This window comes from Lolium perenne, chromosome 5 (assembly GCF_019359855.2).
Source record: "Lolium perenne isolate Kyuss_39 chromosome 5, Kyuss_2.0, whole genome shotgun sequence".
Taxonomy (NCBI): domain Eukaryota; kingdom Viridiplantae; phylum Streptophyta; class Magnoliopsida; order Poales; family Poaceae; genus Lolium; species Lolium perenne.
Window position 1 is genome coordinate 35,393,272 of NC_067248.2, and position 70,664 is coordinate 35,463,935.

General features: G+C 48.4%; 4 protein-coding genes across 17 annotated transcripts; 1 reads left to right on the forward strand and 3 right to left on the reverse strand.

The window, feature by feature from the left end:
* Positions 1–4,904: 4,904 nt before the first annotated feature.
* On the reverse strand, positions 4,905–10,449 carry LOC127298585 (putative disease resistance RPP13-like protein 1). 5 transcript variants are annotated; one of them, XM_051328440.2, is made up of 4 exons: positions 10,174–10,449; positions 6,269–10,044; positions 6,134–6,180; positions 4,905–5,484 (listed from the first exon to the last, which is right to left on the reverse strand). In XM_051328440.2, exons 2-4 carry the CDS (start codon positions 9,342–9,344, stop codon positions 5,479–5,481), a joined length of 3,129 nt encoding a protein of 1,042 aa, XP_051184400.1. In that variant the 5' UTR covers positions 9,345–10,044; positions 10,174–10,449; the 3' UTR covers positions 4,905–5,478. The 5 variants fall into 5 exon arrangements, with proteins under 5 accessions (XP_051184400.1, XP_051184399.1, XP_051184398.1 ...); XM_051328439.2 differs by having other exon boundaries at positions 6,269–10,087; XM_051328438.2 differs by having other exon boundaries at positions 6,269–10,092.
* A 4,245-nt stretch (positions 10,450–14,694) lies between these two features.
* Positions 14,695–21,686, reverse strand: LOC139829956 (disease resistance protein RGA2-like). Of its 3 annotated transcripts, none has more exons than XM_071819805.1 (3): positions 21,580–21,686; positions 15,085–19,311; positions 14,695–14,992 (listed from the first exon to the last, which is right to left on the reverse strand). In XM_071819805.1, exons 2-3 carry the CDS (start codon positions 18,854–18,856, stop codon positions 14,913–14,915), a joined length of 3,852 nt encoding a protein of 1,283 aa, XP_071675906.1. In that variant the 5' UTR covers positions 18,857–19,311; positions 21,580–21,686; the 3' UTR covers positions 14,695–14,912. The 3 variants fall into 3 exon arrangements, with proteins under 3 accessions (XP_071675906.1, XP_071675908.1, XP_071675907.1); XM_071819807.1 differs by lacking the exon at positions 21,580–21,686 and having other exon boundaries at positions 15,085–19,107; positions 19,239–19,408; XM_071819806.1 differs by lacking the exon at positions 21,580–21,686 and having other exon boundaries at positions 15,085–19,408.
* Positions 21,687–32,394: 10,708 nt separating this feature from the next.
* LOC139831458 (wall-associated receptor kinase 2-like) lies at positions 32,395–34,110 on the forward strand. Its single transcript, XM_071820736.1, has 3 exons — positions 32,395–33,310; positions 33,533–33,715; positions 33,791–34,110. Exons 1-3 carry the CDS (start codon positions 32,395–32,397, stop codon positions 34,108–34,110), a joined length of 1,419 nt encoding a protein of 472 aa, XP_071676837.1.
* Positions 32,992–48,742, reverse strand: LOC127298584 (putative disease resistance protein RGA1). 8 transcript variants are annotated; one of them, XM_071819810.1, is made up of 3 exons: positions 44,039–48,447; positions 43,885–43,942; positions 32,992–33,302 (listed from the first exon to the last, which is right to left on the reverse strand). In XM_071819810.1, exons 1-2 carry the CDS (start codon positions 47,676–47,678, stop codon positions 43,905–43,907), a joined length of 3,678 nt encoding a protein of 1,225 aa, XP_071675911.1. In that variant the 5' UTR covers positions 47,679–48,447; the 3' UTR covers positions 32,992–33,302; positions 43,885–43,904. The 8 variants fall into 8 exon arrangements, with proteins under 8 accessions (XP_071675911.1, XP_071675913.1, XP_051184397.1 ...); XM_071819812.1 differs by having other exon boundaries at positions 32,998–33,302; positions 44,043–47,354; XM_051328437.2 differs by lacking the exon at positions 32,992–33,302 and adding an exon at positions 42,505–42,640.
* Between the last annotated feature and the right edge of the window lie 21,922 nt (positions 48,743–70,664).

Consider the following 70,664-nt stretch of genomic DNA (forward strand, 5'->3'; position numbering starts at 1 on the left):
GTCGAGGATGAGGAACGACGAGCCGTTCTCTTCAGAGGAGGAGGAGGAGGAGGAGCAGGAGGAGCAGCAGCAGGAGCAGCCACGACAGCGGACGAAGAGGATGGCCATCCGGAAGCAGCCCGCGAGGACGGCACGTCGAGGACGCTACTAGGATGTGCTACGTGTTGTTCTGAACTTTATCTTCATAAGTATCGATTTGTGAACCCTATGTCATTTCGAACCATGGTCTGTTATGCTACTTGTTGTTTGAATCTACGTGCTACAATGTGATCTATGAAGTGTTATATGTGTACATCATGAAATTGCTACTTGTTGTGTCCAATGTTGTACTCATAAGTGTTATATGTGTAATGCTATTTGTTGGAATTTGGTAGGATTTTTCATGTTTTTAACACAAGTCAATGTGTGGCGCCCTCCACACTGGCGCCACAATGCACTGTGTGGCGCCCGTGGCATCGGCGCCACACATGCCAACTTATATAAACTTCTGGGTCGAAAACATCCAGGGGCTCCGGACGATAAGTCCTTAGCCGTTTTCGTGAGCCTCTATGTGTGGCGCTCGTGACATCGGCGCCACACATTGAGCCTCGCAAAACGTAAGTCCCAGACGAATTGTCTCACAGTATGTTTTGGGCAATTACAAGTGCATGTGTGGCGCCGTTGGGAGGGGCGCCACACATGGTGCCACGTCGGATGGGCGCACCAGCTCAGCGGCGAGGGGGCCACGTCGGCTGGGACAGTGGCGCCGGCAGGAGGGGCGCCACATGGGCATGTGTGGCGCCCGGGGACGCCACACAAAAGGGTTAGATTGGTGAAATAGTTTCGCTGGAGGGTCATTCTGTGCTTTTCTTTCACTTTTGGGTTATTTTTGTGCAAATCGCCCCTCGATCGGCTCCCGCTGCCATGCCGGGCACCGTAGCAGCAGAGGAACCCCGTGATTCTCGCTCGCATCAGCGGCCGGCCAGTACATTGATCTGTACCTGTTTCTACATCCACCAGCTGCGCCGCTCTGCGTGTTTGCTCACATAATTAATTTCATAATTAAGCCACCCACCAAGGTATACGCTGCCTGTTTTACAGCATCTCCTGTAAAAAGAAACAGGAAGGTTTCCGATAAGAAGAAACCTAAAAAACATATATCCGAGTGCACGCCGTCGTTGGACGTCCACCACCGCCGTCGCTTGGCATATCCTGGAATCTGCTTTACGCGTCGGTTTCGGATGAGTTCGAGCTTGTTCAAGCGCATTGCCGTTGCCGATGCTGTTTTTGAAGTGAATTTTTAAAAAACTTACGGTGGAGCCGCTCTTAATCACGAGCTACGCTATGTTATGGTTGCAGCAGCGCATGCAGTGCAGCGCCCATATGGCGATCGATATGATGAGCCGTACCGAAGCTTTGCCCTAGCCGATGTATCCTCCTCATCGATCTGCCTCCTCGCATGGATAAAGAACGCGACTACGTACATGCACGTACGTGATGGATTTGTAGCACCAAGAAGGGAGACACTACTAGTCCGTCGAAACCATAGGCCTGTGATGTCGTCATGTGGTGTGCATTAAGCACGTAGTACGTCGTGCACAGAGAGAGCTTTCACCATGCTGCTGGGAGCTGGGAGGATCGAGGCGCAGAAGCCCCATGCGGTGCAAAAGCCTCTGCCCCTGCACAAGCTAGCTAGTTCCAATAGCCTGTTGAGCACAGCAGCAGTGCCATCTGCAGCTGCAGCTGCGTGCGTCGAAGATCGAGGAAAAAAGCCGGAGAGGAACAGCGCGAGGCTAGAGGGTAGAGGGGGCGCGACAAGGCAAAGTCTGTACGCACGTCCCGCTCCGTGAGCTGCGCGACCTTCCAATCCTGCTCCATCATATTTAATCGGCTCCATACGTACGTCCTTCTCCGTCGCGTCGGCGCCAGAAAGCTGCCCCTGGTCTCTCCCTGCGTTTCTTGGCCATTGATGGTCGAGGCAGGCAGGGGTAGCTGGCTAGCTGCGCGGGCTATGGCGTGTCTCTGTCCGCCATTGGAGGCAGCTACGAGCTAGCCACGGGTGGCCGGTCGTATGTACTGGCCGTGCTCCCGGTATGTTCTTCGCCGTTGTACTCTTGTACTACCTCCGGTCGAAATTAATGGATGCGAAACCATATACCAGCGTGTGCGTCAATTTAATCCGACAGGAGGGAGTAGTCATTTGCGCCTTGTTCGGTTCAGCAAGATAACATGCGATAAACCCAAAGACGGTCAAGGAACTTTGAAAATTTTCTTCACCAATTGCGTCCCGCCTTGTTCTCCCACCGGACCTCCGCGATGACGCGCGTACGCCATCAACTCCCCCAGGTGGGACGACTACCACCGATACGAAAACCGGCAAGAGGGGGATCATGACTATAAGAGCATCTCCATCGGCGTCCCCCATAGTGCCCCTGATAGTGATTTGGGGGCCGGGATCGAAAATAGGCTCACACCGACGCGCTCCAAATAGCGCCGTCGCTTTTCCGAGCCTAATAGAAGCATCGGCAACTCCGTGCCAGCCCCTTGGCCAAGGGCGCAAATCGGACGTGCCGGCGCCTCGCGAGGCGGAAAATTTTGGGCGTGGAAGGCGTATGTCAGCTATACATCCCAAAAGTCGACGCCAGCGCGAAGTGGCGGGGCCGAGACGTTAGCGGCACATTCAATTTTAACCTAACCGTCGCCTACCTCGCGATGGGAGTTATTGGCACGCAGCGGCGGTGCAGTTTCCGCAGACGCGCAACGAACCGTCCTGTCGCGCCTAGCTCTCCGTGCCGGCGTTAATGAGCGCCACCGCTCCCCTGCCCCCCTCCGACCTATAAAAAGGGTGCTCTCGCATCGTCCCTCCCACACAAACGCCTCTTTCCCGAATCCTACCCGCCACCATTTGAAGAGAAGACACCATGTTTGGTCGAGGCCGAGGTCGCGACCGTGGTCGTGGCCGCGGCAGAGCTGCACGCTCGCCATCGCCTGCGACACCGTCGTTTTCATCGTCGGACCTGCAGGAGGTGGAGCGGCATGTGTTGTTCGAGTTCATCGTCGTCCTCAAGGGCGACCCACTCGGCATCGAGAGGCTGCCAGACAAGTTCACCGACTTCGTCGCCAGCAACGAGCCGACCTCTCTGCATCTGCGGGAGGCTACCTGCGGCTACTGCTGGTGGATTGTGGACATGATCCACGACGCGCGCTTCGCGCGCTACCACCACCTCGAAGTCGGCTTCGTGCTCACGTTCTCCTACTTTGGCGAGGGGGATATGAGCGTCAAGGTGTTCGACGAGATGCGTTGTCGCCGGTTCTACCACGGTGACATCGATGAGGAGGACGACTGAGTGTTGTTTCTTCGCAGGGAAAATAGGCACGCATGTTTTTGGATGTTCTTCCTCAAAAGAAGCAACAGGGATATCGTTACCAGCTGGATTTTCTAGTTTGGGTGACTGGAAATGCCTGAGAGTGTTTTTTCTTGGCAGCGAACACACGAAACCTGTGATGCCAACACTAGTTACGTTTCGTTATTTTGTAATGTATTATCTTTGTGTCAACCATGGTTCACTATGTATTAGTTTGTGGAAAACCATGTTCCAAATTATATCTTCGTGTAAACCATGTTCCCAATTATATATTAGTTTGTGGAATGTTTCTTTTCTTTATTCGAATTTTTATGTTTTTATTTGTGATTTTAATTCAAATCATCTATCAGGGTCGCCGGGTTGGGGGCGCCGGTGTGGGAACAACACCACCAAATAGAGGATGTTGTGCCGGTGCGGCCCATACGGCAGTGTCGGCGCCTCTGCCGGCGACCATTTGGGGTGCACCGGTGGAGATGCTCTAACTTCAGCCCGCCTGTACGGCCTTGTCGTCCACTGCCGTGTACGCTGCTAGTCCTCCACATCAGCCGCCTCCCCCGCCCCAGGAAATGTGGGGCGAAGACATCCCAAGCAGGGTGGTGCACGACGACTCGGTTGACTTTATCGCCGGCGTGTTCCACGACATCCAGGTGGCACCGGAGAAGGATAGGGAAATCAAGCTGCCATAAGAACTTATAGAGTAGGAGGCGACGAGGCTAGGCATCCTTATATCAAAGCCGCTGCAGCTGATGCCCCGGTATGCCGTCGACCACATGCAGCTAGGCTTGTCAAAGGAAGACGCCTTCAATCTAGCGTTGCAGCCCTGGATGCCGCCTCCGCCCGCGTACCCATGGGCATCACCGGCATTTGCTCCGCCGCCTCCACCTCCACCACCTACCGCACCAGCATTTGCTCTGTCGGTTCCCGACTGGCCACAGGTGATCCCGGAGCTCGTCAACCTGACCCAGGTGCCTACCAACGACGAGGCGTAGGCTAGAGTTAGGATTTTAGCAGGTCATGGCCATTTTATATTTTCATGTTTTTTACATTATGTAAATTATTTTATCAATGAAAAAAGGAAAAACGAATGTGTTAGGCAACTGGAGGCACCCCGAACACAAACGGCCAACAGGTCCTCAACCTATTTGCGTCCACGGCCCAACGCAAACGGATGAACACGCTCGTTTTTGGTGATCGAATGTGTCGGGCCGCTGGAGTGAGATGCCCTAAAGTGGCAATAACTAACTGTAGTATTTTTTAGAATAATAACTAACCCTAGTGAGTGCTCATGAGTGAAAGACTGGAAAAGGAAGAAAATCCTAGTCGTCTATCGATCGCCCGACCAATTTCTCCCCACTTCTCCATCGTATATATATACAATTTATGGGCCTAAAAAACCAATAACTAAATGTCAAGGGCCCATGCAATCAGAAGGGACACACACAGCTTCTAGGCCCACGCATTGGCTCCATACATGATGTTGACAACGGTTGAGTTTCACAGGCTGTATTTTATGCCCATCACAAAACGATCTCAAACAAACTGCAGACAGAAGTAGATGGATTTACACAAAACAGTATAAATTAGACATCACTTTACATGTGCTCCAAATAAACATCAGCCATGTATAAAGGAATTACACCTCACCAACAGTGTACCGGTCTCAGTTGGCTACTAGTGGATACATCAGCAGCCTCGGTGAGTTTACTGCACCTGATGACATGCCCAGCTAATAAGAGAGTCCAGCACAGACTCTACCGTATCCCTATTACAACCCCAAATCCTAAACTTGTGTCCTAACCGTAACATATATTCGACACAATTATAACAAAGTGGAGACTCTTCAGTCACAGATTGAAATGTAACAAGGCTGCAGTTTGCACAAACTTATAACTGAGCTGAACGTTTAGTTTATTCTTTCCCTCAAATTCTTGAACTCAGCAAGTATCATCTGGCAGAACATGGCATCTTGTCAAGCGGCATAAGGTGAAATATCTGATCAAGAGCTTTTGGATGGTCACTGAAGCTTCTCGTCAGCATTCTCTTGAACAACGGAAGGTTTAGGATAGCAAGCATTCTTGAGACAAAACCGTTTCTTCCACTAGCGCAGCCACCACTTGTAGGCAAGCTGCGGCCACTATGACTGATGACAAAAAAGAAGTTTCAGTCCAAGAACAAAACATATTTCATTGCAGCAAAGGGAAATAATTTTAATCATACCATGCAGTTCGAGTGTTACATGCTAAAAATAAACATGTTCAAACATGGAAATAAGGATGGTTAACACTTCAGCTGCGTCGTTGCGGTTGCAACAGGTCTGCTCAAAGGGCAAGTAAAACAGACGCATATCCTCTAATTCTAGTGAGTTTGTGAACCAGTAAAAATTTCATAACACACACCAGCTTTTGCTATGTGTTGGCCAATGGGTACCTCTGTAAGGTTTATTCTGGATCATATTTTCGTGCAACTGTTTTTAACTTCTTTTTTCCAAAACTGAGAAGGTACCTGAAATCCATTTCTCCTTTTATACTTAGTCTTAAGAAACAACTGGAAAATGGGTTATCACAGTTAAAAAAAAAAGAAACGAAACAATAAAAAGCAGCAGACTTTGATTGGCAGTGCACAATGTTCATGCATTCAACCAAAACAGGACTTTACAGCAGCCTCATATTAATTTAAGGCAAGACATAAAGATCATATCAAGGAGCAAAATTATTCAGAGCAAACAAGAAAAACTATGATGATCGAACTATATCGAATGTTGAAAGCTTCTTCGCTAAATTGGTAATTACCTTAGTTTGTTGGAAGCTTCTCTTCCCATGACAAAATACCAACTGTCCTGTCAATGGTTCACAATCAGATCAGGTATCAGTAGGATCCAACCGTAAATTAAGGAAGTGACGATGAGAGTGGATGGGTGGAGGTACCTATTCGCGCAACAGGGATGTGGGTAATCTTGTTCCATTCAGGGCTTCCATGTTTTCTGATCTTCTTCTCCAGGTCTGGATGGCAGTTTGGAAGAATGAGACTCTTCAAGGAGGGGGGCAGATATGGAAGTGACTGAAGTTGCCCAGAACCAAACAGGTGCAAAAGCACGAGAGAGCACAGGTCTTGCATGCTTGGTGTGAGCGATTTCAAGGAATCTGCTTTAGATATATCCAATTGTTGGAGGGATTGACGGTTCTGTAGCAACCATTTTTCAGGTAAGCTCTCCATCTCTGACCCATTACCAATGACCAAATATTTAGTGTGGCGGAGACTCTTGAGTGGCTCAAGAAACAGCAAGGACGGCAGATCAATGTTAAGACCATGTATCTGAAGTGAGCTGCAGGGCTCCACCAGATGTTCTTCTTCTTCACCAGAACCAGAACCACATGTAACACGAGTTAGCGAGGACTCAGCAGCCTGTGCGAGTTTATTGCACTCGGAGATACTTAACCTGATGTGGGAGGGAAGTGATCCAAGCCCTCCCAAGGACGAGAGATTCTCGCATCCCGTTATGTGCATGTACCGCATCGACCCTAGACTCTTGAACACATCCACAGAGGGAAGAGATACCAGGCTCGAGCAGTTCTGCAGCATCAGCACAGACAAGTTGGTGAGCAGTCGTCGTGGCCCAAGAAGTGGAAGTTCCACATCACCACAGAAGGCAATAGTTAGTTTATTTAGTGACGATGGCACGAGCATATCTTTGGCATCTCTCAGCGTCCTCAACTTTGGACATCCCCTTACTGTGAGCTCTTGAAGTTCTTTCATTTCTTCAAATGGTATGGACATGGACTCCAGATGTATACAATCATCAACAGTTAGGACCTGGACAGTTCCCATGTACAGTTTTTGCTCCAAAAGGCTCCCTTCCAGATAAGTTAAATATCGACATCTGCTGACACTTACGCAAGCCAACTTAGAGGGTTTGGACTCAATGATCTCACCAGATATCTTGCCAATCATAGGAAGTTTCTTCACCCGAACATGATGTATTTTCAATACTACTAGGTCTAAAGGTAGCATAGGTAATTCCGTCAGTTTTCGGCATGCAGTTACTTCCAGAGTATAAAGGCTTTCAGGTAACAACAAACCCATGGAGCTACTACTTGACATATCAGATGATTGACCAATCTGCCGTAGCTTCGGAAGTTTGTCCAACTGTAGAAGCTTTAGCAATACTAACTCACCAAGAGGGGGAAGGTATTCCCAATTTATGCAGCATATTAACTTGAGTGATACCAGGTTTTTGACAGAGCGGTTCTCAATCCAAAATGGAACTTTGGGACCATCATATCCCTGTATTACCAATACCCTAATATTAGCATGTGGCTCAAGGTGGTCAAGAACCAGGCCATCTGTTATGATTTGATCAGGTGCCGACCACTCAAGAAATAACGAACTGAGGTGCTGTTTTTCCTTCAACTTGGCATTCTTAGCTTCTTCATAACTCTCAACATTGTCAAGACCCCTCACAACCAATTCACACAGATCTCTGAAGTTCCCGATTGCACTTATTTCGTTGCATATTCTTCCTCCTACCTGGTAGTCATGTAATTCCTGAAGAGAAGTGAGCCTGCTTATGCCAAAATTACCAAATCCACGAACTCCATAGGATACATACCTCAAACGCTCAAGGTTCCCTAAATATCTCACTTGATATGTTTCTTTCTCCAAACCACCCGAACCACAGTGAAGTACCATCAAATGATAAAGTTTTGCAATCCCACATATCATGTCTGGTGATATCACAAACACATAGATATACCGAAGATGTTTTAAGTTACCAAACTTGTCGGCAAACCGGAATGTGTTTCTCAGTTTTGAATGGACTAGACGCAATGATTTTGAGCTCGTAACAATCATTTCAAGTGCACAAACTATATCATCTTCTACACGCTGGTTATTATAAAAAATAATAGCACGCAGGTTCTTAAAATGGGAGACTTTCTTCACATCGTCAGCAGAGAAACTGTGAATATTGTCAATGCATAGGTATCTAATGGTATCATTCTCATCTTTAAGCTGGACAGGATCATCTATTCTTGCACATTCACCGGTGGACACATTCCTTGCTAATTTATGCATCAAGTCATGCATTACATAACTTTCTTGTTTCGATCCACCAGTTTTTTCATTTAATAAGAATCCACCAGCTTTGGTTTTCAGATCAAAGAATGATTTTCTAGTTAGCTGGGCCAAGAAGTGTTCTGCCGTATCCTCCAAAGTTTGAGTGCTACTTGCAGGCCGTGAGATCAATCCTGAACCAATCCAGAGTTGCACCAGTTCTTTCTTTTCAAATTCATGGTTCTGCGGAAATATGGAACAATATCGAAAGCAAATCTGTAGCTCTATTGGTAGGTGGTAGTAGCTTAACCTGAGAACCGTCACTATATCATCTTCGGTTCCTTCAAAATGTTCCAATCCTTGATCCAAGAATCTTCTCCAGTATTTAAACGTCATATTACCTTGCAAATGCTCACCAACAACCTTGGTTACCAAGGGACATCCTCTCAGCTTCTTTGCAATCTGTCCTCCAATTGACTTTAAATATAGATAATCTCCTGGATTCAACCCAGAAAAGGCATGGTGTATGAAGAGCTCAAGATTTTCATCTTCTTCCAATCCGTGTAATGTCAGGCAATAGTCTCTTTTGACTCCCATCACCCTTACAGCCATGTCTGCTACAGACTGCATTCGGGTTGTCAACAAAATTTTGCTCCCGGTATTCAATTTCCTCAGAGGAGCAAATAACTTTTCCCATTCATCTCTTTTGTTATCTTCCCAAACATCATCTAAAACTAGCAAAACTTTAATAGACATGAGTTTCTCTTTGAGATCTTGCTGTAGTGGTTCCAAATGATCAGCACTTGGTTTTGCACCCATAGCGCATTCCAGTATTTTACTTGTCAATGATGTTGCGTCAAAGCTAGTAGATACAGTAATCCAGATGACCTTAAAATGCTTCAGAACCTCCTCTTGTTCGCATATGCTCTGAGCCAAAGTAGTTTTCCCCATGCCACCATGACCAACAACAACAACAACAACAACAACAACAACAACCAAGCCTTTCAGTCCCAAACAAGTTGGGGTAGGCTAGAGTTGAAACCCATAAGATCTCGAAGCCAAGTCATGGTTCCGGAACGTGGATAGCTAACTTCCACGCACCCCTATCCATGGCTAAATCTTTGTCGATATTCCAAACCTTCAGGTCTCTCTTAACGGACTCCTCCCATGACCACTGAAATAATAGGAATGTTGTTGGTCCTTGTCCCCCCAGTTTCAGCCAATTCAGCTGACGTGTTGGCCAGCCATCCAGCAATCTGTTCTTTCTCCTTTTCTCTTCCAACAAAAATGGTTGCACTTAATGTGGAACCAGTCTGGCGACTAATGTCCACAAGCTTCTGCAATTGCTGCGGACTACTGGCAGAAGAACCTCCACTGAGATGGTCTGTGAGATTGAGGAAACTAACAACACCTTTAGCAGCCTCGTCCAAACTATCCACAGATTTCATCAATCTCTTCAGACTGTCGCGATGAGTAATTTTCTTGAGAGCCTTGTTAAGAACAGGGACACTCTTAACAGACCGGACAAAGTTGCGCTTCATCTTGCATAAAGGAGAACCCCAGTCACTAACCTTCCGGTCTAGTGTGTGAACATGAAGTAAGTAATGGTTGTAGAAGATTACTGTACTGTAATATTCTGGACTGTGAACACCTGTGATTTTGTGAGCCAGTTCAACAGATTTGGATTTAGCAGACTACACTGCAGCAAGCCAGCAATCATGACCAAATGGAAAGTACATAATAAGTGAAATAATAGAAGATGAAGCAACGGAAGTAGTACCATGCGGCGGACCATTTGCCCATTTCCAACAGTCGCCGATCCGATGATGTCGCCGTCGCGGCCAACCGAACGGCTCCGGCAGGCGCGAGTCCTCCGCGATTCCGCCTAATTCCGCGCCGTCGTGGCTTCGTCGCACGGCCACGGTTCGGTCGAAGGAGCCAACGCACGCAGCCACCCGCCGCGTTAAGCCGTTGCCGGTGGTGGCCGGAAGCTCCGCTGCAGGACGGCGACGCCGACCGGAAGCGAGGGGGAACCTGAAAGCGTATTTCGACTTGTCATTACAAGTGCAGGCAGTCGTAGTTTCTAAAGCGTAATCTTGACTTGACGCTTCTTACATGCGATCTGTGTTTTCACCTCCGGTGGTCTTTTAACACTTAGCAAACATTTCGGTTTACACTTTTATTGTGAGAAATTGATGTGATCACGTCTTTTTTAAAAAAATCAAAAATCATATTTTTGAGTTTCAAAAAATATGAAAACAAATCCACACATAGTCAATAATATATCTCACAAACGTGTGAATTATCAATTTTAAATACTTTATATTCTGAGCTACACAAAAATGATAAACGTGTAGATCCAAGTAGTACATTTTCATATCTCCAAAACGTATCAGATTTTATCATTTTTTCTTGCACAAAATAATAAGAATTTTGAGTTGAGATTTTGCATGATTGTGAGATGTATCACTGGAAATCTCCATAAATTATTTTCAGATTTTTTTGAAACTCAAAAACTAAGACCATAATGAAACCTGACAAAAGATGAATCTTGTTTGACCATGTCTTCCATCTGCCCGCATTGCCTCAAAGGTCACACACCAAGCTGAAAGTTGGAACCAGCCTGGTTGTCTACAATGTTTAAGATTTCCAGAGATAAGTGATAATTGCTTATACGCAGCTCCGATTCTCATTTACCGTTTTTTAATTTGGAACCAAGAACAACAAGTGCCACTGTTTTCCAAGGATGCGGATATTCTTGAGCCAGGAGGACGTAGATATTCGTATGAGAGGGGATTTGGTGACTAGGTGTATACGTGAGCACCCTCTAGATGCCACACGATCTGCGTTGAGATCCGGTTCTCGTCAATTGGATCCGTTGCCTTGATGTTGTCTTATCCATCGCTAAGCGTACTTTGTGTGGGTCCTACGTGATTTGAAAGTGCATCTGGCCCACTATTTGAATTCAAAAAGGTGGATCCTACATTTTTTTCGATAAAGGATGCTTTCATTACTTTTATAAGCAATTACATCCAGCCTCTGCATAACCAGGATGCACACAGCCGTTTATGTTGTCTCAGGTTCTAAAATGATAAAAGCAAAAAACTAGGCGAGATACATATCAGGATGAAACATATAACGCCTAAGAAGTAGGTGGGGCATCTATCCGTAGACTATGCTGTCACCCATGTTGGGAAAAAAGTATCCCTCGCCGTAGCCTCCAACCGTGTACAGACCTCCGTAAACATGTCTCGGTTCTCCACTCGCTGAAGAGGTAACCACGAACGGAGAATACCTGTACATCTGTAGATGACCTGCAACAAAGAGCAATTTATATCATTAAAAATCTTGTCATTTCTACATAGCCAAAGCGCCCAGATAACTGCTAGCGCCCCCACCCTAAGAAGCAACTTAAACCTTGAATCGATACCATGAAGCCAATTACCAAAGACATTGGCAACACTAGTCGGAGGATACAGGGTAGACGCTACTTGGATGACTGACCATATAGATCTCGCGAACTGGCACTGGAAGAATAAGTGCTTGATTGTTTCGTCCTGATGACAGAAAACACATCGAGTACTCCCATGCCAATTACGCTTAACAAGATTGTCTTTAGTGAGGATTACCCCTCGACGAAGATACCATCCAAAAATTTTAATTTTTAATGGTATCTTCATCTTCCAAATCTTTTTATTATTATCAACTGGTAAATCAGAAAGAAGGATCGCGTTGTAGAAAGATTTCACAGAGAAAACACCATTGGCATGAAGGTTCCATCTAAATTCGTCCGGTTCGTCCGATAATTGAATATCCCCGAGCCGTTGAATTAAGGTATTCCATGCCGCAAGTCTTTGTCCAAGTAAAACCCGTCTGAACGTCACATTCGGGGGTGAGGTAGCCATTACGGTAGCAATGGTATCACCTTGACGACGAGCAATCCTATAAAGAGCTGGATACTGTTCACTTAGGAGTGCATTGTCAAGCCAAGCATCTTCCCAGAAACGTATTTGTGCTCCATTTCTGATTGAGAAAGTGCCATGGCGAAAAAATTCATTTTTTGTCGCCATTAGCCCGGCCCAGAAGTGAGAATCCCTGGTTTCCAAACCATTTGGGATAATGACTTCGAACCGATATACTTTCGCCGAAGGATAGTCTGCCAAGTCCCATCCTCAGTGAGGAGCTTAAACAGCCATTTTCCCAATAGGGCCGAATTCTTGACTGCCAAATCATGAACTCCAAGCCCACCTTGGTCTTTGGGACTACAAACTATACTCCACTTAACCAGTCGATATTTCTTTTTCTCGTTGTCCCCTTGCCAAAAGAATCTGGATCGATAATAATCGAGTTTATGCAGAATTCCTTTTGGTAGGATGAAAAATGATAACATATACAGTACCATATTTGTGAGTACCGAATTAATGAGTACCAATCTTCCACCTAGGGACAGCAACTTGCCTTTCCAACTACTAAGGCGTTTTTGTAGTCTTTCTTCCACTAATTTCCATTCCGCGATTGTAAGTCTCCGATAATGAATCGGAATACCCAAATAACGAATCGGAAATTGGCCTTGTCCACAACCAAACAACTCTGTGTACAGAGTCATATCATTTTGGGCATCACCGAAACAGAATAATTCACTTTTATGGAAATTGATTTTCAATCCTGACAATTGCTCAAAAGCCGCCAAGATTAATTTCAAATTTTAAGCTTTTTCAAGATCATGATCCATAAATAGAATTGTATCATCGGCATATTGAAGTATAGATAAGCCACCATCAACTAGATGTGGAATCACTCCTTCAATCTGGCCATCAGCCTTAGCCCGCTCTATGAGTATAGCCAGAATATCCGCTACAATGTTAAACAACATCGGTGATAACGGATCCCCTTGGCGTAACCCTTTTCGTGTTTGGAAATAGTGACCGGTGTCATCATTAACCCGGATTGCGACACTACCTCCATACACAAAATCATTTATCAGAGCGCGCCACTCTGGAGAAAAACCTTTCATCCTAAGTGTTTGCTGTAGAAACGACCACTTAACTTTATCATACGCCTTTTCAAAATCTAGTTTTAAAATAACCCCATTTAATTTCTTAGAATGCATCTCATGTACCGTCTCATGCAAGACCACCACTCCATCAAGGATGTTTCTTCCTTGCATAAAGGCCGTCTGTGATGGCTGGACAACATGATCCGCAACCGTATTAAGTCTAATGGTGGCCACTTTCGTGAAAATCTTGAAACTTACATTTAATAGGCAGATAGGTCTATATTGTTGAATCCTTTCTGCCTCATTAACTTTCGGTAACAAGATTACTTCACCAAAATTTAGACGAAATAATTCTAGTTGTCCAGAGTGTAGGTCACTGAACAAATCTAGAAGGTCCGATTTAATTCTAATGGTGGATCCTACATGATTTGGAAGTGTTGTTAGTGCTGATGTGGTTTGCTAACCTAACAATGATGGTAACAGTGGATTGCTAGATGTGACACGTGTCAACCAATGGATACGTGCTCACGTATACACCCGGTCAGCAGGCTTCATCCGATATTCGTATTCGCACAAGGTGGGTTGTCTCCTGTGTAGCTGAGCCGGTTTATCACATTCGTCTGGCTAATAGCTCTGCTCCGTGTCATCTCAAAATCATAACGGGGGTGAGATATCTCTAACCAGGACTTCGTTTGAGCAAGTGAAGCAGGATCGTCGCGGGTATTTGTATTATTGTATACATACTGCATAGGGATGTGGAAAGAATTGAAAGACACATGCATATACTTACTTTTGTGTGAATTGCACTGCTAACATTAAAAAAAAATAGTTCATACACACACACGCTCATAAATATGTACATACACTCACCCCTATGACCGTATGCACACAATAGTTGTATGTGCTACCTAACAAGAGCAGATTAAGGTGGGAAATAGGAAAATAAAATAAGCTTACGAATGCAGATTAAGGTGGGAAAAAAACATGTTCTATTATATTAAAAAAATTGCTCATCAATCAGCTAAGCCAGCTTAAAACAGTTTTTTCAGCACGCAAGTTTCCACGTACTGAATCAAACATCAAGGATTTGTATCACACTATCACTAGCAGATCTGAATCAAACACGCAAGTTTCTTTACTCTTGGCACATTTGTGTCACCATTATGTAATGGATTTCCCTCTAATATAATGCAAAAGCAGAGCGCCTGCTGTTTACGATCAAAAAATAACTAGCAGATTGGTTAAGGATAAACGGTCCACAGGTCACATATACCCTGCTCAAATGTAATAATAACTTCAGAGTGATTAAGGATCCACGGAATTTCTTGTGTCTCTTCTGATTTTACTCATCGATCAAAGGATGAAAGGATCTGATTTATCCTATAACTTTTGCTCAAACACATCGAAGACTGAGATCGTTTTGTACCTCTTCGTAATAAAACTTATGAATGAGTATAAAGTGATCTTAGTCCTTTAAGTGTTTGAGTTTGGGGGAGAGGGGGCGCTGAGCCATTCCTCTTATCTTATTTGGTCCCTATCCTATATAAACTCTCGAAGGCAGCTTCTTGGCTGGATTTCTTGCCCATGACGAAATACATGTCTCCTGTCATTAGTTCATAACCAGGTCATATATCAGCATGTTCCAGCAGTATAGAGATCCAAACAGTAAATTAAGCAAGTGAGGATGAGATGTACCTATTCGGACAAAAGGGACGTGAGCAATCTTGTTCCATTCGGGGCTTCCATGTTCTGTGATCTTCTTCTCCAGCTCTGGATGGCATCCTGAAAGATCGAGTTTCTTCAAGGAGGAGGGCAGATGTGGAAGTGACTGGAGTTGCCCAGCACCGCGTAGGTCTAAATCCTCAAGAGTGCAGAGGTCTTGCATGCTCGGCGGGAGCGATTTCAGAGAATCTGCGTATATGCTCACGTGTTGGAGGGATCGACGGTTCTGTAGCAGCCATCGTTCAGGTAAGCTCTCCATCTCTGACCCATTACTAATGCGCAAATCTTCAGTGTGACACAGACTCTGGAGCGGCTCAACAAGCAGCAAGGATGGTAGATCAATGTTAAGACTATGTATCTGAAGTGAGCTGTTGGGCTCCAGATGCTCTTCTTCGCCACCAGAACCAGAACCACATGTAACTCGAGTTAGCGAGGACTCAGCAGCCTGTGCGAGTTTATTGCACTCAGATATACTTAACCTGATGCGGGATGGAAGCGATCCGAGCCCTCCCAAGGACGAGAGATTCTCGCATCCCTCTATGTACATGTACTGCAGAGACCCTAGGCTCCTGAACACATCCGCAGAGGGCAGAGATACCAGACTCGAGCAGTTCTCCAGCTTGAGATCAGATAAGTTCGTGAGCAATTGTCCTGGCCCAAAAAGTGGAACTTCCATATCACCGCAGAAGGCAATAGTTAGTTCTCTTAGCGACGGTGGCATGAGCATATCTTTGGCATCTCTCAGCATCCTCAACTTTGGACATCGGTAGATTGTGAGCAACTCAAGTTCTTTCATTTCTTCAAATGGTATGGACGCGGACTCCAATTGTGTACAATCCTCAATTCTTAGGACACGGAGGGCTCCCATGTACAGTTTTTGCTCCAAAAGGCTCCCTTTCAGCGAAGTTAAATATGGACAGCCCATGACAAATATGTTAGTCAAGTTAGATGATTTGGACTCGATGCCCTGACTGGATATCTTGCCAATCATAGGAAGTTTGGTCAGCCAAACATCTTGTATGCTAAAATAGCCTAGGCTTGCAGGAAGAATAGGTAATTCCCTCAGATTTTGGCATCCACTAACTTGCAAAGTATGAAGACTTTGTGGTAACAGCAACTCCGTGGAAGTACTACTGGACACACCAGATGATCGACCAATCTGCCGTAGCTTAGGAAGTTCGAATAACACTAGATTCTTCAGCAATACGAACTCGCCAAGAGAGGGAAGGTATTCCCAATTTATGCAGCGAATCAACGTGAATGATACCAGGTTTTTGACAGAGCGGTTCTCAATCCATGATGGAATTGTGGGACCCTCATAACCCCGAATTAACAATTTCCTAATATTAACATGTGGCTCAAGGTGGTCAAGAACCAAGTCATCTGTCATGATTTGATCAGGTGTCGACCACTCTAAATACAACGAGTTGAGGAGCTGTTTCTCCTTCAACTTGGCATCCTTAGCTTCTTCGTAATTAACATTGTCAAGACCCCCCACAGACAATTCACGGAGATCTCTGAAGTTCCTGATTCCACTTATTTTGTTGCATATTTTTCCTCCTACCTGGTAGTCATGTAATTCTTGAAGAGAAGTGAGCCTGCTTATACAAAAATTTCCAAATCCACGCACTCCATAGGACACATACCGCAAACCTTCAAGGTCCCCTAAATATCTCACTTCATATGTTTCGGTCTCCAAACCAGAACCACATTGAAGTACCAGCAAGTGATACAGTTTCGCAACCCCACATATCGTGCCTGCTGATATCTTGTGCAAGTAGATATAGCGAAGATGTTTTAAGTTGCCAAGCTTGTCAGCAAGACAGAATGTGTTCCAAAGTTCTGAATGCAATAGACGCAATGATTTTGAGCTCTCGATAACCATTTCAAGTGCACCAGCTATATCATTTTCAACCTGGCGACGGTTTCTATAAATGCTGAAAATGATAATAGTGCGTATGTTCTTAAAATGGGAGATTTTCTTGACCTCGTCAGCAGAGAAACTGTGAATATTGACAATGCATAGGTGTCGCAATGTATCCTTCTCGTAATTGAGCTGAACAGGATCATCTATTCTTGCACATTCACCAGTTGACACATTCCTTGCTAATTCATGCATCAAGTCATGCATTACATAATGTTCAAACTGTTCCCATCCAATGGCTACGGATTTCAGATCAAAGAATGATTTTCTAGTTAGCTGAGCCAAGAAGTGTTCTGCAGTATTCACCAAAGTTTGAGTGTCACTTGCAGGCTCTGAGATCAATCCTGAACCAATCCACAGTTGCACAAGTTCTTTCTTTTGAAATTCGTAGTCCTGAGGAAATATGCAACAATACCGAAAGCAAATCTGCAGCTTTGTTGGTAAGTGGTAGTAGCTTAATCTGAGAACCTTCATAATATCATCCTCAGTTCCTCTAAAATGTTCCAATCCTTGATCCAAGAATCTGCTCCAGTACTCAAGGCTCATATTACTTTGCAAATGCTCACCAACAACCTTTGTTACCAAAGGACATCCTCTCAGCTTTTTTGCAATTTGTTCTCCAGTTAACTTCAAATATATACTATCTCCTGGACCGAACCCGGAAAAGGCATGATGTGTGAAGAGCTCGAGATTTTTATCTTCTTCCAATCCTTGCAATGTCAGGCACTGATCTCCTTTGACTCCCATCACCTTTGCAGCCATGTCCGCTACAGATTGCATTCGGGTTGTCAACAAAATTTTGCTCCTGGTGTTCAATTTCCTCAGTGGAGCAAATAACTTCTCCCATTCATCTCTTCTCTTATCTTCCCAAACGTCATCCAACACTAGCAAAAAATTGATAGACTTGAGTTTCTCTATTAGATCTCTCTGTAGTGGTTCTAAATGATCAGACCTTGGTTTTATGCCTGTAGCACATTCCAGTATTTTACTTGTCACCGATGTCGCATCAAAGCTAGTAGATACAGTAATCCAGATCACCTTAAAATGCTTCAGAACCTCCTCTTGTTCGCATATGCTCTGAGCCAAAGTAGTTTTCCCCATGCCACCATGACCAACCACTGAAATAATAGGAATACTCTTGGTCATTGTCACCCCTGTTTCACCCGATTCAACTGATGGGTTGGCCAGCCAACCAGCAATCTGTTCTTTCTCCTTTTCTCGTCCAACAAAAATGGTTGCACTTAATGTGGAGCCAGTCTGGCGACTATTGTCAACAAGCTTCTGCACTTGCTGCTGACTACTGGCAGAAGAACCTCCGCTGAGATGGTCTGTGAGATTGAGGAAACTAATAACACCTGCAGCAGCCTTGTCTAACCCATCCACAGATTTCATCAGTCTCTTGAAACTGTCACCATGATTATTTTTCCTGAAAATAGGGCCACTCTTAACAGACTTGACAAACTTGTGCTTCATCTTACCGAAAGGAGAACCCCAGTCGCTAACCCTTTGGTGCTTGGCCTTCTCTTCGAGCTCGTAGTATTCAAGCTCGTCGATGGCATCCTCCGCCGCCTCGACTGCATCCCTAAGCTGCCAAAGCCATGCATCTAGCGCGCTGCTCTGCCCCCTGACATGTTCCGGGCTGACGACGTCCAACACCGCCTGGATCTGCGGCATGGCCTGCAGTAGCCGATTCTTCACCTCATCCATGTCTTTGGATTTGAAGTATTCATCGATGTAGCTGAAAGCCTTGTTGATCAAGAAGGATATAGCCGGTGTTGCCACAGACTTCCCTGCAAAAACGAGTGCCGCAGAGGCAGCCATGTCTGTGGATGGATTCTTCTTTGGCGTGTGCTCGTGGGAAAGTAGGGCTAGCAATGAACATATGATGAATTTTGCTATCCCTGGATCTGGAGTAGTTGCTATGTGGTGTGGAGAGGGAAAAATTGCTGATGTATACCATGAAAATTGACCCTTTGATGAGTCCTAGTCATAAGCCAAGTCGTTGCTAACAACAAGGTGGCCAAACTTCAAACGGAAGTTTCCATGGTCTCCATCCATCCACAATGCAGGGCCTGTAATGCGCCAGCAGTACAGGATAAACCAGATGTATACCATGAAGATTGACCCTTTCTTTCCAACTTTGAAGCAAAACATATGAGCCAACTCCAAATCTCTAACAAAATCTGACTTTTCCGATGTTCACCTGTGCTGCCAAGTTGGGGCCAATCATGGCCCGGCTGATCTACATCATCCCTGATGGGCAAAAATCGTCATGTCTGGACGATGACCCTTGCCAGTGATTGGAGACGAATGGTTTAACCTGTAGCAATGTCTACACATAACTAAAATTTCACATACTAATGCAACTGTCAATACTGTAGAACGATAGAGAGGGAGAGAGATTGGCGGAATATGTTGGATGTATTATTGAGCCTCATGGGCGAGTATATATAGGCGTACAGGGATCATCTTGGAGTGCAAGACAAGACACAAGATCTATCTCTATCCTAGACTACCTAAACCGTATGTATACCAAATATATCTCTAACACTCCCCCGCAGTCGTAGCGGTAGTGACGTGAACAACAGTAGCGTCATGGACGGTCAGACTGGAGATAAACCGAAGTGGACCCCAGAAGGCTGACACTCCCCCGCAGTCACAGCGGGAGCGTCGTGGACGGAGTTGCGTCGCGGATGCTTGGACTGTAGAGGAAGCTGGTGAGGCGTAGGCGAGGTGGTAGCCCTTGTGCCGATGTCGAGGGAGCCGAGAGCGTGGGTGTTGCAACCTTGGTCGGGGTAGCCGCGCGAGGAGATGTCGTGGTCGATGTCGTGGTCGGGAGCCGGTGTCGAGGTAGCCACACATGAAGCCGCAAGCGCGTAGTGCGCGAGGAGAGTGACGGAGACGCATCGAGGCAGTCGTGGAGGTTGTCGATGCCGAAGTCGATGCAGTCTGAGCCGTCGAGGACGAGGTGCTGCCCTAGTTTTGCCAGAACTAGGCGCACGTCGGGGACGAAGGCATACTCTGGTTTTGCCAGAACCGAGTATGCAGAGACAAAGTCGATGAAGGCGAGGCGTCGATCCGAGCTTGCCAGGCTCGGGAACGCGTCGGGGACGAAGGCACGGGCCGGTGTTGCCAATACCGGGCGTGCGAGGGCAGGGACCATCATGGACCATGCGCTAGTGTCAGGGGGACCAGCAGAGGAGGCCTCCAGAGCGGTGGCGAGATGCAGAGCGGCGAAGAGGGAGAGGTGCCGATGCAGTCCGCGGTTGTCGATGACGCTGGCGACAAGGTCGTGGTGGACGGAGACGTAGAAGGCGGCGAAACCAGCGGCGGCGAGGATGGCCATGCTGGATGCCTAGACTCTAGAGGTGGTCGGCGAGGCCTGCAACGACCAGAAGTGGTCATGCAGGTTACTTGTGGAGGTGCGGCGGCGGTACTCGGAGTAGGCGAGGAAGAACCCGGCGGCTTGACGTAGACCTTGCGCTGACGGTGGCGACCTGCGCCGATGGGGCGGCGCGGTAGTAGCCTAGAACGTCGGTGCGCGGGGACGACGAAGTAGACTGCGTGCGGCAACGTCTCGGCCCGAGGGGCCGGCGTAGCTGCAGGATGCGAGTCGATGCAGCGGCGGGAGGCCACCAGCAATGTACACGCCTTGGAAGGCGCATCGGAGGCCGGTAGCATGGACCAAAGGCGGCGGCGCTGCGGCCCGAAGGGGCGACGCAGCGGCAGCCCGTAGCTCGATCGGTGGTAGGCGCGTGCTCGGGGACGTGCTTGGCGGAGACGTGCGCGCGGTCGGTTGATCAGACCGACGGCGGTGCTGTACGCGCCATGACGTGGACGACGTGCCGCAGATTGGAGTCGTTGGCGACGTTGTCGGTGATGTCCCGGGCGATGACGGCGAAGACGGACCAGCGATGGAGACCGCGCGGGCGAGACAGCCTGCTGCGTCGCACGTAGGCGTCCCGTGTGTGACGCGTGCGGCCGTGCCGCGCGGTTGATGAAGATGGCCGGTGCAGTCGACGCCGAGGTTGGAGTAGAGGCGCGTGATGACGACGGCGGTGAGCGACTCAATCCGATCTATGATCGGCAAAACCAAAAAAGAAAACGTCGGTCGAGCGACCGGCGAGCAAAAAGAAAACCAATCTACAGATTGGAAAAAAAAAAGACTCGAGGGCAGCGGATCAACAGATCGGCGGACGAACCCTCATACGGGTTGCGCGGCCCCCGGAGTAGATCATGGAGATCGACCTCCCCGGGGGCGGCGCGGCGCGGAAGCTTGGGCGGCGGCTAGGTTAGGATCGGCGCCGCTCTGATACCATGTAGAAGGATAGAGAGGGAGAGAGATTGGCGGAATATGTTGGATGTATTATTGAGCCTCATGGGCGAGTATATATAGGCGTACAGGGATCATCTTGGAGTGCAAGACAAGACACAAGATCTATCTCTATCCTAGACTACCTAAACCGTATGTATACCAAATATATCTCTAACAAATACAACATGAAACTATATCAATATCAATATTTAAACCTGAATGCACTAACCATAAAAGAAGTTTCTTCACATCCCTGAGCAATAACCAAATTGGCTGATGGCCTGGACTGGAGCAGGCGGGCACATGTCAATAGCACTTGCCTGGCCAACAGCGTGCTCCAGGTGCGCAGATCAATGCCCTCCAGCCAATGCCTCGACCTCTGGCTCGTTTGCCGATGTGTCTTGCAGCAAGCTCTGCGTGCCTCCGCTGTCATGTACAGTCTGCTCACTTCTGGCCGTGTGAGGACTTGAGGCTGATCTGCTCTGGAGAATGGGTGGAGATCCGAACGGAATAGAGGTTGGGGATTCCCTTTTTTTTTGAACTGGGTGAGCTATATTAATTTAGGTAACAATGTTCTTACAATCACGCATGAGAGTCCAACGCGCAGGGAGGAACTGACTCATACAGCACACCACACTCACGCTTACCTAATTGCCTTCATATCATGCGCCACACTATTGCTTACCCGAGACACCTTTTGAACACGAACCGCAGGCAGAAGGTTCAGAATCGCCTTCGCTTCAAGGAACAGACTCCAGCTTGTCGACCGGTCTTGGGCCACAGAGGAGAGGACATCAACCACCCGTGCACAATCCGACTCCAGTATACCTTGGTGATGTGGATTTGCTGCCAAATAACGAATGCCTTCCAAGCAAGCAAGGATTTCAGCTTCCTCCGCACTAGCACATGGTGGCAGCGCCTTCCATTCAGAGAGCAGTACCGCGCCACTCGAGCTTCGGGCAATCATGCTAACGCCTCCAACGGCAGAGGGGGAGTTCCAACCAGCATCAACATTCACCTTGATCCAGCCTGGGCTTGGCGCCTGCCAAGACGATGGTGCAACAGTCACCTGTGCAGTAGCAGCTCCAATAATAGACAGCAGCACTGATTTTCCTTTCCGATCGGGTTCTGGGGCTCCTGGCTGGAAAGTCTGAAGGTTGTTCTGAAGAAATGAGACAGACGCAGCTATTGAAGCCTTCCCATCTCCATGCATGACGTTGTTTCGATGATGCCAGGTCCTCCATAGAAAAAACAGTACTTTCGCTCGCATCTCTTTCGTGGTTCCGTCAAGCAGCAGCAACAGCCAGTTCCTACCTGTATACCGAAAGGACTCCTCTTTGGGCAGCTCCCAGACTTCGCGCATACCGTCACGAAGAGCTCGAGCCAAGGTGCATGTGATCATGGCATGGTGGACGTCTTCAGGTTGTGCTCCACAGACCGTGCACGTGACCGAGATTCCCTTCTTTTCTTATGCTCAGTTCTGATTTTTCAGGGGTAAGTTTTTCTATTTTTTTTTTTGGGGGAAAGTTTTTCTAGTTTTTTTTAGGGGAAAGTTTTTCTAGTTGATTCAGGGAAGCTTGGTTGAGCATATGAGCTGGTGAGTTACAGGATCAGTTGAGCTAATGGGCTAGTAAGTATGCTTATGGGCTTTATCGAATACCATGCCAGGTCACCAACCAAACAACTCTATCACGGGCTTGGCCTTATCAGGCAAAAAAAAGAAGTCACGCCCAAGTCCAGGCCAAGGTTGTTGTTTTACCCAGGAAGACATCTAAGGACACTATATAAGTCACTAACAAATCTAGTCCTGAATCCTCAAACGTTTTCTTAAGCAAATGGTTACACGCGATCACCTAATAGTGCCAGAGAAAATCCTCACAAGTTCACGAAAAAGTTTGATGCAAAATATATTTACAGGACAGTACAGGTGTAAATACAATAGAAAAGTCAAAATGGATTTTTACCGTATCCTTTGACTTGGGAACGTATCACTTTGCTATCTTTGTAAGAGCAAAATAAGCTTTTTGTTCTCGAATACACAACACTGCGTCACCTCCTGTTTCTGCAAACAGACTCGGGGATCAAACGGATAAACGCTCGCTCACTCAGGACAACGCTGGCCTGCTCCTGATTTTCCTGCATATTTGACAAACTGTTTTATGAATTGGCAACATCAAAATACTTTATCCATACTATATATGGTTGTGAACTAAACAACAGTAATATTTCAGCCATTGGCCATTGTAAGGCCATCAGACTCTAGAATTCGAGGCAGAGCGGCAGCGAGGAGAGCGCAGCGAGGAGAGCGCTGCGGGCGTGCGCGTGTACGTTGCCGGCCGCCATGGCCGACCAATCCCCCATCTCCTCCCTCTCCCCCACACCGTCGCCGTCGGCGAGCCCTCGCGGCCGTGCAGATCGCTGGCGCGGCGGCCGTGGTTCGGACTCGGAGGATACTCCGCGCTCCTTCCGCGACGTGCTGGCCCGGGAGAGCGAGGCTAGGCTCACCGAGGCGCCGGAGTCATCCCATGCGCGCCGCGAGGTGAGGTCCCTGGTCCGCCGGGAGGAGGTGAGCACCGCAATCGACGAGCTTGACGACTCAGAGGACCAGATCGACGACGAGGAAGAAACTCCGTGGGAGGAACCTGGGCATGTCACGCGCAAGCGCGCTCGTGGGCGTCGCGGCGGCAAGAAGGTGGCGGCGAGGGCGGTGCGCCAAGAGCGCGACGCCGGCGCCTACGCCGACTTCGAAGGGCTCTGCCTGCTCTGCACCCAGCCAGGGCACCGCGCCGTCGACTGCATCACGGGGCCGGTGTGCCTCCGCTGCGGCGAGGTTGGCCATATGGCTAGGGAATGCTCACTCCCGCGCCAGCCGCGGCCGGCATCGCCGCCTGGTGGCGATGAACCTGCGCGGAAGCGCTTCAACGGCGACGGAAGGGGTCGCCGGATGGGTGAGGGCGCCGTCGCCGTCCGTGCGCGTGCGCCGGAGGGCAGACAGGCTGCCGTCGTGCGACACCGTGAGGTGGCGCCTGTGCCGCGTGAGGTTGTCGGCGAGAGGAGGGTGGTGCGCCGCGGGGAGGCCGCGGGCAGGTCCGACGCTGGGCCTCGCCACGGTGCGGCGCCTCGCCAGGATGTCGCGCCACCGCGGATGGACGGTGAGGCTGCCTACGGGCGCCGGGATGGGTTGGGCGCTGGTGCTGTTCGCACGGTGGCGCCGGTGCCGGTGCGCGTCGACCGCGTCGTGCCTGGGGCTGATGACCGCGCCATAACCCCTATGCTACATGGGGCGTCTGCGGTCCGCCGTGTAGCTGGAGATGGCCGGCCGCGCAGGGGCGCGGAGGAGCAGGTGGTCCCTCTCGGGCTGCGTGCTCCGGCGGTGGGCGGAGAGCTCGCGCGACGCCCGGCACGCGCGGTCTGCGTCCTGCCCCGCACGCCGGAGATGGACGAGGCGGAAGAGGCCCTGTCGAAGGCGCTTCTGGCTGTCATCGTGGGCGTGCGCCGGACTGTGTCGACGGAGGAGGTCGCCATGGCCTTGGAGGATGTGCACGGCCTGGCTCCGGGAAGCTTTTCCGTCCATTGCCACCGGCCGGAGGACTTTCTCGTCTTCTTCGCTAGGCGGGAGGATCGGGATCGGGTGCTCGGTGACGGGGTCCTCACCTCGCCGTTCTTCCGGCTCTTGCTCCGCCCTTGGTCGCGCCGCACGCACGCCGCCTCCGGCGGGCTCTGCGTCCACACCGAGCTCGAGGTCGAGGGTGTCCCTGCCAATGCTTGGAGCTTGGCCACGGCTGAGGCCATCCTCGCGCCGGCGGCGTGGGTTGAACGGCTCCACCCACTGACGAGGAGCCGCGCTGACATGGGGATCATGCGCTTCTCGGCGTGGTGCTTGGATCCCGCGGCGATCCCCAGGGAGGTTGACCTTCACGTCGTTGAACCCGACGACCCCCCCTCGTTGGCCGACATGGCGGCGCCGTCGCAAGCCATTGTCCCGCCCCACATCAACACACTGGTGTACCCAGTGCTCATCCATGTCACGTCTACGGTGGACTTCCGTCGAGCTACGCCGGGCGGCGCCGCGACTGGTGGTGACGACGGCGGCAGGACGGATGCGTGGCCGACGCGACGGCAGTACCAATACACCCGCGGCATGCCGGACGTGCTGCCAGGTTCCAGCGGCGGCGGCGGCGCTGCTCCGTCGTCGGGCCAAGCTGGAGGCAGTGGCGGCGGGTCCACGCGCACGCTGACGTCCGGCGCCGTCGTTGCTGACCCTGACCTCGCAACGCGACACAAGGATCAGAAAAGAAGGCGTCGTGGGGGCCGCAAGATAAGGGCGCTGCGCGCCAAAGCTCTGGCAGCTGCCCAAAGCGCCGACAAAGCTGTCCTTTGCGACGCGGCTGACGATGCCGCCCCTTCGACCACGGCTGGCTCCGAGCCGTTGCTGGCCCAGGAGGCGGTCAAAAGCAGCGGCGCCACAGTAGATGAGCGCAGCGACGAGCCGTTGCTAGCGCAGGAAGTGGTCAAAAACGGCGGCGTCCTGGTTGCTGCGCGCGACGACGAGCCGTTGCAAGCGCAGCGCCATGCGCTGCACATGGGAGCGGGGATCTTGGTGGGTTCCGTGGTGGTCCTGCCGGGGGCTGCCGTCGATGCGCGCCAAACTGCCCAACAGGATGAGCCTGCTCCTGTGCTTGAGGATGGGGGCGGGAGCACGGATGTGGTGCAACCCGTGGTGGTAGGGACGGTCACGTCCTGCGCTGACAAGCTGGACTCCATGCTGGGCTGCGCTGATGGGCCAGGCCCAGTTGCGACCTGCCCCCTGGGGCTGCTGTCTGGACGGGCCGCGAGTTCTTCGGGCCTGCTTCGAATTGAGGATGGGGCCCAGACCTGGGAGGGAGCGCAGGAAGATGCTATGCCCCGTTCAAATACAGCTTTCCCGCCGTTTCTCTTGGGTGTTGCCACGCCAGCTGCTGCCCCCCTTGGGGCGCAGGTTGAGGCTGCTGAGGTTGGGTCCGGAGTCGCCGACCTATCCCCGGTGATCCAGTTGGCCTCGCCCACTGCTGCCTCTACGGAGGCGCATGACGCTGTTTCGGACGAGGCCGAGGGTGAACAAGTGGATGAAGAGATCGAATTGGAGACACCCCCAGTTCGTGCCACCCATGCTGCGAGGCTGCCCCCTTCGGCACCTGCTCCGACCCCGACGGTGTGTCGCTTTGCTTCGCCCCCCGTGGTATTCAGCAGAGCACGACAGCCGCCGATCCCTCGTCAGCAGGCTGGCTTAGCGAGGCCTAGGACTCTTGGGGAGTTTCTCACAGCCGCGAAGTCGCGCTCGGATGCTCTCTTGCAGACCCCAGCTGTCCGACGTAGGCTTGTGGAACTCAACTTCCAACCTCGTCGCAGCTCGAGGATTGCGGGGCAGCCTGGTGGTCTAAATGCAGAGATGAAGGCGGTTCGGAACCTGATGCGCAAGCTTGGTCTTCTCCAAGGTGATGAGGCGCCGTCGGAGGCTGCCCTAGAGGCGTACCACAAGATGTATGAGCTACCCCTGACGGACGACATGATCGAGGCAATCGCAGAGTTCTACGGGTGGTCGCTCTCGACGATCAGAGGCTGCTCCCCACCATCGCTGGGGATGACGGGTGGTCGCCTCATTGAGGCTTGACCCCCTCGGGTGTTCCATGGGTGTTCATTGTGTTGCAATGGTTTACGAACCTAAGGTGTTGGTGGCCAATGTGCGAGGCCTCAATGATCGCGCAAGACGTTCCGCTGTTAGGAGTGTAGTGTGTACAACGGGTGCGACCATCGTGTGTCTCCAGGAGACAAAACTATCTCATGTAACTCATGCTATCGTAATGGAAGCGCTGGGCGCGGATTTCGATGGTTATTTCTGCTTGTCGGCGTCGGACACCAGGGGAGGGATCCTTGTGGCATGGGCTAGTCGGGTGGTGCAGCTCGACAGCGCCCACTATGGCAGCAACAGTGTCACAGCCAGGGTCTCCCCGGTGGGGGGTGGCACTGGGTGGTGGCTTACTTGTGTTTACGGTCCACAGGCTGAGGCTGACAAGGTCGCCTTTCTGGCTGAGCTACGAGATGTCCGCGGAGGTCATCCCGGGCCTTGGGCCCTCTGCGGGGACTTCAACTTGATCTATCGGGATGAGGACAAAAACAATGGGAACCTCAACCGTAGGATGATGGGCAGATTTCGGCGCTTCCTGAATGACTGCGAACTCAAAGAGATCTACCTGCACGGACGATGTTACACCTGGTCCAACGAGAGGGAGACGCCTACCCTCGTCCGGCTTGATCGGGTGTTCGTCACGGTTGACTGGGAGGAGCTCCATTCCAGCTGCATGTTGCGCTGTTTGGCTACGGTGGTGGCTGACCACTGCCCACTCCTTCTAGACTGCACCACCAAGTCCACAGGGCGTAAGCGCTTCCAGTTTGAGCGCTTTTGGTTGAAGCTCGATGGGTTTGACGAGGCTGTGCGGGGCGCCTGGGATGTTATCGAAGGGGACCCAGATCCCTTTCGGCGGCTCACCGCCAAGCTAAAGCGCACAGCACGTTGCCTGCTGAGCTTGAGTGACAAGAAGGTAGGGTGTGTCAAACTGCAGCTGATGATAGCGCGGGAGGTGGTGTTGAGGCTGGATGCTGCCATGGAATCACGACGCTTGTCTCCGGATGAACGTCGACTCAGGGCTCACCTCAAGCACGCTTACATGGGTTTGGCTTCCCTGGAGCGCACCATGGCTCGACAACGGGCCAAGATTGCCTGGCTCAAGGAGGGGGATGCCAACACGGCCTTCTTCCACCAACATGCGGCGTACAGGCGCCAGAAGAATGTGATCCACAGCCTGCAGGTTGGAGGCGCGGTCATCTCTGACCATGCGGCCATGGCTGAGGCGGCTTTCTCGCACTTTGAGAGCCTTCTGGGCACCTCGGTCGACAGGCTACACTCGCTGGATTTAGATTTCTTGGGCACCCACCCGGAGGACCTATCTGAGCTCGAGGTAGCATTCACCGAGGACGAGGTTTGGGAGGTGGTTCGGCGACTGCCGGCAGGCAAGGCGCCAGGACCGGACGGCTTCACGGCTGAGTTCCTGCAGAAATGCTGGAGCGTGGTCAAGGGTGATTTCATGGCTGCCTTTGACAAGATGTACACGATGTGCGGGCGCGGGTTCCAGGGGCTTAACCAAGCCCTACTAACCCTGCTGCCTAAGCGCCCTGATGCGGCAGCTTTGGGTGACTACCGACCGATCAGCCTTATCCACATCTTCGCCAAGCTGGTGGCGAAGACGTTGGCTACCCGTCTAGCCCCCCGGATGGAATCGATGGTGGATCGCAACCAATGCGCGTTTATCCGCAGACGTTGCATCCATGACAATTTTATGTTGGTCCAGCAGACAGCTAGATTCCTCCATCGGGAAAAGCAGCCGAGGGTGATGCTCAAGCTGGATATAGCTCGCGCCTTCGACTCTGTTTCGTGGGGTTTCCTTCTGGAGATCCTACGCAAACTCGGGTTCGGCCCAAGGTTTCGTGAGCTGGTTTCCATCCTGCTATCCACGTCGAGTTCTAGGGTGTTGCTCAATGGCGAGCCAGGCCCCCCCATCTGGCATCGGAGGGGCCTGAGACAGGGAGATCCCCTGTCGCCATCGCTGTTTGTTCTGGTGATGAACTCGCTCAACAAGATCTTGGCAAAGGCCGTTGAGTTTGGGATCTTAAGGCGTCTTGCGAGACGAGACTTGATGACTTCGGTCTCCTTCTATGCGGACGATGTGGTGATATTCTGTCACCCAGATGAGACGGAGCTGCGAGCTGTTCGTGGTATCCTAGAGCTCTTTGGGGTGGCCTCAGGGTTGCATACCAACTTCGCCAAATGTTCGGTATCCCCGATCGGGTGCTCAGATGAGGAGGCTGCTGGCGCTGCTGAGCGCATGGGATGTCAGCTAGCGCCATTCCCGGTGAAGTACCTCGGCATACCACTGTCTACCAGGAGGTTGACGGCTGCCTCATTCCAGCCTTTGGTAGACCGGCTTGCCGACAAGCTTCCCACTTGGAGGGCGGCTATGATGCCGAGGGCGGGACGCCTGACGCTTATTCGCTCGGTCCTCGCAGCGATCCCGCTGCACCAGCTGATGGTGTTAGGGGTCAAAAAAACCGCTCTAAAGCAGGTCAACAAAATCCTGAGGGGCTTCCTCTGGGCCGGAAGAGCTGACGCCAATGGCGGGCACTGCCATGTCAATTGGGCACGGGTCTGTCGGCCTCTGAGGCTTGGGGGCCTCGGGATTCCGGACCTGGCTCGCACTGCTATCAGCCTAAGGGTGAGATGGATATGGAGGATGCATACCGACCCCCTGCGACCTTGGCGCGGGCTGGACATGAACTTCTCGAAGATGGAGCTGGATGCCTTCGCGGTCTCCACCACCATGGTGATCGGGAACGGGGAATCCGCCCTATTCTGGGAGGACAGATGGCTGGACGGCAAAGCCATGAAGGAGGTGGCGCCTGAGGTATACGCGTTGGTACCGAAGCGCCGGAGAAAGGCGCGTACGGTCCGCCAAGCTCTGTTGGACCGCACTTGGATCACTGATATAGTAGGGGCACCGAGCGCTCTGGCACTATGGCAGTACGTGCAGCTGTGGAGCCGGCTCAGGGATACCCAACTTTCGGTGGATCCGGACAGGATGGTTTGGCGTTGGACGACGGATGGCCAGTACTCCTCCAGTTCTTGCTATGAGGCCCTCTTTCAAGGGGCGATAATTGCAAGCTTCTGGAAGCTCAACTGGAAATCCTGGGCGCCGCCAAGGGTGAAATTCTTCCTGTGGTTGGCATGTCTTGACAGATGTTGGACGAGGGAGAGGCTGGCCAGACGGGGGTTGCCGCATACCCCCAACTGCCCGCTCTGTGACCAGTCCACGGAGACCATGCGCCATCTTCTCACAGGCTGCTCGTTCTCTAGGATGGTTTGGTTTGAGGTGCTGTCGTGGATCAGATCCACTTCAGGTCCTCCCACGGCTGAGGGCGACTTCGCTGAGTGGTGGTCCTTGGTGGTGCGGACCGCCCCTCGCCAGTTGCGCAAAGGCACTTCGTCGGTTATCATGCTTACGGCATGGTGGATATGGAAGCATCGAAACGCGGCAGTCTTCGACAACGCGCGGCCTTCGGTGACGACCCTTTTCAACGACATTGTGGCGGAGGCGCGGCAATGGGCGGACGCGGGAGCCCGGGGTGTGCGCCTTCTGCTTCCCTAGACTAGGTTTTTCCTTTTCTTGGGTCGAGTTATACGGCGTGGTGTTCGTCCGGTCTCGGACTTGTACATATAACCTTCTTTTCTATCAATGCATCGAAACGCAAGTCTTTTGCGTTTTCGCAAAAAAAGGCCATCTGCACCTAAGCGCATAGAATAAAAATCAACTGCAAGGAATAAGTCTTGCTGGTGGCTACAATGCACACATTAGTGAGTACGCAGCTTAAGATAATTCATCAATTAGGCAACACAACACAGTGTCACACACACATGTGGGTTAGGCATAGCCTGGAACTTGCAGTATAAGAACAGAACTTTAGTCAGCAGCATCCTTTTACTTCAGAAGCAAAATAATCGATCAGCTAATTCATTCTTGCTGTCTAAGCTACCAGGTTTTTTTTATTAACTGTAAGTTTGTTATTCCAGAGGGAAGTCTCAAGTCTCAATCTATGAATCAAGGACAGCAAGCTGTGTCCTTTCCGTTTCAGAAACAATTTAATCTAAATGCACAAATCAATAAGCCAACTGAGTAACGTCTGGTTCTGTGGTTGTGTTTTTTATGCTTATCCTGTTTTCAGTTGTGGGGAGATCTTTGAACTTTCAGTGGTAATGCAACACACAAAAAAAAAAAGCAAGTCAAGGTCTCCTGGTTAATGCTGATCTCAGCTAAGCTAGTTCAGTAATGAATGTGGAAATCAATAGTTAATCCATATATAATAATATCCAGTCAATCAGCATTAGACCAGAAACTTTATGAGATGGAATAACTGAGGTACATGCGCAACACATGCTCCAAATTTAATTCTTACTAGACCATCTGAGGACTGTCCAGTGCCTGTTTGGACTAATATAATATGGTCTGGAACCAGGCCTGATACTCAGCATGCATATTCGACTTCTAAACTGATTGAAATCAGGCTCACACTTTGGAGCATGCGTGTAAGCAGCCCATTTTTCAGGCCAGGAGGTCTCACCATCGAACCTTCAGGGCTTTGTTCATGGATCCTGTGAACTGCGAATAAAGACAAACATACTGAAAGGACAAAATATTCCTGGATTACAGACTAGTTATGAACTTCATACTGTTGCTGGCTAAGCTAATGCCTACTTTTCAAGCTGACTGACTAGTGCTTCCATCTGGTTTGTTATTGCAGAAGAAAGTTTCAAACTACACAGTATCTGACCAAGCAGATATGGCATGCATTCACATGTTGGAATGCAAACTTTTATTTTTTTTATGTGGGAGCATAAATTATGAGCTATACTTTGGCTAGCATGTGAACAGATCTATAAGCTACTGAAGACTTTTCCAGATTATAAGTGAATTATTCAGAGAAACCTGTAAGAGAACTAATAAAAATATCCTGTACCTAGTGATATTCAACTTTGAACACTAAAACAATACAAGCTGATGGAAATTTCTCCATATTATAAGCAACTACTAAGGTATTACTTTATTTCAATTTCCGAGAAACTTCTGGGTAATCGATACAAATGATTATGCAAACTAGTCAATTTTTGTTTCGTATTATATGCAATGCGTTTTCCAACTATGAACACATAAACAATACAAAATTCATCTAAGTCTCCCAGTCAACGCTGATCTCATCCACGAAACAGGTAATAAAAATTTATGAAAGTCAACTGTAAATAACCAAATAATATATATGATGCATCAATATCAGCCTTTTTTAGATCAACATCAGTATCAGCCTTTATCATCTGCAATAGAGGAACTTGAGATAGCATTGGCCTTCAGTTACCAAGTTAGAAAGACAGCTCCATAGGAAGTAGCTACCAAAGTATCCAACCATGAAAGAAGCACCAATTCTGATGATTCTCATCACCTTCCAAGTGGCGGCACTATCTGCAACCTCTTCCGGGCTCTGCATATCGTTGCCAGGATGTCCTGACAAGTGTGGCGACGTGTCAATCCGCTACCCCTTTGGCATCGGCAATGGCTGCGCTGCAGCTAGCATGAACAGATACTTCATCGTCGACTGTAACAGCACCTTCCACCCCCCAAGACCAATGGTCGGTGACCCTCCAGCGACAGCAGAGATCATGGACATATCCCTGGAGCACGCTGAGATGCGTGTTTACGGACCCATCAGCTACAACTGCTTCACGTCGAACACCACAGTGATGGACAACAACACCGGTGGCTTTGACCTGGTAGATACGCCGTTCATCCCCTCAACCACCCGCAACCGCTTCACGGTCATCGGCTGCAACACCATGGGGATCATTGGTGGCTATACACACAGCAACCCCGACCTGTACGTGGCCGGCTGCTACTCCTACTGTCAGGGCATCAACAGCACATCCAATGTTGCCCCATGCACTGGGAAGGGCTGCTGCGAAACCACAATCACCCCAAACCTCACCGACTACGCAGCGCTCTTAATCATCAACCAGAGCAGTGTATGGACATTCAACCCATGCTTCTACGCTATGCTTGCAGAGGTTGGATGGTACAGCTTCAGGCAGCAGGACCTTGTCGGGCGTCTTGGGTTCATCAAGGAGAGAGCCAAGAGAGGTGTGCCACTTGTCGCTGACTGGGCCATCAGAAATGGCTCCTGCCCAAAGGATGGAGCGAAGGCACCATTTGGATATGCATGTGTCAGTTCAAATAGCTATTGTGTGGATGCAATCAACGGCCCAGGGTACATGTGCAACTGTTCTGAAGGATACGAGGGCAATCCTTATCTCCCCAGAGGCTGTCAAGGTGAATAATGTACTCGTAAAGAATTTTTATTGATTTTGGAAATCATGATAAGCGACTGTCTGAAGAAACAACTCTATCCAACACATAAACTTCAACATTGCAAGCATAATTCAGTAGATTTTCATTCCTTATTAAATTTTTAGTTGGATTCATAGTATATCTTACATTTTGGCTTACTTAAGGTTTCCTGGTACTTCATATTAAATTTGAAATTATGTTCAGACATAGATGAGTGCAAGCTGCATAAGCAAAACCCCAATTATGAAGAATTATATCCATGCAAAAATGGGGTATGCCGCAACATACCAGGAGACTATGTGTGCAAATGCGGGATAGGAAAAAGATCAGATGGCAAAAATTCTGGATGTCGACCTGTGCTGACCCAAGCTGAACAGGTGGTGATAGGTAAGGATGATACCCGATAACATAGTATTTCCAGGCTTTTAATTGAGTTGAAATATCTCAAAAATCATGCTGCAGGTCTCAGTGTTTCTTCAGCTGTGGTGATAGCACTGATATGCATGTTGGCCATGAGATTTCAAAGAAGAAAGTACAGGAAGGAGAAGGATGCGTATTTTAGAAAAAATGGAGGTTTGAAATTATATGATGAAATGAGGTCAAGGCAAGTGGACACCATTCATATACTTACAGAGAAAGAGGTAAAGAAAGCCACAGAAAACTACAGCAATGATCGAGTTATTGGCTATGGTGGTCAAGGAATGGTTTATAGAGGAACTTTAGATCATGACAAAGAAGTTGCCATAAAGAAGTCCAAAGTAATCAACGACAAGTTGCCATAAAGAAGTCCAAAGGAATGGTTTGAGTAGGCAATGTTGGGCAAAAATTAACATCATGATCAATGACAGCCTTGAATTCCCCCAGATGATTACAGCAGCTAGATGTAACTTTGGAAAACCTTTCTTCTTTGAAGTTTTTGCCACAGTTTGCTGGAATATTTGGAAGTGCAGGAATGGTCTTATCTTTGATAATGAAACACCTTCTGTTAGAGCTTGGACCTTTTCTTTCAAGAGGGACCTCTTCCTCCTTTCTTACAGAATGAAGGATGATCTCAAATCCTCCCTTTTAGCCTGGCTAGACGATCTGTAGTTCCTTTGGGCTATGCCCTGGGCTAAGCCCTTTTGTACATTCTTTACCTCTATCTTGTACATATATTTCTTTAATATATAAAATTTACTGTCGGGGCCTCCCCTACAGTTTTCAGCTCAAAAAAGATGTTTCAGCAGAAGAAGCTCCGTGATATATTGGACGCTGATATAATAGAAGATGCGGTTATGTTGGTGCTCGAGAAACTAGCTGAACTTGCCATGCATTGTTTGAACCCAATAGGAGATGAGAGACCAACAATGAAAGAAGTAGCAGAGCGCTTACAGATGTTGAGCAGAATGCAGATGCAGCAAGTTACCACACCAAATCCTATCAGGATGCATTACACTTATGGAGAATTGTCAATGTCTATACCGTCTGGCGGGATGAAATACCAGAGCAGCGACACAGCCAAATTGGTCTTAGATGTAGATCGTCTATGATGATTATTATTTACATCTCTCTTTGCCTGCAGATGTAATAGTGAGCATAGTTTCTTGTAAAATTGTAAAACATCTTTCAAGATCACTATATTATCCTTTTACGCATATATGTTAGTTCATGGTCTCTAAGACAACTCTGTATGTGTGTGCACATAGTTGGTTGATATTCATCGGTTATGCCTTTATATACAACACAATGCACGTTTCTAGTGGAGTACAATTTCTTCAAAATCTATCAGCTTTATTTTATGGTTCAAATTAAAAATTACTAGTACATGTTGAGATCTACTTATTCACATTTATGATGTCTGACTTCGCATTACACATCCAATTAGCAGGGTTACGGGTTACCATATTAGAGCATGTCTAACAGGCCCCGTATTTTTTCCCTCTTAAAACGCGAGTAGAGGGCCCTGTATTCACTTTTCGCCGGCCGAAAACTCGTCCGAGGAGTTTTCGACCCCTCAAAACAGGGTTTTTTTTTTGACAAATTGGATATTAGAACCAACACAACATTCACATAAAATAAATGTTTTACATCACACAATAATCGTCATAATTATTACAATAATGTTTTTCGGAAATGTCAACAAATGTTCTAATGGAAGAATTAAACAAATAACAAATATTTCACACATACAACAATAGGAAATGAATGTTTCACACATACAACAATAGGAAATGAATGTAATAACTCATTGGCCATGCAACTGCCAATGGTGATCAATCAGATCTTGGGTGAGCTGGTGATGAGTCTCGGCATTTTCAATGCCTCGATGAGCTGCAAGAAAAGCTTCAATCCGATCAGGGTTCCTCTCGGGCTGCACTCGGGTGCCAACATTGTCATAGAAACATGGCAAGTTCAAACCTCTTTCATCTTCAATGATCATGTTGTGAAGAATCACACAACATGTCATGATATCAACAAGAGTTTCCTTGTCCCAAAACCTTGCAGGACCCCGGGCAATTGCAAACTTTGCTTGCAAGACACCAAAAGCTCTCTCAATATCCTTGTGGCATGCCTCTTGATTTTTGGTGAAGCAAGCTTCTTTTCTTGTCAAAGCCTTGTCCTTTTTCTCTTTTATGGACTTGACAAGGGTTGCATAGTTAAGGTAAATACCATCTGTGAGATAGTACCCCATGGTGTACTCATTATTCATAACTTTGTTGGTGCTTCACCCTTAACTAGTCTTCCAAACAAAGGGGATCTATTCAAGATGTTGATGTCGTTGAGTGTCCTCGGCAGTCCAAAAAAAGCATGCCAAATCCATAAGTCTTGAATGGCCACAACTTCAAGAACAATGGTAGCATCACGGCTTTTCCCACAATACATTCCATGCCATGCTTTTGGACAATTTTTCCATGTCCAATGCATGCAATCCAAACTACCAAGCATCCCCGGCCACCCCCTCTTTTCATTGATCTCCATGAGCCTTTTTGTATCTTCCTCATTTGGAGCTCGGAGATACGTCTCTCCATACAACTTGATCACCATCTTGGCAAACATACACACGCAATCCGTGGTTGTTTGTACACCAATGCGAAGGTACTCATCGGTATAATCTGCCGGTATCCCGTATGCAATCACCCTCATTGCGACAGATATTTTTTGATATGGGCTAAATCCCATGACATGGGCAGCATTTCTTCTTTGGTTGAAATAATCGCAATTAGCCTCGCAATCTCTGACTATTCTCTCGAACAAAGTCCTACGCATTCGGTATCTTCTACGGAAAAGGCGGGGAGGATAGGTCGGTACCTCGGCAAAATAATCTTGCATTAGTTGTTCGTGGCCGAGTGCGCGGTTCCGCGGAATGCACATACGCCCCATCACGGATCCTTTCCGCTGATCCAGCAGCTTGGCGCGGTCCTCCATGTGCTTCATGCCGAACAAGAGCAGCATCATCTCCGTCTCGTCGTCGTTGAGCAGCTCGTCGAGGTCCGAATCGTCCGAATCCGACGAGGACCAATCGGTGGACGTCGCGTCCAAATCCGCCATGTGCACATCCTTCGAAGCCATCTACCACGGTGAAGCATGCATCAGCCCCAAACACCTCCATTTTACCGGCGAGAACGAACAAGAACGCGGCGGAATACTCACCGGCGAAAACGGCGGAGAAGACTGCGGCGGGGGTGCGGCGGCGCGCGCGGAGGGACGCGGATCTTCGGTGGGGGTGCGGCGGAGGTGCGGCGGGCGTCGACGCAGCTCGGCGCGGCTCGGCGGGCGGCGGAGGGGCGCGGATCTGACGGATTCCGGCTGCGGCGCGCGGGTGGCTGCGGCGCCGCGCGGGGGAAAACGGGTGGGGGGAACTGAAATGTCCGCGCGCGGTTTCGGAAATGGGATACTGGTTTGGCCCTCTATCGCCGCTCCCACCCCGCACAAGTAGGGGTCGAAGACCCGCCCCGTAATCAAAAACAGCAAAAATCGAAGCGGGCGTCGTTTTTACGGGGTTTGCTAGACAGCCGGGTAGAACCCGTATTCCGACGGTTATTATACGGGTTTGGCCCTTTTAAGGGATCTGTTAGACATGCTCTTAGTCCCTATAAAAGGGGAAAACCTTGGGAATCCTCTGGTTAAACCGAGAAAGATTCTGATAAACAAACACCTGTGATTTAGCCAACCAGCTTGAATAATTTTCTCGCATGTTCCACACATTACGAAATGGCTAAGCATTACGGGTAACCGCAGCAAGGCAGCAGCCATGACCAAATGGACGCTACAGTAGGTGAGAAGAGATGATTTTACCGCAAATCTAGACAGAGCCCCGTGCGCAGGTGCATCATTCATCCATCTCGATCTCTTCTTCGCTCCTCCGCCTCGCCGATCCAGCCTAGGGCGGCAGATGGCCCCTTACGAATCCCGGTGGCACCGCGGTTGGGCAGCGGCGCCCGCTCGCCCTTCGACTTGGAGCCGTGAAGAACCTCACGTCGCTGCTTCCGCAGCAGCAACCATCCCCCCTTAACGGGATCTGACGCCTTTGCCGCCGGCTGGAGCCGATCGAATGGCAGGACTGAGGCGTGGACGAGACTGTAACAGCACGGAGGCTAAGGGTGTGTTTGGTTGAGCTGTAAAATGTAGAAAAGCTGCTGTGAACTGTCAACTATGGAAAAACTGCTGTGAACTGTCAACTATGAAAAAGCTGCTGTGAACTGTCAACTGTGGATTATCTAGAAGTTGGTTGGTTGTAGCAACTATGAACTATCCATCCCACCACAAAGGCTATAGATGTATCGACTTGTCCTCCTGACGCATCCTAATCTCACGCCATGTTACGTTCGATGAACATACGTTTCCTTACGCATCCACCACACAACCATCCACACCACCTGCCACCCTCGCCCCATAGACCCCCACTTCCTCCCAATCCCTCCCACCATATCCATGTCGGCACCACCACCTCCCACTCCACCCCCTGCCGCGGCAGAGAATTCTGCCGTCGCGAGCCCATGGCAGCATGCCGCCACCACTTCTCCTGCCGCGGCAGCCGCGACAACCCCTTCTCCTGCCGCGGCAACACTTTCTCCTGCCGCGGCAGCACTTTCTCCTGCCGCGCCTCCACAGCGGCCTCCCACCGCTCTGTCTCCTGCCGCGGCAGCACAGCGGCCCAGCTTTACTCATGTGTACACTCACCGCCCTCCGGTGCCGCCACCCTCTACCTTCTTACCACCACCCATTATCCATCGCACTCGTAGCACCACCGGTAAACTCCCACCTCCCGTCGATAAACTAAATCTCTCCGCCACCGTCTCTTCCCCTATTCCTCACAATTATCTAGTTGCCCTTCGTGATCCTTCCTGGCACCAAGCCATGCAGGAAGAATATGACGCTCTTATCCAAAACCAAACCTGGACTCTCGTCCCTCCCCCTCCCGGTGCCAACATTGTAAGTGGCAAATGGATTTTCCGTCACAAATTTAATTCCGATGGATCTCTTGCTCGTCACAAGGCACGCGTGGTTTCACACAACAACCTGGCATTGACTTCGATGAGACTTTCAGCCCCGTCGTCAAACCAGCCACCATCCGCGTTGTTCTCTCTCTCTCGCCGTATCTCAAAATTGGCCTATTCATCAACTCGACGTCAAAAACGCCTTTCTTCACGGCAATCTTTCCGAAGAAGTCTACAGCCAACAACCCTCGGGGTTCATCGATCCCTCTCGTCCCACTCACATTTGTCGTCTCCTCAAATCACTCTACGGTCTTAAACAGGGCCCTCGGGCTTGGTTTCAACTATTCACTACCTTTGCTCGTTCAATTGTTTCCTTGAATCCAAATCTGATAACTCTCTTTTCACTCTCCATCGCGGTTCCGACATCGCTTACCTACTTCTCTATGTCGATGACATTGTTCTCACAACATCCACCACTTCCTTTCTCCATTCTATCATTCACACTTTCAGCCGCGAATTTTCCATGAAAGACCTCGGACCTCTTCATCATTTTCTCGGCATCTTTGTCACTCGTCAACCCCATTCTCTTCACCTCTCTCAACGACAATATATCATTGACATCCTCCACCGTGCCGGCATGAGTGACTACCATCCGTCCTCCACACTTGTCGATACCAAAGCAAAACTTCCTGCCTCTACCGGCCAATCCCTTTCTCTACCGCAGTCTAGCCGGCGCTCTTCAATACATGACTCTAACTTGGCCTGAAATCTCCTACGCTGTTCAACAAGTTTGTCTTCACATGCACGATCCCCGTGAACCCCACCTCCTCATTGTCAAACGAATCATTCGCTACCTCAAAGGGACTCTCGATCACGGTCTTACTCTTCACTCCTCCACCTATCACTCTCTCATTGCCTACTCGGATGCTGATTGGGCAGGATGTCCAGATACTCGCCGGTCTACGTCAGGGTACTGTGTGTTCTTGGGTGACAACTTGGTCTCTTGGTCATCTCGCCGACAGCCCACCATGTCACGCTCCAGTGCTGAGGCTGAATACCGTGTTGTTGCTACTGCCGTTGCCGAGACTTGTTGGCTCCGTAATCTTCTGCAGGAGCTCCGGCGTCCTCTTGACAGTGCCACGATTGTCTACTGTGATAACTTGAGCGCTGTTTACCTCTCTGCCAACCCAGTCCAGCATCAGCGTACCAAGCACATCGAACTTGATATACATTTTGTGCGTGAGAAGGTGGCTCTTGGTGCTCTGCGTGTGTTACATGTACCCTCCTGTTCCCAGTTTGCTGATATCTTCACTAAGGGACTACCGCGCGTCTGCCTTATTTCACGAGTTTCGGTCAAGTCTTCACGTCGGCGAAGCACCGAGTTCAGACTGCGGGGACGTGTTAGGGAGACATCCTCCCTCGGCTAACTAGGACTAGTTAGGGATATTTCTTGTGTAACAATACTTGTAAAACTTGACTTGTACTTCAAGTCCTTGTGCATATAAATAGAGACAGAGGGAGAGGAGGCGTGCCATCGAGCAGCCCATTATTGCAATGATAATCCGTAGCAACGCACGTGCATTCAACTTGTCAAACACATATTCGACATGAATTACAACAAAATGGAGATTTCTCTACTCGCGGGTTGGAACTTAGCAAGGCTGCAATATGTACACGTATAACTCAACTGAGCAGTCTGAGCTGAACATTAGAGCATCCCCACTCGTTTGGGCTCCCCACGCCCAAATCCGGCGAAATTTTCGTCCGGATTGGAGGAAGATTTGGCGTGGGGAGGCCCATTTTCCCAGCCGCGAGCCCAGGATGGATGCAACGTAATACGACGAATTCAGACAAAATAGACGAATTCGTTCAAACATAAGCGAAATTTAATGATATTTAACATATAGAGGCGAGTTCGTACATAAATAGGCCGAATTCGTACATATATTTGAATTCGGCGATTGGCAAACTAATACTAAAACTAAAAGCGGCCTCCTACATGCCGAAATGGCGGTAGAAGGTCGTGTAGTCGCCGCCGTCGTCGTCGTCGCTGGAGCCGGCGTCGTCCTGGGGCGGCGGCGCCTCGTACCAGCGGCTCGTGCCCTGGCCAGCGTCGCCGGCGCGTGGAGGCGACGGCCGGTAGATGTCGTCGTCGCTGCTCTCCTCGAGCTTGATCACCTCCCTGGGCGCGGCGTTCCGCGAGGACGACGCGTGCGGCGGCGCGGGCGGCGAGTTGTCGCGCGGCGGCCGATCCAACATCCGCCGCCGTCGCTCCGCCTCCCGGCGCTCCCTGGGGCCGCGCTGGACCACTCCAGCGGCGTCGATGGGGAGGCTGTTGTCGGCGGGCACTAGGTCCTTCAGCGACCTGGCGATCGCCTCCGCCACGCGGCGTCCTCCGCGCGCTTCGCCTCCTCCTCGGCGAGCTGGTTGGCGGCGGCCGCGGCGGCCTGATTCTTCGCCGTCTTCCTCTTCCGCCCGCGTTGCGGCGAGGAGGGCTGGTCGCGGATGACGAGCGCGCCGCTGCTGCGCCCTCTGGTCGGCGGTGGAGACGCCGGCTCCTTCTTCACGGTGGCCGGAGACGGCCACTCCTTCTTGACGGTGGCCGGCGTCGACCCGCCGGACCTAGACGCCGATCTCGAGCCCGACGACGAAGAGGACGGCGCCATCCTCCTCGGTATCCAGGAACTACCGTGCCGGCGCGACACGGTAGCCGCCACCGGCGGCGGCATCCCCAGGACAGGGGAGTTCCCGTCCTCGATGTGCGCGAGCACATTCTCGAGGGTGCGGTTGGGCGCGCTCCACCATCGGCGGCGGCCAGCGGCGTTGTTCCTTGCCGGAGGAGGAGGAGGGCCGTCGTAAGCGGCGAGTTCGCGTTCGTACCTTCGCCGGAAGAACGCGATCCACGCTTCGTGGTTGTCGGGGAAGAAGCGCGGATCCGCGCGCTGCTCGTCACTGAGAGTGGCGCGCACCTCCTCGATCGCCGTTTCGAGTGCGCCGCCACCCGTTGGCGGCGGCGGGATCGGCACGCCGCCTGCGCTCAGCCTCCAGCCTCCCGGCGCGCGGAAGTCCGGCGGCGCAGGGTAGCCCGCCGCGTGCAGGAGTCGCCCCTCCCATTGGTGGAGAGAGCGGCGGCCGAAGCCGTTGTTGGCCGCACCGTCGTTCGCCATTGCTGGTTCCTTCGAGTTCGGGGATGATTTGGGGGAAGACGAGCGAGGAGGTGAATGCGGGGCAGCCGGGGTAGTTCGGCGATAAATAGCGGTAGGCGCGCATGAAACCGAGGCGACGGCATTAACTCGCCGCGTGGAAGCTACGCGTCCGGCGAATGCTGACCAGCGGCAGGCTTTTACAGCGCGCGGAAGACGATGCGATGAGGACGACGATCGGTGTCTCTCGCCGACAAGTTGGGGCCACCAGACGCGCGGGAACGTTTCGCGCGCTTTCGTTTCGTCCGGAGTCCCCGAGCGCGCCCCGGGGGGCCGGGGATGGCGTGGGCTCGCCGGATGGATGAAGGGCCAAATCCGGACGAAAACGAGGAACCGGGGGCGCGACTGGGCCGAATTACGCCGTCCGGATGGAAAAAACGCTCGCCGGGGGCCTCGACGGGGGCACAAGTGGAGATGCTCTTAGTTCCCCCCTTTCCTTCATATTCTTCGATTTCAGTAAGTATCATCCGGCAGCACATGGCACCTTGCCAGCAGCACAAGCTGAAAATATGTGATGCCAGGGAGTTAAATTAAGAGGCTGGAAGACATTTCAGATGGCATGGCACTGGCGCTTATTGCCACCGTTCTTTTGAACAACAGCAGCCTTACGACAGGACGCATTCTTCAGGCACAACTGTTTCATTTGCTAGTGGAGCGACGGCTTGGAGCAAAGTCTCCTGCGGTCCCTGTATCTGGTACTAACCAAAAGAAAGTTTCAGATTTCAAGAAGAATAAGTATTCCTTAGCGGCACAGGAAAATGATTTTTTTAGATCAAAATGATTTTTTTATGTGGTGGAGGATCTGGCATCTGCGGAACAACATAATTTTTGGAGATGGTAAATGTACTATTGAACAATCAGCTAACTTTATCCAATCGTATTTAGCCTCCTTTTTGCAGATTTCCTCAAACAACAATGAACCAGATGTTAAACGAAAGAAACCTGTGGCACTACTGGATGATGGTGAGACCAAACAAAAGAAAGAAGCCAAAGAAATATGGAGAAAACAAGAAACTGGTTGGGTAAAATTAAATGTTGATGCAAGCTTTATTGAAGAGAAGAATCTGGGAGCTTGGGGAGCTGTTCTTCGTGATAAGGAGGGTGTGGTCATCCTCAGTGCCTGGGGTGTTATCCCCTACTGTAAATCGGCAGACATAGCTGAGGCTATTGCTTGCTTGGAAGGATTAAAAGCAAGCATGTATTATGTTGCTGGCCCGCTCATCATGGAGTGTGACAATGCTATGGTGGTCCAAGAACTGAAGGACAAGAGGAGCAGCAAATCTGCTATATCAGGGATCATAGGCGACATAAAGAACTTGATGTCTCTCTTCATCGATCAAAATTTTTGTAAGATCAACAGGTCTGCCAATTGTGTAGCGCATAATCTAGCTAGCTTTGGTAGAAGAGAGGGAAGTGAGGGTGTGTTAAAGAATGATGTTCCTCCTTGTGTGGCTGAATCGGTTCAAGTAGATTGTGTTGGCGTTTGTAACAAACATTTGGTTATATGAGTAATACACACCCGTTCAAAAAAACTGATTTTAATAATAGCATGTAGTTCCAAGATAGAGATAAGGATGATTACAGTGCAGTAGCTGCAGCAATAAAATTGTAAAAAAAAAAAAGGATAGGCAATATATTTACATGTACCAACACAGTTTAGGATATATTATCTTGCAATAAAATTATAAAATTACATCACCCTGTTTTGGACTTATTCTTATGAAAAGAATGGAAAATGGGCTGTATCACAGTTCAAAAGAGATAATGCAACACAAAAAAAAACCAATAGACTTTGACTGGCAATGTACATTGTTGATGCATTCAAGCAAAACAGACTTCACATCAACCTCATATTGACATAAAGATGATATCAAGAAGTCCCATTATTCTGAGCAAAATAGAGGACAACTTTATCCAGAGATTATCGATTGGTTACCTTAGTTTTTTCAAAGCCTCTTAGCTGGATTTTTGGCCCATAACGAAATTCTGACCTCCTATCATCGGTTCGCAATCAGATCAGATATCAGTAGGTACAGAGATCCTAAAAGTAAATTATGAACGTGAGGACAAGAGTGGAAGGGTAGAGGTACCTACTATCACATCAGGGATGTGAGCAATCTTGTTCCATTCAGAAGTTCCATGTTTTGTGATCTTCTTCTCCAGGTCTGGATGGCAGCCTGAAACAAAGAGCACCTTCAAAGAGGAGGGCAAATAGGCAAGTGACTGGAGTTGCCCAACATCAAATAGGCATAATGTCTCGAGAGAGCAGAGGTCTTGCATGCTTGGTGGAATCGATTTTAGTGAATTTGATTTGTATATAACTAGGTGTTGGAGCGCTGGACGGTTCTGTAGCAGCCATCGGTCAGGTAACCTGTCCATCGCTGACACACCACTAATGCGCAATTTTTCAGTGCGGCAGAGACTCTTGAGCGGCTCAACAAGCAGCAAGGACGGCAGATCTATGTGAAGAGTAGTTATCTGCAGTGACTTGCTGGGCTCCACCAGATAAGCTTCTTCATCACCTCGAGTTACCAAGGACTGGGCTGCCTCCGCGAGTTTACTGCACCCAATGATACCTAAGAGTAAGAGGGATGAAAGTAATCCGAGCCCTCCCAAGGACGAGAGGTTCTTGCATCCCGCTATATTCACAATCTTTAGCGACCTGAGACTTTTGAACACATCCGCTGAGGGGAGAGACACCAGGCTCGAGCAGTTCTGCAGCTTCAGCATAGATAAGTTTGTGAGCTGTTGCAATGACCCAAGTACTAGAAGTTCTTTCATCTCATCAAATGGTATGGATGCAGATCTCGGACGTATACAATCATCGTCATTTGGGACATGGAGAGCACCCATGTTAAGTTTTTGCTCCAAAAGGCTCCCTTCCAGTGAGGCTAAACATGGACAGCCCGTGATAATTATCTCAGTCAATTTAGAGGATTTGGACTTGATGCTCTCACTCGATATCTTGCCAATCATAGGAAGTTTGGTTAGCCAAACACCTTTTATTTCCAGTGATACTAGGCTTGGAGGTAGAATAGGTAATTCCGTCAGTTTTTGGCATTCAAATATTACCAAAGAGACAAGGCCTTGAGGTAACACTAACTCCGTGGAGCTACTACTGGAAATATCACATGGTCTACCAATCTGCCGTAGCTTAGGAAGGTCTCTCAACATTAGAAGCTTCAGCAATACTAAATCGCCAAGACATGGAAGGTATTCCCAATTTGTGCAGCTTATCAACTTGAGTGATAAAAGGGTTTTGACAGAACGGTTTTCAATCCAAAATGGAATTTTGGGACCATCGTAACCCTGAATTCCCAATACCTTAACATTAACATGTGGCTCAAGGTGGTCAAGAACTAAGTCATCTGTCATGATTTGATTAGGTGTCGACCACTCTAGAAATAACTCGTTGAGATGCTGTTTCTCCTTCAGCTTGGCATTCTTAGCTTCTTCATAATTCTCAACTTTCTCAAGGCTCTTAACTTCCAGTGAACGGAGCTCTCTTAAGTTCCTGATTGCACTTATTTTGTTGCATATTCTTCCTCCTACCTGGTAATTACCTAATTCCTGAAGAGATGTGAGCCTACTTATACCGAAATTACCAAATCTATCCTCTCCATAGGATACATACCGCAGATGTTCAAGATTCCCTAAATATCTCTCTTCATATGTTCCAACCTTCAAACCAAATTGACAGCAAAGTACCAACAAGTGATACAGTTTGGCAACCCCACATATCATGTCTGGTGATATTATGCGCAAGTCGATATAGCGAAGATGTTTCAGTTTACCAATCTTGTCAGCAAAACGGAATGTGTTCCACAGTTTTGAACGGAATAGGCGCAACGACTTTGAGCTCTCAACAATCATTTCAAGTACACAAACTATATCACTTTTAACCTTGATATCATCATAAATAATAATACTGCGCAGGTTTTCAAAATGGGAGATTTTCTTGACCTCATCAGCAGAGAAACTGTGAATATTGACAATGCATAGGTGTCGGACTGTAGCCTTCTCATCTTTAAGCTGAACAGGATGATCAATTCTTGCACATTCACCAGTGGAGACATTCCTTGCTAATTCATGCATCAAATCATGCATTACATAACTTTCTTCTTGTTCCCATCCACGAGCCTTGGATTTCAGATCAAAGAATGATTTTCTAGTTAGCTGAGCCAAGACTTGTTCTGCAGTATCCACCGAAGTTTGAGTGTCACTTGCAGGCTGTGAGATCAATCCTGAACCAATCCACAGTTGCACCAGTTCTTTCTTTTGAAATGCATAGTCCTGCGGAAATATGCAACAATACCGAAAGCAAATCTGCAGCTCTGTTGGCAGGTGGTAGTAGCTTAATCTGAGAACCTTCATAATATCATCTTCAGTTCCTTTAAAATGTTCCAATCCTTGATCCAAGAATCTGCTCCAATTTTCAAGCGTTGTATTGCCTTGCAAATGCTCACCCACGACCTTTGTTACCAAGGGACATCCTCTCAGCTTCTTTGCAATTTGTCCTCCAGTTGACTTCAAATGTACATAATCTCCTGGGTTCAGCCCGGAAAAGGCATGATGTATGAAGAGATCGAGATTTTCATCTTCTTCCAGTCCTTGTAGTGTTAAGCACTGATCTCTTTGGACTCCCATCACCTTTGCAGCCATGTCCGCTACAGATGGCATTCGGGTTGTCAACAAAATTTTGCTCCCAGTGTTCAATTTCCTCAGAGGAGCAAATAACTTCTCCCATTCATCTCTTCTCTTATCTTCCCAAACGTCATCCAAAACTAGCAAAAAATTGATAGACTTTAGTTTCTCTATGAGATCTCGCTGTAGTGGTTCCAAATGATCAGCGCTTGGTTTTACGCCTGTAGCACATTCCAATATTTTATTTGTCAGTGATGCTGCACCAAAGCTGGTAGATACAGTAACCCAGATGACCTTAAAATACTTCAGTACCTGATCTTGCTCACATATGCTCTGAGCCAAAGTAGTCTTTCCCATGCCACCATGACCAACCACTGAAATAATAGGAATACTGTTGGTCCTCGTCACCCCAGTTTCAGCTAATTCAACTGATGTGTTAGCCAGCCATCCAAGAATCTGTTCTTTCTCCTTTTCTCGTCCAACAAAAATGGTTGCGCTTAATATAGAACCAGTCTGGCGGTCATTGTCAACAAACTTCTGCACTTGCCGCTGGCTGCTGGTACAAACTCCACTGAGATGGCATGCGAGGTTGAGGAATCTGACAACACCTGCAGCAGCCTTATCTAAGCCGTCCACAGATTTCATCAGTCTCTTCAGAGTGTCCCGGTGAGTAATTTTCTTGAGAGTTTTGTTGAGAACAGGGACACCCTTAACAGATCTGAAAAACTTGTACTTCATCTTACCAAAAGGAGAACCCCAATCACTAACCTTTCGCTCCTTGGCCTTCTCTTCTAGCTCGTAATATTCAAGCTCGTCAACGGCGTCCTCCGCCGCCTCGACCGCGTCCCTGAGCTGCCAGAGCCACGCATCCAGGGCGCTGCTCTGCTCCCTGACACGTTCCGGGCGGACAACATCGAAGACCGCCTGGATCTTTGGCATGGCCAGCAAGAGCCGATTCTTCACCTCATCCATGCCTTCATATTCCAAGTGTTTGTTGATGTAGCTGAAAGCCTTGTTGACCAAGAAGGATATGGCCGGAGTTGCCACAGACTTCCCTGCAAAAACAAGTGCAGCAGAGGTAGCCATGTTTGTAGATGGATGCTCCTTTTTGTGTGTGTTCGTGTGAGAGTAGTGGCTATGTGGTGTGGAGAGGGAAAAATCAATGGGTCATAGTCATGAGCCAAGTCGTTGCTAACAAGAAGGGGGCCAAAGTTCAAGGGGAAATTTCCATGGTCTCCATACATCTAGAGTGCAGGGCTTGTAGTGCGCCAGCAGTACAGAAACATATACCATGAAAATTAGCCAGATCACAGGTCGATTTGTACCTTCCTTCTTTGCCGTTCACACTAATCTTTTTCCTATATTAGTGCCATTTGAAAACAGTTCAATAGTATGTTCAATGTTTGGAGATTTTGGAGCATCAGAACTGCAGTGTCTAGATAAATATGATCTCACCATGTTTATCCAAGGAACTTTTGGCTACCTTGACCTTGGGATTTTTTTTATTTACCACCTGTCTGACAAAGGTGAAATCTATAGTTTTGGGGTTGTTGTCTGGAGATAATTACAAGAAAGAAGCTATATACAACGACAATTTTAATGAAAACAAGTCACTATCTCGTAATTTTATCTTAACGTTCTACCAGAGCAAGCTCAGAAATATTGTAGACTGTGAACATCAAGTAAGTAATGGTTGTAGAAGATTACTGTACTGTAATATTCTGGACTGTGAACACCTGTGATTTTGTGAGCCAGTTCAATAGATTTGGATTTAGCAGACTAAACTGCAGCAAGCCAGCAATCATGACCAAATGGAAAGTACATAATAAGTGAAATAATAGAAGATGAAGCAACGGAAGTAGTACCATGCGGCGGACCATTTGCCCATTTCCAACAGTCGCCGATCCGATGATGTCGCCGTCGCGGCCAACCGAACGGCTCCGGCAGGCGCGAGTCCTCCGCGATTCCGCCTAATTCCGCGCCGTCGTGGCTTCGTCGCACGGCCACGGTTCGGTCGAAGGAGCCAACGCACGCAGCCACCCGCCGCGTTAAGCCGTTGCCGGTGGTGGCCGGAAGCTCCGCTGCAGGACGGCGACGCCGACCGGAAGCGAGGGGGAACCTGAAAGCGTATTTCGACTTGTTATTACAAGTGCAGGCAGTCGTAGTTTCTAAAGCGTAATCTTGACTTGACGCTTCTTACATGCGATCTGTGTTTTCACCTCCGGTGGTCTTTTAACACTTAGCAAACATTTCTGTTTACACTTTTATTGTGAGAAATTGAAGCGATCTCGTCTTTTTTTTTAATTAAAAATCATATTTTTGAGTTTCAAAAAAATCTGAAAACAAATCCACACATAGTCAATGATGTATCTCACAAACCCATGTGAATTATCAATTTTAAATACATTATATTCTAAGCTACATAAAAATGATCAAAATGTAGATCCAAGTAGTACATTTTCATATCTCCAAAACATATCAGATTTTCTCATTTTTTCTTGCAAAAACTAATAAGAATTTTGGGTTGAGATTTTGCGTGATTGTGAGATGTATCACTGGAAATCTCGAGAAATTATTTTCAGATTTTTTGATAACTTGTGATAATGTATTTTATTTTTTAAAAACTGGCTAGAGCATTAGAGTTTGGGAGCCAAAAACACTTTCCGAAGAAATTACTACTACTCCCCAGTTCAACTACTGTAGGACCTTCTATCTGATTCGTATCTAGTTTACTATTAATATATAGATTCACTCATTTTTAGTAACTATCTAGTTCATTTTCAAGTGTCTAAATGATGTTATATTTACTAACAGAGAAAGTACTAAAATAGGATGAAGAAAACTGAAAAAAATCACAATGTGCACGGTAAACCAAGCTTATTTGTTTTCATCTGAATTTATAACCAGACCTGCTAGAAAAAAAACAGAATATTGTAAGAAATTGAAGTGATATCCTCTTTTTAAAAAAAATCAAAAATTAAAATTTTGTATTTCAAAAAAATCATAAAACAAATCCACATATAGTGATTATCTCACAAACGTGTACATTTTAAATACTTTATATTCTGAGCTACATAAAAATGATAAAATTGTAGATCCAAGTAGTACATTTTCATATCTCCAAAACATATCAGATTTTGTCATTTTTTCTTGCACAGAATAATAAGAATTTTGGGTTCAGATTTTGCGTGATTGTGAGATGTATCGCTGGAAATCTCCAGAAATTATTTTCAGATTTTTTTGATAACTTGTGATAATGTCTTATATTTTTTTTAAAAACTGGCGAGAGCATTAGAGCTTGGGAGCCAAAAGCACTTTCCAAAGATTACTACTACTCCCCAATTCAACTATTGTAGGACCTTCTATCTGATTTGTATCTAGTTTACTATTAATATATAGATTCACTCATTTTTAGTAACTATCTAGTCAATTTTAAAGTGTCTAAATGATCTTATATTTACTAACAGAGTGTTGGCGTCCGAAACCCACCGGCGAGCTACGGCTGGCAACACGAAGAGCCGGGAACAACCTTAGGGCTGCGGCTGGCCCTGGTCCCTCCGAGCGATGGCCCGCAAAGCTCCTGGTACACACGTCCCGATGCTGGTGCAAGGGCGTGCCACCTGATCTATACCTGATCAGGAAGGTGATGGATTTGCTTCGCTAAGTTTCCTGCATGGCATACACGTAAACATTAAATACGAGCCTCGATCGGCTCTCAGGTTGTCCTGTGAATCGGCTCAAGGAGCCGATCCACCCATGGTTCGTATGAGGTCTACGATCACATGGTGGTCCTGCTTGATCAATATGTAGCTAAAACGACCTAAGACGATTTAGGGTTTTCACCACATAATCGGAACATCCTACTCGTGATTGAGCCTGGCAGCTACGCACGGTGATAATAAACCGACCCTAGACAAGGCCTAAAAACCAACATTAAGTTGATCCCCGGAACATCTTGTCTAGGGTTAACAAACTACACCCTACGTACCACTGGATCATTCAACCCGTTTGTAAGGTCTAACTATGCAGATATTAAACTAATCCTTGAAGAATCAAGGAGCAATCATAACGGATCGGATCTACTAAACAATGATCAAGCAAGGTGCCGCCCTTACACCTAAGAAAGGCGTAAGGACGGCTAGACGTCTAAGGTTTGCATGGACGGAAGCATGTAGCACGGTAGAACAATGCTAACCCTAACACATCTATGATAACTACGTTGCTCGCCATCAAAAAGGCTTCAGTACGAGCAACGCATGAACGACGAATAAACGTATACTGCCTAGATCGCAAGATGCGATCTAGGCAGCATGATGCTTACCCGGAAGAAACCCTCGAAACAAGGGGTCGGCGATGCGACAAGATTGGTTTGTGATGAACGTGATTGTTGTTTCTCTCAATAACCCTAGATACATATTTATAGTCCGTAGACTTTCTAACGTGGGAATAATCCCAACCGTGCACGAGCCGAACTCTAACTAACCGACACGTATCCTACTAGATTTACAGATACAAGGGCAAACTAGCCCAAACTTCGTATACCAGGCCGGTTCACGTATTTCTTCCATGTATATTCTTCAAGCCCAATCTTGATCGCGGCCCACCTCTGACTTGGTCAAATTCTGGTGATAACACATGCCCCAATCACTCTGCTTTTCCTTCGTCGGGTCATGTCGTGGCAGAGCAAAACCGTCGCAGTATCCTTCATCATGATGCCCTGCCTTCTCAACTTCTCCGCGTGATTTGACCGTTGTTTTCTTTTTTTCTTTGGGCACCACCTCCTCGGAAACTGCTGTGGCATTAAATCTCCACTATATCCCCTTTATTTAACCGCTCTGAACAGTCCGCCACTTCATCCCCTTGCTCTGTTCTGTCCATCGGCACCCAAAAATTCCCAATCCAGAACAATGTCTTCCTCCTCTTCCTCATCCACCTCATCGGACCTCTCCTCCCAGTCCTACTCCTCTTCGTCCTCCTCCAGCTTGTCGGTATTCTTCGATTCTTCCTCATCTCGCGAGCCAACGCCGGAGTGGGACCCGGTGGCTGCTCAAATGGCGGCGCACAACAAGCGCGCCCCGGAAGAGTGGGACCAGGAGGACCACGCCTCCTCCGTTTGGTCCGAGGACGACAAGTCCTTGACCAGCGGAGACGAAGAGCTCCAGTTCCTCGCCGATGGGGAACTGGAATCGGAGAGCGAGGATGACTCGTTCTCCTGGGACGGGTACACCTTCTCCGAGGAAGAGGAGGAGGAAGACGACGACACCGAATCCCTCGAGGATTACCCGCCGGCGAAGCGGTTCCGCGCCGGGTCAGATGATGATGACGACGACGACGACGTCGACGATGAAGATGATGAGGCCCCCCCTGGGGGCCGCTGGAGCAGTGACGAGGAGCCCGCCGGCAGCAGCGCCGACGAGAGCTCCGACGACGACGAGGGCAGCAACGGCCCGTAGACTAGGATCTACTAGTATAGGCCTAGTAGTAGTAGTAGATTGGCCAATAGGCCTTTCTTTTGTTCTTCCTCCCTTGAGCAATCGGCTCTTTCTTTGTAAGAAATCCTTTATTAATGAAGAAATATTCCCCAATTAATTTTGCTTCTTTTCGATTTTGCCGATTGTCAAATGAAGTCGCTGCACAAAGAGCCGATGGCAGGGCATCGGCTTATGCCATAAACATGCCTTAAGGCCATAACAATTGCCTATTCACACGGTCAACATATCCAATTCGTGTCCACACCATCTCCCGATTTCAAACGCGCAGATTCAGCAAATCCAACGGGAGAATCATCTCAGATGCCATGTACTCTGGCATGAAACCAATCTGTTAATCCGCTCCATTGAGTTTGTTCTGTCTAGAGTCGATGGTAATGCATCGGCTTTTTCATTATTCTAAAGTCGATGTCCATGCATCAGCTGTACTGATATCTATATTTCTCAAGTCGATGTCTGCGCATCGGCTATGATTTGTATATAATTTTTTTTACTGGCTGATTTCATGAATCGGCCCCCATACTCATTTACTGGTCATCCCACATGCTTGGGAAATATTTCTTGAGATGTTGACCGTTGACAGCTACTGGGAACTTAGCACCGTCCAGCTGCTCCAGCATGTATGCATTACCCTTCAAAACCTGGACGACTTTGTATGGACCGTGCCAATTAGGAGACCATTTGCCATATGCTTTATCCTTGGTTCCTAATGGCAACACTGCTTCCCATACTAGATCACCAACTTGGAACTCCTTTGGTCTCACCTTCTTATTGTATGCACGAGCTACCCTGGCTTTATTCTCTTTAATCTTTTCCAACGACCAAAGTCTAAGTTCCGTTGCATCCTCAATAGTGTCACTCATCAGAGCTGCAAATTCTTCAGCTGTTAGATCATTCTGAAACGTGACACGTCTTGATCCAGCCGTAATTTCCCAAGGCAATACGGCTTCCTGCCCATAGACGAGCTGGTAAGGCGAAGTCTTTATGGCTCCATGGCATGACATGCGGTAGGCCCACAAAGCTTCTGACAGTGTCTCATGCCAAACCCTAGGGTTCTCGTCAATCTTCCTCTTGATCAGCTTGATCAGGCTTTGATTAGACTCTTCAGCTTGCCCGTTGGCTTGAGCATAGTATGGAGATGATCGGATCAGCTTAATCCCCATGTCATCGCAGAATTTTCTGAATTCTTTAGAAATAAAGACCGAACCTCCATCGGTCGTGATTGTTTGGGGAATCCCGAACCTATGAATGACGTGTTCTTTGACAAATTTGATAACATCTTCTGATTTTACCTTCTTCATAGGGATGGCCTCCACCCATTTGGTGAAGTAATCTGTAATGGCCAGGATCCACTCGTGGCCTTTGCTTGACGCGGGATGGATTTTGCCGATCATATCCATGCCCCAACCTCGGAATGGCCAAGGCTTGATGATGGGATTCATTGCCGATGCAGGTACCATCTGAATTTTCCCGAACATCTGACACGCTTGGCATCCCTTGTAATACTTGAAGCAATCTTCAAGCATAGTGGGCCAATAAAACCCTGATCGTCTAATCAGCCACTTCATCTTATGAGCCGATTGGTGAGTTCCACAGGCGCCTTCGTGCACCTCATGTAAAAGCCGATTAGACTCAGTTGGTCCCAGGCACTTGAGTAGTAACCCTTCCAACGTCCTGTAGAACATGTCATCTCCTATAAGGACATATTTCATGGCCTTGTATCTTATCCGTTTAGGTGCCCCCCGAGCCGAATCCTTCAAGTAATTGAAGATATCGGCTCTCCAATCATCCTGTTCCAGGAACTGCACCTGAACTTCTGACCCATCTGGTATGTCCTTGTACCCTGACGCCATTTGCGCGAGATCATTGGCGTCGGTATTCTGAGATCTTGGGACCCAATTGAAATTGATATACCGAAAATGTGTCATCAGCTCACGACATTCCATCCAATATGGGAAGAGCGACTCACTCTCGCACTTGTATTCGTCCGTTAGCTGGGAAATCACCAACTTCGAGTCTCCAAAAAGCTCCACCGCTTCTGCCCCGGCTTCCAAAGAAGAACTCCGAGTCCCTTGCATACTGCCTCATACTCAGCGACATTGTTTGTGCAAGGGGTAGATAGTCTGATGGAGAAGGAGTATGTTGCCCCCCGAGGCGACACGAGCAGAATGCCGATGCCACAACCATCGTCACAAGCCGATCCATCGAAGAACATAGCCCATGCACGTATAGATAGTGCTGCTATATTAGTATTGATCCGTTCAGCTATGAGATCGGCCAACGCTTGTCCTTTGACTGCTTTTGCAGGCTGATACCGGAGATCAAAATCCGATAACGCAAACATCCACTTACCAAGTCGGCCTTTCAAAACAGGAGCCGACAGCATGTGCTTGACAACGTCTGACTTGCATATGACGATGATTTCTGCCGTCAAAAGGATGTGATGGAGCTTGGTGCAGGTGAAGAACAGGCAGAATTTGACCGAGTCAGAGGTGGGCCGCGATCAAGATGGACTTGAAGAATATACATGGAAGAATTACGTGAATCGGCCTGTTATGCTGAGTTTGGGCTAGTTTGCCTTTGTATCTGTAACATATTAGGATACGTGTCGATTAGTTAGAATTTTACCCGTGCACGGTAGGTGCACGTCTAAGTTAGAAAGTCCCCTGGACTATAAATATGTATCTAGGGTTTATGAAATAAACAACCAACGTTCAACCAACCAAATCAATCTCGGCGCATCGCCAACTCCTTCGTCTCGAGGGTTTCTACCGGTAAGCAACATGTTGCCTAGATCGCATCTTGCGATCTAGGCAGCACAAGCTCCACGTTGTTCATGCGTTGCTCGTACTGAAGCCTTGTTGATGGCGAGCAACGTAGTTATCATAGATGTGTTAGGGTTAGCATAGTTCTTCGCGTAACATGCTATCGTAGTGCAACCCTTGCATATCTAGCCGCCCTTACACCTATCCTAGGTGTAGGGCGGCACCCCGCTTGATCATTATTTAGTAGATCTGATCCGTTACGGTTGCTCCTTGTTCATCAAGGATTAGTTTAATATCTGCAATAGTTAGGCCTTACAAAGGGCTGGAGGATCCAGCGGCACGTAGGGTGTCGTTTGCTAGTCCTAGACAGGATGTTCCGGGGATCAACCTCGTGTTGGTTTTTAGGCCTTGTCTAGGATCGGCTTACGATCACCGTGCGTGGCCGCGAGGCCCAATCCTGAGTAGGATGATCCGATTATGCGGTGAAAACCCTAAATCGTCGTAGATCTCATTAGCTTTATCTTGATCAAGCAGGACCACCATATATTCGTGCACCTCGTACGAATCATGGGTGGATCGGCTCCTTGAGCCGATTCACAGGATAACCTGAGAGCCGATCGAGGCTCGTATTTAATGTTTACGTGTATGCCATGCAGGAAACTAAGCGAGGCATCTCCATCACCTTCCTGACCAGGTATAGGTCAGGTGGCACGCCCTTGCATCAGCATCGGACTTGTGTACCAGAAGGCTTTGCGGGCCGTCACTCGGAGGGACCTCGGCCAGCCGCAGCCCTAGGTTGTTCCCGGCTCTACGGTGTTGCCCGTCGCTGCCCGCCGGTGGGTTTTGGCAGCAACACATTCTGGCACGCCCGGTGGGACAAGCTTCTACATCAACCACATCGTCATCTACATCTGAGATGGCGGACGGCACGCCAGTCACGTACGAGGATCTGACCGACGAGCTCAAGAAGAAGTATGACGAGATGAAAGTCATCCTCGAAGCCGACCTCATCGGCTCTTTCCACAGAACCCGTTCACATGGCATCAGGTGGAAGGGGTTCTCGCCTAATGGTGCACTAGATGGGATAGACCTCTCTGCCCCGTCGGAAGAACGCACCAGGTCCCTGCGGCAGGAGATCAACTACTTGGTGGCTCACTCGCTACACCGCCACTCTGAGAACCTGGTCAACACGTTGGAGCGTGTCGCTCTTCGCGTGATCCAGGAGATCATGAGGCACCAGTACTCGCCGTCAGGACCAGCTCTCGGGACGCATCAAGGAGAGTTGCCACTCCAGTCCCGTCCACCGCTGCCATTTGCGTTGGCAGCACCAGAAGTGCCGACTTCACCGGCATTCGTCGTCTACAAGATCGGTGGTGACCCTAGTGACTACCAGTTCTTGCTTGAGGCGCCTAAGGAGATCCCTCACGGGTACACGTGCACGTATGTGCCAGATTGCGGTAACTGGGCGCTCACAAACCAGGCCACAACATCAGGGACTTCTGGGAAAACAGGAGGGACGTCGGCAACAGATCTTGAGAAGCAGACGTAGCTAACTAAGTACGCCACCCCGACGAACCTCCAGAGCTCAGCTCCTGCAGTTGGCTCAGAGCTGGAAAAGCAAACATGGCTGGCTAAGTACTCCACCCCGGCGAATCTTCAGAGTTCAACTCCTGCAGCCCGACAGCGGATCAGATCGGTACCATGCGAGAGATCAGTTCGGCATGGTGCCGAAAAGGAGGGCAATCGGCTATTCCAAGCCGTACCCTGACGACTACGAGATGATCCCGCTACCACCTAAATATCGGCTCCCTGATTTCTCCAAATTCAGTGGATCAGATGGTTCCAGCTCCATCGAGCACGTAGGCCGATATTTGGCACAACTAGGACCGGCCTCAGTGTCGGATCAACTACGCGTGAGGCTCTTCTCACAGTCCCTCACGGGATCGGCTTTCGGGTGGTACACCTCGTTGCCACCAGACTCCATCCGGACTTGGAAGCAGTTGGAAGAACAGTTCCATATGCAGTACCATTCAGAGGCTTCCGAGTCCGGCATTGCCGATCTAGCACAATTACGTCAGAAGCGTGGAGAAACTGTGACAGAATACATCCAGCGCTTCAGGAATCTTAGGAACCGATGTTATTCGGTTCGTATAACTGAAAAGGAAGCAGTCGAGTTGGCGATGGCGGGCCTCGCAACACCGCTCAAGGACATGGCCTCCCAAGCAGACTATCCCTCACTGGCGCACATGGTTCAGAAACTGTCGGCATATGAACAGCGCCACCCGGACCTGTACCAGGACAAATTCAAGCGTGCAGTAGTCCTGGTCGATGCAGAGGAAGACGAAGTTTCTGCGGGAAATCAAGAGATAGCAGTGGCTGAATGGACTCGGGGAGGAACCCCCGTGTCCTGCAAATGGGTAAAGCCACCAGGCCCGCCCAAGGGGTTTGATTTTGACGTGACCAAAACTGAGCAAATCTTCGACCTCCTGCTCAAGGAGAAGCAGTTGACGATTCCTGAAGGTCTCAAATTCCCCACGGTACAAGAGCTGAACGGAAAGCCATACTGCAAATGGCATAACTCGCTCTCCCATGCTACCAACGACTGCAGGGTATGGCGTCAGCACATCCAAGCGGCGATAGAAAAAGGGCGTCTGATTTTCAATCAGTACGCCATGAAGGTCGACACCCAACCCTTCCCCGCCGTCAACATGGTAGAATGCACTTACCCTGAAGGTTGCCAGCCAGGGTCCTCGTTCAGCATCAACATGGTAGGACTTGGGCACCACTCTGGCAAAGATGGAGACGAGGGCAGCTGCTCTCGTAGCAAGGATACAGAGGAGGCCGCTCCACGCGATCGGCTCCGTCATGATGGCAAGCGCTACGTCACAGAGGGAGAAGTGAAGAACATAAGATATCAGCGACCCCTCTCTGATCACCTCCTCAACAAATATGTGAGTCAGTATGACCGACGCCGACGATCCAGCGATGATGATGAAAGAGATCGTCTGGCTAGAGAAGCCAGAAGACATCGTCGGCACGATCACGATGAGGAGGAACACGAGCGCCGTGCCAAAGGAGAATCAAGGGAGCAAGATGACAACGACAGGCACTGGGACTGCCCCTTCTTCAGACACTGCTGGGATTCAGGAATGAGCCGATTGCCCACAATCGGCAATTGCCCAGAATGCAACCAGAAGAAGAAGGAGGCAGCCAACGTGTCTGTGTTCAGGCGCTTAGGGCCTCTCCCGCCACAAAGCAAACGCGCTGAGTCCCCTCGGTGGGCAGATCTCGAGGATTCAGAAGACGAGGGACACGAAGAAGAAGACAGGTACCACCGGCCAAGGTGGTGCCCTGATGGACTCAGTCGTTCACAAAAGCGCAGGGTTCAGCGATTGCGCGGCCTGGAGGAAGCCGAAAGGTTATACTTGCATACGTTAAGAAAGGCACGACCTGATCTGGCTGTGAAAGTTCAGCGAACCCTGGACGAAGAGGGTCGTCCACGGAAAATGGAGTGGCGTCCCACGCAACGGAAAGCCGATGATGAAACCTCGGCTGGCACAAACATGGTGTTCATCCTCCCTTCGGAGTTCAGTGCTCCAGGATTAGACGAGGCACCCGTGGCACAACTTGATCGCGCCCACGGCCGGTTATCTTTGAGAAGCCACGAGAAAGAAGCTACAGCATATCCGAAGGCCCTGTACTTGCGAGGTTATATCGATGGGAGGCCTGTAAATAAGATGCTGGTGGACACCGGAGCGGCAGTCAACATCATGCCGTACTCTATGCTACGTCGGCTGGGACGCTCTAGCTCAGATCTAATCAAGACCAACGTGACATTGAGCGATTTCAACGGCCAAGCGTCTGACGCACAAGGTGTTCTGAACGTGGATCTGACCGTAGGAAGGAAAACTATCCCTACAACGTTCTTCATCGTCGATAGCACGAGCACTTATGCTGTTCTGCTAGGAAGAGATTGGATCCACGCCAACTGCTGCATTGCCTCCACAATGCACCAATGCATAATACAGTGGGATGGAGATGAGGTAGAGGTCGTCCAGGCCGATGACTCAGCCAAAATTTCAACGGCTGGCATGAACGCATGGGAAGCAGCAGGCCAAGAACCCCTCTCAGGTATCAATTTGGACGACTGCGAGCGCATCGACGTGACGAAGGGAAGGGTTAAGCTGGTTTTATCCACTGGCCTGACCATGTAGCTGAAGCAAAGCGATGAGCAAACGTAGCGAGGCTGATCCTTGTGATCGGCCCCAAAAATCTATGAAGGGACATTGCAGAACCTTCAGTCAGCGCATCAATCATTATGGAGGCCGATCCCAGCAATCGGCCAAAATTATCTTCACCACATGTTCTGCTTGTGTTCAGCATCGAGCTACTGGGCAGCGGCCACGTCGGCGGATGAAAGTCAGCATGAATCCTCGCGGAGCCGACGTGCAAGTACAGTGCCTTGGCTAACCACAAAGCCGATATCTGCAGTCACCTGGCAGATTCGGCTCGGGGGGCATATAGTCAGATGAACATGTGCAGATAAACATGTGTAAACATGTGTGCAGTGAAATATTGGGGCCGATAGGAGAAAATCGGCCAGTAAAAAAAAAATTTATACAGCCAATGCAAGGGCATCGACTTTAGAACTAAGAAACAAAGCCGATGCGCAGCCATCGACTCTAGTGCAATTATACGAGGTTTACCGGATCTCCACCAAATCCAGTTCAGCTGTGGGGCCCTCTGCTTCTTCGCGGGGGTAAAACAATGAGAACTTCTTCAGCTGCTTTGAGCCGATCCGGGTTCCTGAACCTTCTTGTCGAGGATTCTCAACCTTTGGTACTAGTTCAGCCGTGTTGACAGAAGGGGTATATCGGCTTTCTAAGGAGGAAAGGTGATCGGCTTTGGTGCATCCTCTCTGACATTCTCGCCTCGAGTAAGGCTCGGGGGGCAGCAGGCCTGGTGGATGCTCTGTTTAAGAGCCGATTGGGGTACCATCGGCTGATCTTTCATCGCAACCTTCTTCACAAAATGACGAGTGTTAAAAAGACCATTAGGTTTGGTTGGAAGAATTCAAAGGCTTCCCTGAAGATTCTACATTATCAACCAGATTTCAAAATCATCAGTTGAAGAATGGAAGGGTAAATTTTAAAGGACCGATGCATTGCTATCGGCTCATTACGCATTGGCAAAGGGGACAAATCGGCAAGGTCAGTAGGGGAGGAAATCGGCTAAATTAAGCTCAGAGGAAATCGGCAAAATCAAATTGGGAAAAGTTCTTCATTGATAGGCGAGATTTCTTACATAAAGAGCTGATTGCTCTCAAAAGGAAGTACTAGGGGATACATTGCCCCATCTACTGCTACTGGTCCTATACTAGAGGTCCTATCTATGGGCCGTCGCTTCCCTCGTCGTCGCCCTCGTCGCCGCTGTCGGCGCTGCTCCCGGCGGGCTCGTCGTCGCTCCAATGGCCGCCGACCGGGCCCTCATTCTCCTCGTCCTCTTCGTCAGCGTCATCATCGTCGCTGTCGAAGTCGCTGAGGTTGCCCGGCCAGGGGCAGAACCGCTTGGCCGGCGGCTCGTCGGAGGAGGTGTCGTCCTCCTCCTCCTCCTCTTCTTCCTCCTCCTCCTCCTCGGGAGAGGTGAAGTCGCAGGAGAAGCGATCGTCGTCGCTCTCCTCCTCCGTTTCCCCGGCGGCGAGGAAGCAGAGGTCGCTTTCCCCGTCGGTCAGGGACTTGTCGTCCTCCGACCAGATGGAGAAGTCATGGCTAGACTCCTCCCCGGCCTCAATGGCGCGGCGGGTGTTGGCTGCGTGGACCTCCGCCGGGTTTGGCTCTGGCGTCGGCTCGCGGGAGGAAGAGGACTGGGTGGAAAGATCCGATGAAGCAGAGGAGGAGGAAGACATGGTGGCGCAGGAGGGCTTTTGGAGTGCTAATGCGAAGAAGATGCGGAAATAAACTGTGCGGAGCGGTTAAATAAAAGGGGATATAGTGGAAATTGAATGCCACAGCAGTTTCCGAGGAAGTGGTGCCTAAAAGAAAAAAAAAATTGCCAGGTCACGCGGAGAAGTTGAGAAGGCAAGGCATCATGATGACGGATACTGCAGCGGTTCTGCCACGACATGACCCGACGAAGGAAAAGCAGAGTGATTTTGGAATTACCAATTCCAAAACAAGGGGGGCATGTGTTATCACCAGAATTTGACCGAGTCAGAGGTGGGCCGCGATCAAGATGGACTTGAAGAATATACATGGAAGAATTACGTGAATCGGCCTGTTATGCTGAGTTTGGGCTAGTTTGCCTTTGTATCTGTAACATATTAGGATACGTGTCGATTAGTTAGAATTTTACCCGTGCACGGTAGGTGCACGTCTAAGTTAGAAAGTCCCCTGGACTATAAATATGTATCTAGGGTTTATGAAATAAACAACCAACGTTCAACCAACCAAATCAATCTCGGCGCATCGCCAACTCCTTCGTCTCGAGGGTTTCTACCAGTAAGCAACATGCTGCCTAGATCGCATCTTGCGATTTAGGCAGCACAAGCTCCACGTTGTTCATGCGTTGCTCGTACTGAAGCCTTGTTGATGGCGAGCAACGTAGTTATCATAGATGTGTTAGGGTTAGCATAGTTCTTCGCGTAACATGCTATCGTAGTGCAACCCTTGCATATCTAGCCGCCCTTACACCTATCCTAGGTGTAGGGGCGGCACCCCGCTTGATCATTATTTAGTAGATCTGATCTGTTACGGTTGCTCCTTGTTCATCAAGGATTAGTTTAATATCTGCAATAGTTAGGCATTACAAAGGGCTGGAGGATCCAGCGGCACGTAGGGTGTCGTTTGCTAGTCCTAGACAGGATGTTCCGGGGATCAACCTCGTGTTGGTTTTTAGGCCTTGTCTAGGATGGAAACTACGATCACCGTGCGTGGCCGCGAGGCCCAATCCTGAGTAGGATGATCCGATTATGCGGTGAAAACCCTAAATCGTCGTAGATCTCATTAGCTTTATCTTGATCAAGCAGGACCACCATATATTCGTGCACCTCGTACGAATCATGGGTGGATCGGCTCCTTGAGCCGATTCACAGGATAACCTGAGAGCCGATCGAGGCTCGTATTTAATGTTTACGTGTATGCCATGCAGGAAACTAAGCGAGGCATCTCCATCACCTTCCTGACCAGGTATAGGTCAGGTGGCACGCCCTTGCATCAGCATCGGACGTGTGTACCAGAAGGCTTTGCGGGCCGTCGCTCGGAGGGACCTCGGCCAGCCGCAGCCCTAGGTTGTTCTCGGCTCTACGGTGTTGCCCGTCGCTGCCCGCCGGTGGGTTTTGGCAGCAACAGAGGCATAACTTCTCGACCTCAGGATACCTTGTCTCTGCATCCAACATCCTCCTGCTGAGGTAGAACACAACCTTTTCAACGCCCTCGTAGAGTTGCACCACCACTGAAGCAATGGACGTGTCAGCTACTGATAGGTAGATGTAGAGCGGCCTGTCCTGCTGAGGCGGAACTAGCACAGGCGGTGTTGTTAGATACCGCTTAATCTCATCAAACGCCTGCTGCTATTCTGCCCCCAGTGAAATTCGTCGTAAGATTTAATCTTGACCAACGCCATGAACGGCTCAATTCGTCCTGAGAGATTAGAGATGAATCGCTGGACGAAATTGATCTTGCCAATCAGACGTTGGAGCTCCTTCTTCGTGGTAGGCGGCTGCATGGTACGTACTGCCTCCTGACTTTTCAGGCCGATCTCAATTCCTCGTTCATGAACAAGAAAACCTAGGAACTGACCGGCCGTCACACCGAAAGCACACTTCTTTGGATTCATTCTGAGTCCGAACTTCCGAGTTCGGTCTAGGATGCGTCGCAAATCATCCAAGTGTCCTTCCATGGAGACAGACTTGACCACCACGTCATCGATGTAGATTTCCACCAACTTGCCGATCAGATCATGAAAAATATAATTCATGGCTCGTTGGTACGTTGCACCGGCATTCTTCAAACCAAAAGTCATGACCACATATTCGAACAAGCCTACTCATCCTGGTACTCGGAATGCAGTCTTGTGTATATCTTCTGGGCCCATACCCTAGCTTTCCGTCACCTGTTAGATCGACACTGAACACAGGGAAAACGTGTGGTAAGGATAATATGGGCCGATTGCTGGGATCGGCCCCCATCTTGATTGCATCGCTCAAAAGAGGTTTACATCTTGTTCGTGCTTCACTATGACCACGTGACATGCTTGAGACAAGGTCATTACTTTTTATTTTTTGGGGCCGATCAAAAGGATCGGCCTTCCCATGTACGTTCATAGACTTTGCTCTTGTTACACGGTCAGGCCAGTGGATAAGACCAGCCTCACCCCGTTTTTTGACACGTCGATGTACTCACAGTCGTCCAAAGTGATGCCTGAGAGTGGCTCTTGGCCTTCCGTCTCCCAAACGTTCATGCCAGCCGTTGAAACCTCGGCTGTATCGTCTGCATGGACGACTTCTACTTCATCTCCATCCCACTGGATTAGGCATTGGTGCATTGTAGATGGAATGCAACAGTTGGCGTGGATCCAATGTCTCCCTAGCAGGACAACGTAAGTGCTCTTGCTATCGACGATGAAGAATGTCGTAGGGATGGTTTTCCTCCCTACGGTCAGATCCACGTTCAGAACACCTTGTGCATCAGATGCTTGGCCGTTGAAATCGCTCAGTGTAACGTTGGTCTTGATCAGATCCGAGCTAGAGCGTCCCAACCGACGTAGCATGGAGTATGGCATGATGTTGACTGCCGCTCCGGTGTCCACCAGCATCCTATTGACAGGCTGCCCATTGATATAACCTCGTAAGTATAGGGCCTTCAGGTGTCTGTAGCTTCTTTCACGTGGCTTCTCAAAGATAACTGGCCGTGGACCACAGTCGAGTTGTGCCACAGGTGCTTCGTCTATTCCAGGAGCACAAAACTCTGCTGGAAGAATGAACACCATGTTTGTACTAGCCGATGTCTCATCATCGGCTTTCCTTTGCTTGGGGTGCCACTCCATCTTTCGTGGTCGACCCTCTTCATCTAGGGTTCGTTGAATTTTCGCGGCCAGATCGGGCCGCGCCTTCCTTAGCGTATGCAGGTACAACCTTTCGGCTTCCTCCAAGCCACGCAGTCGCTGAACCCTACGCTTTTGGGAACGGCTGAGTCCATCAGGGCACCACCTTGGCCGGTGGTACTTGTCCTCTTCTTCTTCATAGTCATCTTCCAACTCCTCGAGGTCTTCTTCCCGAGAGGACTCAGTTTGCTTGTTCCTAGATGAGAGAGGCCCAAGACGTTTGAACACCTATGATACGTCTCTGACGTATCGATAATTTCTTATGTTCCATGCCACATTATTGATAATATCTACATGTTTTATGCACACTTTATGTCATATTCGTGCATTTTCTGGAACTAACCTATTAACAAGATGCCGAAGTGCTAGTTGCTGTTTTCTGCTGTTTTTGGTTTCAGAAATCCTAGTAAAGAAATATTCTCGGAATCGGATGAAATCAACGCCCATGTTCCTATTTTGCCCGGAAGCATCCAGAACACACGAGAACCGCCAGAGAGGGGGCACAGGCCCACCAAACCCTAGGCCGGCGCGGCCAAGGGGGGGCCCGCGCCCCCCTATAGTGTCATCGCCCCTTCGACCTCCTGACGCCGCCTCTTCGCCTATATAAAGCCCCTGGACCTAAAACCTCGATACGAAAAAAGCCACGGTACGAGAAACCTTCCAGAGCCGCCGCCATCGCGAAGCCAAGATCTGGGGGATAGGAGTCTCTGTTCCGGCACGCCGCCGGGACGGGGAAGTGCCCCCGGAAGGCTTCTCCATCGACACCACCGCCATCTTCATCAATGCTGATGTCTCCCATGAGGAGGGAGTAGTTCTCCATCGAGGCTCGGGGCTGTACCGGTAGCTATGTGGTTCATCTCTCTCCTATGTACTTCAATACAATAATCTCATGAGCTGCCTTACATGATTGAGATTCATATGATGATGCTTGTGATCTAGATGTCGTTATGCTAGTCAAGTGAATTTTACTTATGTGATCTCCGGAGACTCCTTGTCCCACATGTGTAAAGGTGACAGTGTGTGCACCGTGTGGGTCTCTTAGGCTATATTTCACATAATACTTATTCACTGTTATGAATGGCATAGTGAAGTGCTTATTTATATCTCTTTATGATTGCAATGTGTTTTGTATCACAATTTATCTATGTGCTACTCTAGTGATGTTATTAAAGTAGTTTATTCCTCCTGCACGGTGTAATGGTGACAGTGTGTGCATCCGTGTTAGTACTTGGTTTATGCTATGATCGTGATCTCTTGTAGATTATGAAGTTAACTATTGCTATGATGGTATTGATGTGATCTATTCCTCCTACATAGCGTGAAGGTGACAGTGTGCATGCTATGTTAGTACTTGGTTTAGTCGTGTTGATCTTTCATGCACTCTAAGGTTATTTAAATATGAACATTAAATTGTGGAGCTTGTTAACTCCGGCATTGAGGGTTCGTGTAATCCTACGCAATGGTGTTCATCATCCAACGAGAGTGTAGAGTATGCATTTATCTATTCTGTTATGTGATCAAAGTTGAGAGTGTCCACTAGTGAAAGTATGATCCCTAGGCCTTGTTCCTAAATACTGCTATCGCTGCTTGTTTACTGTTTTACTGCATTACTACTGCTGCGTTACTACTGCTTGTTTACTGTCCTGGGCAAAGCACTTTTCTGGTGCCGTTGCTACTGCTACTATTTATTCATACCACCTGTATTTCACTATCTCTTCGCCGAACTAGTGCACCTATTAGGTGTGTTGGGGACACAAGAGACTTCTTGCTTTGTGGTTGCAGGGTTGCATGAGAGGGATATCTTTGACCTCTTCCTCCCTGAGTTCGATAAACCTTGGGTGATCCACTTAAGGGAAACTTGCTGCTGTTCTACAAACCTCTGCTCTTGGAGGCCCAACACTGTCTACAGGAAAAGGAGGGGGCGTAGACATCAAGCTATTTTCTGGCGCCGTTGCCGGGGAGGAAAGGTAAAAGGCACTCATACTCCGGTTCCAGGTAACATTACTTTTCTGGTGCCATTGTGTTTGTGCTCGAAGCTATTTCCTTTAGATCCTGCAATTGCATCTTTTTGTTTCTTGTTTACACTAGTTAGGCATAATGGAAAACAAAAAAATATGAGAGATCTTTATGAACTTTATCTTGAATTAGGACATGATGTGTTTGAAGAGAGAATTAAAAAACCCATGGAACTTTATATGCATGCTAATGGGAATGTTATTAATATGAATGCTTTGAACACTATTGTTGCTAATGCTATGGAAAATTCTAAGCTTGGGGAAGCTGGTTTTGATGAGCATGATCTTTTTAGTCCCCCAAGCATTGAGGAGGAAATTTACTTTGATGATACTTTGCCTCCTATTTATGATGATTATAATGATAGTAGTCTTTTGTTGCCACCCGTTATGGAGGATAAATTTGATTATGATTACAATATTCCTCCTATATTTGATGATGAGAATAATAATGATAGCTACTTGGTTGAATTTGCTCCCACTACAACTAATAAAATTGATTATGCTTATGTTGGGAGTAGTAATAATTTTATGCATGAGACTCATGATAAGAATGCTTTATGTGATAGTTATATTGTTGAGTTTGCTCATGACACTACTGAAAGCTATTATGAGAGAGGAAAATATGGTGGTAGAAATTTTCATGTTACTAAAATGCCTCTCTATGTGCTTAAATTTTTGAAGCTACACTTGTTTTATCTTCCTATGCTTGTCGCTTTACTCTTCATGAACTTGTTTATTTACAAGATTCCTATGCATAGGAAGCATGTTAGACTTAAATGTGTTTTGAATTTGCCTCTTGATGCTCTCTTTTGCTTCAAATACTATTTCTTGCGAGTGCATCATTATTAAAACTGTTGAGCCCATCTTAATGGCTATAAAGAAAGAACTTCTTGGGAGATAACCCATGTGTTTATTTTGCTACAGTACCTTTATTTTATTTTGTGTCTTGGAAGTTGTTTACTACTGTAGCAACCTCTCCTTATCTTAGTTTTGTGTTTTGTTGTGCCAAGTAAAGTCTTTGATAGTAAGGTTCATACTAGATTTAGATTACTGCGCAGAAACAGATTTCTTTGCTGTCACGAATCTGGGCAAAATTCTCTGTAGGTAACTCAGAAAATTATGCCAATTTACGTGAGTGATCCTCAGATATGTACGCAACTTTCATTCAATTTGAGCATTTTCATTTGAGCAAGTCTGGTGCCTCAATAAAATTCGTCTTTACGGACTGTTCTGTTTTGACAGATTCTGCCTTTTATTTCGCATTGTTTCTTTTGCTATGTGAGATGGATTTCTTTGTTCCATTGACTTCCAGTAGCTTTGAGCAATGTCCAGAAGTGTTAAGAATGATTGTGTCACCTCTGAACATGTGAGTTTTTGATTATGCACTAACCCTCTAATGAGTTTGTTTCGAGTTCGGTGTGAAGGAAGTTTTCAAGGGTCAAGAGAGGAGGATGATATACTACGATCAAGAAGAGTGAAAAGTCTAAGCTTGCGGATGCCCCGGTGGTTCACCCCTGCATATTTCAAGAAAACTCAAGCATTTAAGCTTGGGGATGCCCAAGGCATCCCCTTCTTCATCGACAAATTATCAGGTTCCTCCCCTGAAACTATATTTTTATTCCATCACATCTTATGTACTTTTCTTGGAGCGTCGGTTTGTTTTTGTTTTTTGTTTTGTTTGAATAAAATGGATCCTAGCATTCATTGTGTGGAAGAGAGACATGCTCCGCTGTTGCATATGGACAAGTATGTCCTTAGGCTTTACTCATAGTATTCATGGCGAAGTTTCTTCTTCGTTAATTTGTTATATGGTTGGAATTGGAAAATGATACATGTAGTAATTGCTAAAATGTCTTGGATAATGTGATACTTGGCAATTGTTGTGCTCATGTTTAAGCTCTTGCATCATATACTTTGCACCTATTAATGAAGAAATACATAGCGCATGCTAAAATTTGGTTTGCATATTTGGTCTCTCTAAGGTCTAGATAATTTCTAGTATTGAGTTTGAACAACAAGGAAGACGGTGTAGAGTCCTATAATGTTTACAATATGTCTTTTATGTGAGTTTTGCTGCACCGCTTCATCCTTGTGTTTGTTTCAAATAGCCTTGCTAGCCTAAACCTTGTATCGAGAGGGAATACTTCTCATGCATCCAAAATACTTGAGCCAACCACTATGCCATTTGTGTCCACCATACCTACCTACTACATGGTATTTCTCCGCCATTCCAAAGTAAATTGCTTGAGTGCTACCTTTAAATTTCCATTCTTCACCTTTACAATATATAGCTCATGGGACAAATAGCTTAAAAACTATTGTGGTATTGAATATGTACTTATGCACTTTATCTCTTATTAAGTTGCTCGTTGTGCGATAACCATGTTCCTGGGGACGCCATCAACTACTCTTTGTTGAATATCATGTGAGTTGCTATGCATGTTCGTCTTGTCTGAAGTAAGAGCGATCTACCACCTTATGGTTAGAGCGTACATATTGTTAGAGAAGAACATTGGGCCGCTAACTAAAGCCATGATCCATGGTGGAAGTTTCAGTTTTGGACATATATCCTCAATCTCATATGAGAAAAATAATTGTTGCTACATGCTTATGCATAAAAGAGGAGTCCACTATCTGTTGTCTATGTTGTCCCGGTATGGATGTCTAAGTTGAGAATAATCAATAGCAAGAAATCCAATGCGAGCTTTCTCCTTAGACCTTTGTACAGGCGGCATAGAGGTACCCCTTTGTGACACTTGGTTAAAACATGTGCATTGCGATGATCCCGGTAGTCCAAGCTAATTAGGACAAGGTGCGGGCACTATTAGTATACTATGCATGAGGCTTGCAACTTGTAAGATATAATTTACATGATACATATGCTTTATTACTACCGTTGACAAAATTGTTTCTTGTTTTCAAAATCAAAGCTCTAGCACAAATATAGCAATCGATGCTTTCCTCTTCGAAGGACCATTCTTTTACTTTTATTGTTGAGTCAGTTCACCTATTTCTCTCCATCTCAAGAAGCAAACACTTGTGTGAAATGTGCGTTGATTCCTACATACTTGCATATTGCACTTGTTATATTACTCTATGTTGACAATATCCATGAGATATACATGTTACAAGTTGAAAGCAACCGCTGAAACTTCATCTTCCTTTGTGTTGCTTCAATGCCTTTACTATAAATTATTGCTTTATGAGTTAACTCTTATGCAAGACTTATTGATGCTTGTCTTGAAGTACTATTCATGAAAAGTCTTTGCTATATGATTCACTTGTTTACTCATGTCATTTACATTGTTTTGATCGCTGCATTCACTACATATGCTTACAAATAGTATGATCAAGATTATGATGGCATGTCACTCCAGAAATTATCTTTGTTATCGTTTACCTGCTCGGGACGAGCAGAAACTAAGCTTGGGGATGCTGATACGTCTCTGACGTATCGATAATTTCTTATGTTCCATGCCACATTATTGATAATATCTACATGTTTTATGCACACTTTATGTCATATTCGTGCATTTTCTGGAACTAACCTATTAACAAGATGCCGAAGTGCCGATTCTTTGTTTCTGCTGTTTTTGGTTTCAGAAATCCTAGTAAAGAAATATTCTCGGAATCGGACGAAATCAACGCCCAGGTTCCTATTTTGCCCGGAAGCATCCAGAACACACGAGAACCGCCAGAGAGGGGGCACAGGCCCACCAAACCCTAGGCCGGCGCGGCCAAGGGGGGGCCCGCGCCCCCCTATAGTGTCGTCGCCCCTTCGACCTCCTGACGCCGCCTCTTCGCCTATATAAAGCCCCTGGACCTAAAACCTCGATACGAAAAAAAGCCACGGTACGAGAAACCTTCCAGAGCCGCCGCCATCGCGAAGCCAAGATCTGGGGGACAGGAGTCTCTGTTCCGGCACGCCGCCGGGACGGGGAAGTGCCCCCGGAAGGCTTCTCCATCGACACCACCGCCATCTTCATCAATGCTGCTGTCTCCCATGAGGAGGGAGTAGTTCTCCATCGAGGCTCGGGGCTGTACCGGTAGCTATGTGGTTCATCTCTCTCCTATGTACTTCAATACAATAATCTCATGAGCTGCCTTACATGATTGAGATTCATATGATGATGCTTGTAATCTAGATGTCGTTATGCTAGTCAAGTGAATTTTACTTATGTGATCTCCGGAGACTCCTTGTCCCACGTGTGTAAAGGTGACAGTGTGTGCACCGTGTGGGTCTCTTAGGCTATATTTCACATAATACTTATTCACTGTTATGAATGGCATAGTGAAGTGCTTATTTATATCTCTTTATGATTGCAATGTGTTTTGTATCACAATTTATCTATGTGCTACTCTAGTGATGTTATTAAAGTAGTTTATTCCTCCTGCACGGTGTAATGGTGACAGTGTGTGCATCCGTGTTAGTACTTGGTTTATGCTATGATCGTGATCTCTTGTAGATTATGAAGTTAACTATTGCTATGATGGTATTGATGTGATCTATTCCTCCTACATAGCGTGAAGGTGACAGTGTGCATGCTATGTTAGTACTTGGTTTAGTCGTGTTGATCTTTCATGCACTCTAAGGTTATTTAAATATGAACATTAAATTGTGGAGCTTGTTAACTCCGGCATTGAGGGTTCGTGTAATCCTACGCAATGGTGTTCATCATCCAACGAGAGTGTAGAGTATGCATT

What these genes read in the sequence shown, in the direction of transcription:
- LOC127298585 (XM_051328440.2), bottom strand. Translation starts at nt 9,344, where the DNA reads ATGGGGAAAACTACTTTGGCTCAGAGCATATGCGAACAAGAGGAGGTT. An exon ending in CATCCCTGTTGCGCGAATAG is followed by an intron (nt 6,181 to 6,268) that starts GTACCTCCACCC and finishes AACCATTGACAG; the next exon opens with GACAGTTGGTATTTTGTCAT.
- LOC127298584 (XM_071819810.1), bottom strand. Translation starts at nt 47,678, where the DNA reads ATGGCTACCTCTGCTGCACTTGTTTTTGCAGGGAAGTCTGTGGCAACT. An exon ending in CATCCCTGATGTGATAGTAG is followed by an intron (nt 43,943 to 44,038) that starts GTACCTCTACCC and finishes AACCGATGATAG; the next exon opens with GAGGTCAGAATTTCGTTATG.
- LOC139831458 (XM_071820736.1), top strand. Translation starts at nt 32,395, where the DNA reads ATGAAAGAAGCACCAATTCTGATGATTCTCATCACCTTCCAAGTGGCG. An exon ending in TCTCCCCAGAGGCTGTCAAG is followed by an intron (nt 33,311 to 33,532) that starts GTGAATAATGTA and finishes AATTATGTTCAG; the next exon opens with ACATAGATGAGTGCAAGCTG. An exon ending in AGCTGAACAGGTGGTGATAG is followed by an intron (nt 33,716 to 33,790) that starts GTAAGGATGATA and finishes ATCATGCTGCAG; the next exon opens with GTCTCAGTGTTTCTTCAGCT.
- LOC139829956 (XM_071819805.1), bottom strand. Translation starts at nt 18,856, where the DNA reads ATGGCTGCCTCTGCGGCACTCGTTTTTGCAGGGAAGTCTGTGGCAACA. An exon ending in CGTCCCTTTTGTCCGAATAG is followed by an intron (nt 14,993 to 15,084) that starts GTACATCTCATC and finishes AACTAATGACAG; the next exon opens with GAGACATGTATTTCGTCATG.